General features: G+C 36.1%; 4 protein-coding genes across 5 annotated transcripts; 2 read left to right on the top strand and 2 right to left on the bottom strand.

Annotated features, from left to right (window-relative positions):
* Positions 1 to 1,565: 1,565 nt before the first annotated feature.
* On the bottom strand, positions 1,566 to 6,971 carry LOC132165704 (translocase of chloroplast 90, chloroplastic). Of its 2 annotated transcripts, none has more exons than XM_059576370.1 (3): positions 6,617 to 6,971; positions 5,373 to 5,504; positions 1,566 to 4,365 (listed from the first exon to the last, which is right to left on the bottom strand). In XM_059576370.1, exons 2-3 carry the CDS (start codon positions 5,497 to 5,499, stop codon positions 2,096 to 2,098), a joined length of 2,397 nt encoding a protein of 798 aa, XP_059432353.1. In that variant the 5' UTR covers positions 5,500 to 5,504; positions 6,617 to 6,971; the 3' UTR covers positions 1,566 to 2,095. The 2 variants fall into 2 exon arrangements, with proteins under 2 accessions (XP_059432353.1, XP_059432352.1); XM_059576369.1 differs by having other exon boundaries at positions 6,818 to 6,971.
* A 2,126-nt stretch (positions 6,972 to 9,097) lies between these two features.
* Positions 9,098 to 18,642, bottom strand: LOC132165316 (calmodulin-binding receptor-like cytoplasmic kinase 3). The gene is made up of 8 exons (XM_059575815.1): positions 18,469 to 18,642; positions 17,185 to 17,834; positions 16,803 to 17,039; positions 16,257 to 16,522; positions 15,255 to 15,420; positions 15,079 to 15,168; positions 14,412 to 14,710; positions 9,098 to 9,690 (listed from the first exon to the last, which is right to left on the bottom strand). Exons 2-8 carry the CDS (start codon positions 17,468 to 17,470, stop codon positions 9,478 to 9,480), a joined length of 1,557 nt encoding a protein of 518 aa, XP_059431798.1. The 5' UTR covers positions 17,471 to 17,834; positions 18,469 to 18,642; the 3' UTR covers positions 9,098 to 9,477.
* Positions 18,643 to 39,307: 20,665 nt separating this feature from the next.
* Positions 39,308 to 45,384, top strand: LOC132165133 (NAC domain-containing protein JA2-like). The gene is made up of 5 exons (XM_059575628.1): positions 39,308 to 39,476; positions 39,667 to 39,944; positions 41,443 to 41,778; positions 41,916 to 42,236; positions 42,320 to 45,384. The coding sequence occupies exons 1-5, from the start codon at positions 39,308 to 39,310 to the stop codon at positions 42,557 to 42,559; spliced, it is 1,344 nt and encodes a 447-aa protein (XP_059431611.1). The 3' UTR covers positions 42,560 to 45,384.
* A 1,286-nt stretch (positions 45,385 to 46,670) lies between these two features.
* On the top strand, positions 46,671 to 49,588 carry LOC132166153 (pentatricopeptide repeat-containing protein At4g21300). Its single transcript, XM_059576927.1, has one exon. It carries the CDS (start codon positions 46,814 to 46,816, stop codon positions 49,322 to 49,324), a length of 2,511 nt encoding a protein of 836 aa, XP_059432910.1. The 5' UTR covers positions 46,671 to 46,813; the 3' UTR covers positions 49,325 to 49,588.
* Positions 49,589 to 61,297: the final 11,709 nt, after the last annotated feature.

Here is a 61,297-nt window from a genome sequence, read left to right as displayed (position 1 = left end):
AAATTAGGTCGTGAAATGAAAAGATTTTTCCTTTTTCTTTTTCTTTTTCTTTTTGTAGTTATGTATGTATTTTGTGGTTGGTGTAAAGAAATTATTGATTCAGTTGAATTACTGATATAATTAATTGCTACCCTTCCAATAAATAAACAAACAACCAAAAGTTGGGGTGGGGGGGATCACCAAGGCATTTTGGTTGAATACACTTATTTTTATAATATTATATAATATTTATCAACCTGGAAAAAAAGAGATTAGTATTTTCTGAGAAGGATTTTCTTGCAATGTTAATAGTTTGGGAAGGGAGAAAGCTTAAAGAAGAAAAATTATGACTGAGAATTTATGGGGGAATCATTTCTTGGGATATGCTTTTTGGCCTAGAGAGTATGCTTATGTTTATCAATGTGTTTTGAAAAGCATTTTTGTGCTTTTGCTTTTAATTGTGTCATTCTTTTTGTTTTGAGAAGGGAAGAGAATATGCTTATGTTTATCAATGTGTTTTGAAAGGCATTTTTGTGCTTTTGCTTTTAATTGTTTGTTATTCTTTTTGTTTTGAGAAGGGAAAACAAAGATAAACAACCCAAATTTTATTATTAATTACACTCAATGTCCCTCAATCACTAGTTATTTTTACTTAGTAAAACGATTGATCATTTACACATTGTCTCATGAACAGTCACTTATCATACTTAACCTTTCTCGACTACCAATCAATGGAAAAAGAACCCTCCATATCTTTAAATGATTTAACAAAAAGACGCACATTTCATTTTTAACATGAAATGACAAAAATACCACTAGTTTAGAAACTAAATTGAGCTAAATACTCTTAGAACTAAAAATTAAAAAGATTAAAAACAAAAAGAAAAAGGGGTTCGGCCACCCAGCCCCCAACACCTAGGTGTAGACCGAAGAGTGGACTCCTTGATATTGTAGTCCCTTTAGAACCAAAGGGTGACACAGGGTGCCCTAAACAAGCTTTCACCATCTTCTTATGGTGCCCTAAAACTAAGACAAACTTCAAATACAAATACAAAAAATAATGGCAGAAAGTAAAAACATATATCAAGCAAATTCTGAAGCTTGCATATTTGACGGAACTCGTCTATAGTGGTCCCTTTCATGATGTTACCATTTTGTTGAATCCTACATAATATGACCAGCAAAGAAATCAATGGGGCATATCAGGTGGCGGAGGATCCAGGTGGCTTCCACAAGTTGGGTACGTCTCTCAAAAGCTCTCTCCAAAGCTAGAGCTTTCTTTATCATAGTGGAACTTGTTTTTGGAATACCTTTCATTTCATGATGAATCAAAAGTCTAGTATAATGATTGCAAGTACCACGGGAGAGCGACAAATAGCAGCCATTCGCCACAACCCTACAAATTTAATGACTGATTTTTAAAAAAGTAGTATAAAAAGGATAACTAACAGTTCTGTTTTTTACTTTCTACTTGAATTTTTGGTTCAGAGACGCCATGATAAGCTCCGCACCAACCACGTCTCCTTCCTCTACCCATTAGATGATTCTCTTCATCCTTTATTGTCTGTAAGACTTGCTCAATCATGTGATCAAACCCATCTAATCTTCCACCACTAAGATGATCTAATTCATATAGGCCATGATATGGTCTAGCAGATTAGAAGTTATCAATGTACATTGGCAATCAACAAAGAGATAATGAGCTCAAACAAGATTTCAAAATTTTCAACAATATTTAACTCCTACTTGGACTCATTCTACCAAAAACAAAAAATCATTTTCGATGTTTTTCTGTACAGTTATCAGCTCAATTTAGTTGAATTCAGACCTCAGTGGCAAACCTATCAGCTTGACTGTATCCTCGCAGTGATATGAAGTTGAGATCCTTGGTTTATATGGCAAAAATAGTCATGGCTTGCTAGATTTCCTTGCCATACTTCCAAAGTAGGCATCTTACACCAAAGGAAAATATAGCGAAAAACCTCTTTGAAAAATCCATACCTTTGAATTCTCCTCCTTATTGGTAAAAGATCAATATGATATAGATTGCTTTGCTGCTACAGAATTCTCTCAAGAGAAGAAAAAATAAATCCAGCATCAAAACGGCAACAGAAACTTATCCACTCTCCAAAGCTGCCCTCCCTCTACTTTCAGTTGCCTTTCTACGCAATAGAGCCTTGAAAATGGTAAAACCTGCAACCAGAGCAATCTGCAAATGCTCAGAGCTACTTGTTTTTATGCAAATCTGTCCCATTTTGCGACTATTTAGATTGGCATTGACAGACACACTCAAGCTTCTGCTCAGCCGGAATTCAGACTGTAAAGTTCCACCCAGAACCGTTTCTTTGTCGAAGGAAAGTAGTGTCATTGTCAGACTGACTTTATCATTTCTCACTGGGTAGTCACTCCCTCTTAAAGTGGCTTCAAAACTCCCACCATGTGCCACTTGTCCAGGACCCCCCATTCGCCCAGCATTAACCACAAACTTCAATCTCTTCCCAATTACTATGGTATCTTCAAGCTTGGCACCAACATAATACTTGTCTCTGAAAGATGTCAAAGAAAGTCCACAGTCAGCAATGTTGTGCTTTAGGCTCCTCAGCTTTGTGTTGCTATGAACTGTATAGATCATATCTTTACCAGAAGATTGAACATCAAGAGCAACAGCATAAGTAGGTCCACTGGAATCTGTGTAAGCAGCAGCACACTCTGCCTGGATACTGAAATCCTGCTTGTCTTTGCTCATCTGTCCTGTGACAGAGGCAAAGACATTCCTGTTTATTTCCACAGCTGTTTCGAGGCTTATTCCATCGAAGCCTACATCATGATCCAATCCATGGGGATCAAGAACAGGTCTCACAGTCCACTGGTCACTTGTAACAAGGCACCGGTATCTATGTACAGGACAATCTGAGTCAAAACTTGGGGGAACTGCCATATCTGGCAACAAAACGGCCTCTGGAGGCACCAGCTGGCTATCAGAACTATCGTCATTCACTAAGTTTTCCATTTTGGCAAGCCTATTCTCCCTCCGCCTCTGATACTCTTCCTTCAACTGTTTCTTCAGATAAAGTATTTCCCGGTAATCCAGCTCATCAAGATAGTCTTTTTTCTGTAAGTTTGTCAATCTCTCAAACTGAGATTTTGTCAGGATACGGATTGGAGGTAATTGATCATAGTCATCTTCATCCTCTGCATCTAAAAGTAAATTCTCATCGATTTCATCATCCATTCCATTTGGATTTGATATAGAGCGATGCCGCAGAAAAGATGACAGGAGATGAGGCAGAGAAGGCAGCCGGGTACTACTCAAGGATCCCAGTTCAATGCTGTCTTGAAACTTCAATAGGGAATTGACATCACCAAGAACTTTAGTACAAATGCACAATAACATGAACTGAGATTTCCAAACCTGTCCATTTGGAAGTACTTTTTCGCCCATAGTGTTTTTCTTACATTGAGGATGGTTCTCAACCAATACTACAGGGTTTTCAAGTCTTGAGTCGGACACTGCCTGCTGTATATGGTGCTGCACTAAATCTGTACATTGGGTCACATGTGACTCATAGTTGACAGTATAACCGCTAGGTCCTTCAGGAAGAGCCGAGGAAGAGTGAGTCATTACAATGATGGTGTTGAACCATATTGCAGTACCAAAAACTTCAGTTATAAGATTCAAAAGAGGGAAATCACTATAGCCCATGTTGATGACATCGAGGCGTTCAAAGTACAAAACAATATCTGGTGGTGATCTTTTTATGAATCTCTTCACAGATAGCATAATGTTCTTATTTCTTCTCACATTACTGGAAGAGGAAGGCAGGAGACCAGGGGTATCGATTACCGTAATTCTAATTCCATTAACAGTTCCCACAACCTCTCGGATCTGATCAGTGGCTGGTTGAAATGCATCAGTCATGGTTTTCATTTGATCAAATATAGAGTTTATGGTAGCACTCTTGCCAACCCCTGTTTTCCCCAGGACAAGTATTCTAAATGGGAAATCTAATTCAGGCAGGCCAGCTGACTCTTGCTCTGCTGCAATTGCTTTGGCTCTATTGCTTACAAGGTTAACTCTTTTCAAGTCGGATTCCCCTGCTCTTATCAAGCTTGCTAGGTGTATCCGATACAAAACCTTTGCAACCAGAAGATTCTCCTGTGACTGCCCAAGGCGTCGGAGAAGGCGCAAGAACTTAACTTGGAGATCCTCAATCTTCGCCAGTGGATCCATTTTTTGCTTATCAGAGGTATGAGAGAACCGATAGGAGTCTTCAACAGAAGCCTGCTGCATGGAAGGATTATACTGATTTTCCTGATTACCATGGCTAGCGTGTGATGCATCAGGAAGTACTGGGGATGCTACGATACTGGCTGTATCAGCTGAACCTAACAAGTGACAAGACAACGATAAAATACATCAAGATCAAGTCTAAAATTTGGAATTGGTTTCCAGCGTTGGAAGCAAATATTCAAAAACCTTGCAACTGGATTGTCAACATTTCATTACAAGGGTGTCTAAAGCCAGGATATGAACTTATGATTTCATTTTTACTGAAAATTCTGGTAGACCCAATTTGGTTAAACCGTTTACACAACTCACCAAGATTAGCTCAGAATGGTTAGTTCATCACTTAGAACTAAACTATTATAGTCAAAGATTTTTTATTTATTTTTAATATATAAGTAATTGGCGCAATGGAAGGGGGAAGGAGAGATTCAAACTAGTAATCTCCGCTTTATGAGGCATGGTCCACAACTGATTGTGCTATCCATTGGGGTTATAGTCAAAGAAAAATTTTTATGTTGAAAACACAACTAGATTGTTAAGTGAATTTCCTTTCCCATTGCAGTGCTTCACCTTTTCTTCAAAATGTTTTAGACAACCAAAGGCAAAGCCCCCCATTATGTTGATAAGTCCCTTTAAAAATTTATTGTCAAGGAACTTTTACAACCTTCATTCTCCCATTATTTCTTGTGACACGTCCTCCCAATGATAATCTCCAAAATGTATCTTTACAGCCACTTTCCAAGAAGATGTAAGGGTATTCTTAGCTAATTGAACTAAGGGTATTCTTAGCTAATTGAACCACTATGAGATCCAAGTAGTGCTATATTTAAGCATTGAGATGTACTCTCTCCATCCTTGCCATCACAAATGAAGTGTCTATCTACCATCCCAAGTTTGAATCACAAACTATTGTGGACATGAGAAAGTGAGAGGTGGGGGAGGCTAAGTAACGCATCAAGTTTTAACAAAAGATTTAATATTTTTTTCCTTTTCTTCTACTATAAATAGAATGGCAGACATGGAAGGTGTGCATATATCTACAATAACTCTAAATAAAAACTCAATACTAGAACATATGCAAAAAGGGATAGAAACAAGGTAATACCTTGGCTGTCAACTTCCTCATCCAGAAGTCTCTCATTAAAATAACTGTCACTTCCTGACAATGGGCTAGATGAGACCAATGAATTGGACACTAATTGAGAAAAAACCCAATCCCTAATACTCTTCATTTTACCTGCACAAAAGTTCACAAATAACTACCATAACTTCAATCGCTAACATAAACCAAAAAAACAAAAAAAAAGAAAAAAGAAAAAAGAAAAAAGAAAAAAAGAAATCAAGCTTAACTAAGGTGGTCCATCATTCAAAATCTTCATGGAGCATGGTGAAGAGGATAAGGAGCAAGACATCAAGTTTTTAAGAACTAATATTAAGAAGTTCGAGAAATTAAATGGTAAGATTTCGTGATAGATACATTATCAATCACAAATCAACTGAAAGCATGATTTTATCCAATCAAACAAGTAAATCTTTTAACCATTTTAGTTTCAATAGGAACAACAAATCATTAAACCTCTAGTTAAACTTTTTTCATTCACGTATTGGACAGACAAATAGCCCAACTTCAACCCCAACAAAAAAATTCCAATCAGCAGCTAGTTTCTTATAGAGTTTGAAACAGAAACTAAAATAGTGAAAATCATCTCGTACAAACTTTGGATAGAACTCATCCATAAAAACCGGCTTGTAAGGGGAGGGGGCAAGCCTAATAACTTATATACAATTAGACTTAACCCATGTGGGACACAAGAATTGTAACATACCACCACGCTTCGGCAGACGACGTCTACGGCGGCCCACTCTATTGACACTAATCCGATGGTAGCACTTTCTCTTTTGGGGCTCCACTCACTTATTAGTATTTTAATCTAACCTAAAGGTCGCCCTTCTGTGATTCGAATCTGTGACGTGGCGTTTGGTTTAAATACCAAATGATCCAAACCTGGGTAGAACTCACCCTTAAAAATTGGTTTGTAAGGGATGGTGTTCAAGAGCCTATATACACATTATTAAGATTAGACTTAACTCATGTGCGACACAATGATCGTAACATCATCTCTCATTTCTCAAAGTTTTGCACATAACAAAAAATATTAGTAAAATATCCCAAAAGAAAACAAGCAGTCAATCCCATTGCCTAGTAACAAATACCCAATTTTATTCATCCAAAAAAAAAAAAACCCAATTTGAAATAATTTCTAGCTACATACAAAAGTGAAAAAAAAAAAAAACAAAAAACAAAAAAAAACAAAATAGAGAAAATTAAAATTTCGGGTAAAGGTTTACCTAAAATGTACAAAATCCACTCGAAGCTAACAACCCTGAATTAGATAGTACCAGCTTGAGGGACCAGAAATCATACTCGGAGAAGCAGAAAATGGAATATGGAAACAGTAATAGCGACGGAAGAGTGAAGCGGAAGCAACTAATCAGAGCCCAAAGAAAAATTATTTGAATAAAAAGATCGAACTGTGACAGCTCTCATACCCTGATTGAAGCTCCGGGAAGGCATTCGGATTCGCGACTGACTCGATTCTTGATCCGAATTCAACTTGGGGCGCGTGTACCTCGGCGAAAACGAAGAGCGGACGAGGTTGAGGTTGAGGGGACGAACCGATGCGATAAGACTGAGATGAAAAGGATTTTGTTTTTCTCTGTGTTTTTTGTTTTTTGTTTTTTATTTTTATGGTTTTAGAGGGGAAGGGTTGGTTGTGCACCACGTGTATAATTCAGATACGATAGGGATGAGCTAAGCTACTACTACTTTTATATTGCCAGCAGCAAAATTGCTCGGAAAAGGAAAGTTAAAAAAATAATAATAATTAAATTTTTTTTTAAAAAAGGTATAATCTACTTAACCCTTTTAAACTACTACTTCAATGACAATCGACCTCTCAAACTATTAATTACGACAATTTACCCCCTCAAACTATCAAACCAATGACAATGTACTCATAATTTTAACAAAATTACCATTACTAAAAGAAAAACAAAAATACTAAAATTTATTTATTTTTTTTCAAAATTTTAAGGGTATTTTTGTCTTATTGAAAATTTTATAGGGGTAATTTCGTCATTTTGCTAGCATTGAGGGGTACATTGTCATTGTTTTTGTAGTTTGGAGGATAAATTAGCATTGGAGTGACAGTTTAAAAAGGTTAGGTGAACTTTACCAATATATATATATATATATATATATATATATATTGTCTAAAAAATGATGGAGTTTGGCCATACCATAAAATATAAATAAATTTTTTTTGCCAAAAATTATAGTTTTACCCTTGCATTAAAAAAGTATAAAATAAAATAAAATAATTAAAAAAAGAGGGGCAACCTCCCGTCACATGGGTAAAAGCTTTGGACAAAAGAGAAAACCATTCCTGCTTTATTACGGAAGGAGATGTAGATGGGCTCTTGGATGGAAGAGTTGGAACAGGACACCATCGCACGGGACAGCGCATGTACCACATGCATTGGTGGAGAGGGAGGCGCATATGAAGAAGCTGGCTAGTGGCTACTCATGATGGATCTGAGGTGGAGAGGTCCGTGGAGGGGCGCATGCGTGGCGGAGATGAAGAGGCAGTGGTAGAGGGCTGCTTCTCCCTCCTCCTGTATGCTTCATTGATGGGGAGTTCAGAAGGGAGGAATTGGGTTTGAGAGAGAGAGTAGTTTTCAAAAATATTTCCAATTAGTACCATTATCATCTTATCAAAATGGAAATTTCCATTTGGTGGCTACCACAAAGAGGATGGTTGTGTATATAATTTTTTCTTGTTGAAACTTTCATGTGAACTCCACCTGTTAATGAGGGTGATCTTGTGCCAAACAAAAATGATTTACCTAGTGTCCAACATTGGACTCTATAAATCGGAGTCATTTACACTTCTAAATAATAGACTCATTTTTTGAAGTATTTCAAAAGTGCTAAACATACATGCACTATAAACCTAAAAAGACCAGTCAATTTGGAGCGCTTTCTTAAAATTCATTATAAAACACAGTTTTAACTAGTAACTAAGAAATGTGAAACTTAGCATTCATGGCTATCTTTATAAACTATCAACTTTATGTGGATTAAACCTCATTTTCCCAATATGGGACCGAAGTATTACATATCCATACTTTAATTACTTTATTAAAATTTTTATGGAAATTTAAAATAAAATAAGATAGATTAGGATAAAATAAAAGATGTATCTTAAAGATTAGTGCACAGATTAGTGGAGGAGTTGGTGGTCGTCCATCCATACACAAACAATGCTCAATGTTTGGTAAACAAAAGATGCATTGGTCACCAATTCATTCCATCGATTCGTGGCTTGATCATTGTCGTTTGTTTCACAAAGACTCAAATATGCTGCAAATATACTTTAATTATGGAACAATAAAAATCAATATCCAAATTCAAATCACACTCGGGACCGAAGCATGTTGTGAAAGAAGCGCACGGGGCGGGCATGCTTCGACCGTGTCTTCGGGGCACAGTTGAATGTGAGGTGCAGTGTATTTGCATTCAAGTTGCTATAGATAGACTGGGTTATGTTTAGAGCAGTTTGACATTGCATTTTCCTAGGATGCATGTTTCACCTTTTTTTGATGAATAAGAATCATTTTATAACCACAAACAAAAACTCCATACAATTATGCAGAAAACAGACCTTGAAACAGACTTCAAAATCTACAAACTACAGACTCCCAACTCACGAACCAAAACCAACCTTATACTAAAGACTTCAAAAAATAAGGATGCATGCGTCATCGGCATCGAAAATGCACAAAAACTCCATATTAACAAGATGCTTTGATAGTGCTACCTAACCTTGTCTATAATGCTGTTTAAGCCTGCTTTACCTGCAAAGTGTTACACGAGACTAGTTATTGATTCTTACGACAGCAAAGGAAAGTTGAAGAAGCAAATGTCCTTCCTTTTTCCTTTCAATGCTCCTCACAGTAAGGCACTGCTTTGCAATGACAAGTTGAAATATAACACACATTCTAACATAGGTCCAAGAATGAAGGATAAAGCAAGAGCAAAAAAGAAGAAAGAAAAGAAACTTTTTTTCAAAGGAAGAAAATTATGCTTTACGGGGTAGCTGAAGAAAAACCACAACTGATTTACAAAACACGACTCTCAGAAACTTCGATCATTGCCCTCTCCTTGCACTCTTGAGGTAGTCCGCCCTTATTGCCCACAAATGCTCTCCAACTGATTTCATGTCCGGGCGATCAGCTCGAACCGGTGCTGCACACTGGAATGCCAGAGAAAATATTTTCATGAGTATCTCTGCATCTACGACTTCTTCCATTGAAGGATCCACTAATTCCACCACTCTTCCTTCACTGTACTTATTAAAGGCCTGCAATATCAAATTCACATGATCTGAGCAATTAATACTTGAAAAATGCTAGCAGTAACATCAATCTGCTGGAGAGGATTACCAAGAAACAAAGTAACCAAAGAATTTCATTTAGTGAAGCAATGGTCAAAAGATTAACCCATTGGGTAGTCGTACAGCCATGCGTCTCTTGACTTTTGTTAGCAAAGGCACCATTTTGACAATTACTATCTATGCTGTAGTTGTTAGGGTTTATGCCATAAAACCAAATTCCTATTGTATAACATTTAGGTTTATTAAATGAAGTTGTTTATTTTTCTAGAGTGCATATTACTTTACTTTTTCTAAGCAAGTGCATATTACGTCGTATATGTATATGTAGTCCTTAAGTTATTTTTTTGATAATTAATCAAGATAACATTATAAGTATAAGGCGCCCTCATATACACAAGAAGTATACAAGAGAAACCACCTAACTAGTAGGGGCAAAAAGAACAAGAAAATCATGATAACTAATTATCAAATGAGAAACATAGGCAGCTATCCAAAGATACAAAATTTTGAAAAATAAAGACTTAATTTCCTTCAAAGTCCTTTCGTGGTGTTCTCAAAACACCTATAATTCATTTCCCTCCATAAAACCACAAAAGGTACAAAGGCACCAACTTCCACACAGCAGCACTATAAAGTGTTGCTGGTATCTACTAACAAGCAAACAAATCGACTACTTGTCTAGGCATAATCCAAGACAACCCAAATCGATTGAAGAAATATCCCAAATGGCACAAACAACCTCAAAATGAAGAAGAAGATAGTCCACGGACTCTCAATTCCTTTTACACATAACACTAATCAATCAAAATAACGTGTCACTTCCGGAGATTGTTCATGGTAAGGATCTTCCCTAGGGCCGTCGACCACACAAAAAAGGACACCCTCAACGGAACCTTAGTCCTCCAAGGACCCTCTCAAGGGAACAAAAACCATCATGACAACCCATGACACTGTGAGCATCCTTTGCACAAGCAATACCAATTAAAACTGTAAAGATATCTTTAAAGGCCATATTTCCATACCAAATATCATGCCAGAATCTAACCTTGGAGCTATCTCCCACTTCAAATATGATGTGACTACAGAACTTCTCACAACCCCTCCTAATATTCTTCTATAAACCCACCCCATACGCCCTAACAGGTTCATTAGAACACCACCCTCATGAACTTTCATATTTAGAGTCTACCACCACTCTCCATCAAACCTCTCTCTAAAGCCTATAATGCCAAAGCCATTTACCTAAGAGAGCATGATTGAACCTCAACAAGTTCCTAATCTCCAACCCTCCCTCAGAAATCGGCGCACATACCTTGGGCCAACTCACCAAGTGATATTTGAATTCTTCGCCTAGCCCACCCCAATAGAAATCATGTTGGAACTTCTCAATACGGTTTCCAACACTCGAAGTAAGAGAAAAGAGGGACATGAAGTACGCAAATAAGTTGGATACGGTGCTCTTGATAAGGGTAATCCTACCACCTATAGACAAATACAACATTTTCCAACTAGCCAACAAACATTCTATCTTCTCAACATCATCGTCCCATATTTGGCCTTATAGGATGCCCCCAATGGAACACCAAGAGAGTTCAAAGGCAGAGATGCAACCCCACAACCCAAAATCAAGCAAGCCCAGCTACATTACCAACATTTCCCATAGGAACCAATTTCAAATTGGCTAAGTTCGTCTTCAAACTCGACATTGCTACAAAACATAACAAGCTCTTTAAATTGCGAAGATGATTCGGGTCGGCCGGTCCATAGAAAATCAAGGTGTCATCATCAAACAGAAGATGAAAGATATCAACCCCTGTCTCCACAAAGAAGCTAGACAACAATCCTCCACTCACAACAACTGAAATCATCCTACCCAGCGCCTCTATCACTATAACAACAAAGGAGACAGAGGGTCCCTTGCCTCAAGCTACGAGAGTTGCCAAAAAAGCTTGTGAGGGAGCCGTTCACCAAAATTGAGAACTGCACAGAGGAAATAGAATGAGCTATTCATGAGCACCACTTCCCCCAAAACCCGCATCTTCTCAACATGTACAACAAAAAATCCCAAATAACATGATCATAAGCTTTTTCTAAGTCAATTTTACAAATAACCCCCGGTTCTCCAGATCTCAATTTGCTATCGAGGCATTCATTGGCAATAAGAATAGGATCTAGAATTTGCCTACCTCAGTTGAATGCATTTTATGACTTAGAGATGATCTTCTCCAACACCATGTTAAGCATGTTCGCTAGAATCTTAGCAATAATCTTGTAAATGCTACCCACCATACTAATTGGGCAAAAGTCCTTGGGGTTGATAGCCCCTGGAATCTTCAGAACAAGGGCGAGGAACTTAGCATTTAAGGCTTCTCTCAAACTTACCTCTAGCATGAAACTCACAAAAGACCTTCATGTTGTCCTCTTTTAGAACAACCCAACAAGCTTGGAAGAACACCATAGAGTAACCATCAGGGCCCGGTGCCTTGTCACCATTCATTGCATTCACAACCTCCCACACCTCCCTTTCCTCAAACTCTCTCTCTCTCCAACCAACTGGACTTAGCCTCATCAATAGAATCAAAGGAAAGACTGTCCACCACGGACCTCCAATTGCATTGCTCGGTAAACAACTCCTTATAAATCTAGACAATGTGGTTGCTTATCTTCGAATGGTTGGTAGAATTGTGTCATCAATCAACAAGGAGTCAATGGTGTTCCTTCTACTATTGGAGTTAGCCATTTTGTGAAAAAAAAACTTTGTGCACTTGTCACCCTCCTTAAGCCACAAGACCCTAGATTTCAACCTCCAATGCACCTCCTCCATTATGTCCTTAAGTTATATTGAATAAGATTTAAAGTGTGTTAATCGGATTACTTAGAAGATCTAAACCATAAACCTTGTAACTTATAAACTATAGTTCGTAGTTAGTAATGAAATTGGGCATTCCACTTGATAAGATTATAACATATTAATCATGATCATGGAAGTAGAGACTTTTGATTGATGTGTTGATGTAGTGACAATGCACTGAATGGACCACGTGAGTTGTTATTCTATTATAATTACTTTGAAAATGAATAACTTGAACTCACATCTGCTTATAGCATTGACTCTAAATCCTAAGATGAATGTGAACTCAAATGTGAAGTAGAGGTCACTTTTTTATATTTAGGAGTGAGATCTTTCACGGTCAAAATTTCGGTATATTGGATGATCACATGTAGCATTGTGGGAACACCACTCCTCAAGATGAAATCCATAATCCTTTGATTTAATCAAATCAACATGAAATATCCCCTTGAAATAAATTTAATGAGAGTTGATTATTCGGACTCTTTAGCCAAAGTGTTTTAGGAAGGAGTACTAAAATTAAATGTACCAACTCTAAAACTAAATGTACTAAACAAAATATGATTTCAAGAGTATAAGAATAATCAAAATATCAAATCGAATACTTAAGGATTGAGAGAGTGAATTAAAGTGACAGTTTTATTTTATAACTTTAATTCAACTATGGATAATTTCATGGAGGGGATCAACTATGGGCCCATCTGTTGCCTAACTATTAACAACTTGTCCATGTCTGCTCTTGATCCTTACACACGATGGAGGGTTTGGCCTCTATCAATACTTGTTCAAGCGTACCACTACAAGTAAGCATCACCAGCTATATTGAACCAAAGGCCGATCATGCACAAGTCAACCCACAATCATCCAGCATATGGTCAGCACCAACATCTAGCGTTAAACACACATAATAACACCTTCATGTGCCACACCCCTGACCAGCTGATAAGCCTGGGCCCAAGAGATTGCATGGGTGCCTTGCAGAGCATGCTACCCTCAGCATGCGTAAGTCCCACTGCATCGCACCTTGGCCTGTACTTGGCTACACCCTTACCCTTGTACGGTTGCATGGCACACATACTGCCTACCAACATGCTTAAGCCAGTAGCCTGCTAGTGTTATGCCCGAACTGTTCCCTGAGTGTTGAGTTGTCGCTCCACAGGCACATGGTAGAGCCACTTCTTGTACTCTCTTGAGCACCAACTCAAAATGTCTTACTGCACGCTTTCCTAATGCAGGTGGATATTGTGCCAAGATCAACACGCAGGTTACAATGCCTTTTACAGCCACTGTTTGACACCTTATCCCATCCATGGCATGCCTTCCCATCCGTTGCATGCCTTCCTCATACCCATGACAATGTAGTCAAATCCCGATTATAACATATAGCCTATGAAACTTGTCCACAAATAAGGGCTATAAATTTGTTGCCTCAAGGGGTGAAATTATTGAGTTTGAAAAATGTTTGAATCATTTCTTAGCCAATCACCCAGAAGTCAGGACTTGGCCTTGTCAAGTCCACTAACACCCGAATTTACAACTTTTATACACATCCAAAGCACACAGTTGGAGTTAATTTCAGATTGATATCCACCCAGCATATTTTCGCCTAAGTTACAGCCATATCAAGAATCAATTAAGAGCGAGACAGGGTCATCTAATTTTGGTGTCAACAAAGGAGGTTTCCATTACTTTCACTCCATCAAATTGGGATACCATTGCAGGTCTCTTGAAGATTATCCCATCTTCTAAGAATAAGCTAAGATACCACATCACTTGATAATTAGCCACAACTGCCCCAAATAAAAGAACTTGTAAATGGAATGGAAAATAAGCTTACCCATCTAAGTGTCACCCGCTCTTCAACAGATCTCTTCAAATCCACAGGACGGTGGCTTGTCAGAATCTCTATAAGTAAAACACCAAATGAGTAAACATCACTCTTGGGGGTGAGTTGATAGGTCCTCATGTACTCAGGATCTAGGTAACCAACTGTCCCCTTCACTTTGGTAGAAATATGTGTTTGATCAGACTCCACTGGACCAAGCCTTGCGAATCCAAAATCGGCCACTTTGGCTCTCATGTTCTCTGTGAGAAGAATATTGGATGATTTCACGTCTCGATGGATAATTTGCTTCTCTATAGAAAAATAAGCAAGAGGTTAGGTGCCAATTAGAATCACAAACATAAAGAAATGACATATGCAATAAGATATTTATGTTGGATGAACACACGAAAATTGTGTAAATCACATCCCAAATTATAGGCTTGTTGGAATAAGATATGCATTGGACAAATGTTATCAGGCATGCACCCAAAAGGCAAGTCTGGGAGAGGAAGAGAGGAACATAGCTTAAGCCGCATGAAGTTTCATGAAATCATGATTCTAACTTGAACCAAGAAACTTCATTGGTCATCTTCATTACCAGTAAAAGGACTATTTCTTTGATTAGTCTGCAGAGTTATGATGATCAAAGAAACAAATCAACTAAACGAAAAATTTTCACCTCCATATAAATGGAGATAAGTAAGTCCATGAGCAACATCGATGGCAATTTCAAGTCGTTGATTGAAATCCAGGATTCTTCCACGCTGACCTGCCAGTAATAGCAACAAAACAGTTGTCATCAATGTTGTTATCTGGATTAAGATATTTTCCAATCTTATGATTAAGTAATCTTACCATCCAAATGTTCTCTTAGAGTACCGTTTGGCACATACTCTGTGATGATAAGGCGTTCATTTCCTCTGTCAATATAACCTAGTAATTTCACCAGATTCCGATGATCTATTTTGGCCAGAAGTTCAATTTCACTACTGAATTCATTTCGCAGATTCTCAAAGAGTTCCTATCCAAAATTTTCATGTTAAAACAAAGAAAATAGTTCAGAATTATATATATTGAATCACTTGATAGAACCAATGACATGATATGATAACTGAAATTCCTTTCAGCATTTCATTGTAAAGCCAAATTAACCTTAAAATGACATGGGCACAATTTAAGCAACCTCTTTTTCTGCAGTAAAATTTGAACCACGTACAAGTTTAGCATATTTCATTCCTATTAGACACAATGTGCAAAATATATCACTCTCTTTCATTGGCCATTAGGCACAACTATTTATACTTTAAGCTTCCACCAATGGTGTGATTCAAACCACCCTAGTCTGTTCCACCCAGCCAAACAGAATACCCAGTAAGTTTGTGCCTAGTCCATTCCTTGATGAAAACAAAACAGGGAAGAATATGGTTTCTTGTTAGGTCAAAGCTTATTGCACAAAATGACTAGCTTCTAACAGTCATAATTTGCTTAAATGTCATTGCTCTCTCACGTTGAAAGGATGTTAAAAGCACAAAATATCCTACTAAACAAAACACAAGAGGAATTTGCATTTTAGTTTAATAATATTGTATGGAGTTGGTAAATGCACAAATTTATCCCACTCAATTATGTTTCCTTTGCTAAATGCACAAAGCTATCCAGTTCTAATCAAAAAGTGGCTACCCTTATCTTGATTTTAACATTCTACCACATCATATAGTTCAAAGGTCGAAACAATTTCTTCTGGATTACCCATAACATACATTATACTAATTAAATATCAACTTTTGAAATTTTCACGCAGCAGATGTGATATTGCATTAGTAGTACATTCAACAACATTTAAGGAACCAACGCTACCTTCTTCGCTCGTTTAATGGCAACCACCAGGCCACCTTCTAGCTGGGCCTTGTAGACAGTTCCAAAGCCTCCTTCACCAATTCGTGATGATGGTGAGAAATTGTTGGTTGCTCTGGAAACCTGATTCAATGTGAGATGTAATGATCCCAGTCTAGTTAGTTTTGGAGACAATGAAAATCTAGGGCTAGGCGGTATTGGCAACCGATATGGACTGGCTGGAATCTTTTCAGGAGCAGGATTTACATCAGCAGAAGAAATCGAATCCGCTGCAAGAACAAAAGTATTCATGTGTCAATTATAGAGTTAAGAAGAAACCAAGAACAATTCGTCAGATCAAGCTCACAAAGGTTGAACAATGAAGAGAATAATACCATAATTACAAAACACTGTAGATAGTCTAAATATACAAGTTTGAGAAAAACTTTTATTGACTCTTGCTTTTGGTCATCCAAAATTAAAAACTTCATATAATTCGGAAGCTTAGCCAAAGAGGTTCATGGTTAGAAAATTTCCAATCATCATTTTAGATTAAAAAATTGTACTCACTTGAGTGTGGGTCCTTAGCAAGAACAGTGTGGGCGGTGGTTGCTTTCCTTTTCCTCTGAAAGCAGGTGCAGAGAAAAATGCAACACACAACCAAACCTCCAGTTGTTGCCAAGCCAACTATTGTTGGGTATGGCATAGCTTTGGGCTTATGGTGATCATTCATCGGAGAGTGGACTGTCGCTTTTTTTGTTGCATCCACTTGCAAAAGTTTTCTTCCCATCTTAACGACCAATTCAGCTGCGAAAACAGTAACACTTGATAAAGGTCCTTAGAATCTTGCTCCAAATTCTGACAATGCTCTATAAAGGTAGAAGTCTACTATGATTTTAAAACTACATGTTTAAACCAAAAACTGGAACCAAAAGTTCAAATTGGTGCATACCTGATGAAAGGTCCAATTCACAGTGATTAATTGCAAGGTATTCCTCGAATATGCAACCATTTGCATGATAATAGTGGAGGGCCTCACAAAACAAAGCTTTGTCAACCGCATCCCTATTTATGTAAAACAGTTCATAGCCATTAGAATATGAATAGGCTAAGCGATCAGCACCACAAACCTTTGTCTGGACAAATTCAGAGGCAAACAGTCTTGGCAGTTGCACCAATAGCAACAGAATTAACACCACAAAATCCATTCTCAACAAGATAATGTACTTGATTTCCATTTTCGAGAACTAAATGATAACGAAAGCATCGCTAAGTTCTGTTAGTTACTACTAGGCACGGCCAGAAAGGGAGATACATTAACAGAAACCCGTATCCCACAGAACCTAAATATTCAGCCAGGATTCCGTATCAATTACACCAAAGCCATGATGTATAACTCGGATAGGAAGAGAGATAGAAACACAAAGCCTGTACTTTAATCTTTTGACTTCAAGGGCTCAAGTGCTCTAATCTTTCGACTGTCATAATGAAAGTCAACCCAATGCTTCGATGAGGTTCAGCAAATTGACAATGGAGAAAAAGCCCGACAGGGAGTTGAAAGTCCAACAGCTCCTGAGAACTTCAACCCGAGGCTTCAAATAGCTTCAACAAGGCAAGTTCAATTTCTCAAAGTCAATACCAAACTTCAAGACCCAATTTACCAAATTGCAGTATAGCTAAAACCCCAACAAAAAAAAAAGGAACTTAGAAATGAGTTTCAAGTCTTCAAAATGCATACTGTACATGTAAGTTAAATTAGTTTCAAAGTGCTCTATACATGTAAGCTCAATCTCTGACTATCTCTGGACAATTCAAGCAAAAGCTTTCACCACCCAGTTCACCAAATCGAAAAAGAATCAAAAAAGTAGGCACAACAGCCACTGCATATGCACTCAATTAAAATGAAACACCATCTCAAAAGTTACTATCACACTTAACTCCCTTTACTAAATTTCCGATCAGTAGCTAGTTTTTTACATAGACAGAAACAGAAACTTCAACAGTGAGAATCATCTCTCATTTCTCAAACTTTTACACACAACAAAAAAAGAATTAGTCAAATATCCCACAAGAAAATAAGCAGTCAATCCCATTTCACGAATTAAAGCCTAGTAACAAATACCCAATTCAACAGAAGTTCTAGCCACCAAAAAAAAAAAAAAAAGTTTACACAGAAAATTAAAGCCCAACAGGAATTGATCTAAACAAAAAGATGGAACTGTGACAGCTCTCATACCTGATTGAAGGTCCGGCAAGGCCTTCGGATTCACGGATAAAAGAATCGGACGCGATAAGGCTGTGGAGGATGAAAAACCGAAGCGATAAGGCAGAGGAGCCACCTTTGTACAGTCGAGATAGGAGACGGAGGAGCCACCTTTGTTGACTCCTTGCTTTTTCAGTCGTCTAAATTTAACATTTTCATATAACTCGCCTGGAATCCTCTACGGCTTGTTCATACCAACACACGTCACCAAACGCATTCTCCACGCATGAATATTTTACATGGGCCATGGCTTAGCTTGGTAATTGACATTACCTTTCAAGTATGTTTGAGATTGCATTTTAGGAATTTAAAAGTACTTTTAATACTCAAAAAGTTTATTTGAAAAAAAATGTATTCGTTTGGTAAAAAAATTAAAAGCGCTTTTAAAGGTCCAAAAAACTTAAAAATAGTAAAAAAAAAAAACACTTTTGGTAAAAGTTTAAAAATGAAGCTTTTGTTGAAAAGCTTATTTTGGTTTAAAAGCTCTATTTCTCAAATGTAATTCCGAACATTCTCAAAACAATAATTAATATATATATATATATATATATATATATATATATATATATATGCTAATTTTCTTAAATGTTTAATTAACATGAAAAAGGGCATTTGGAGTTGAAATGGATGAAAAATAGCACAAGTAAAAGCAAGCTTAGTTAATTTTTAAAATGCTCAACTTGTCCCTAAAATTATTAATAAATGAAGATTTTTTATTTTTTATTTTTACATTTTTTATAATTTTTAAAGAATAATTTAGGCATTTCTAGGAAGAAAAAAGAAAAAGAAAAAGAAATTAGTACGCCATGCCTTAGAAAGGCATCACAAAATAATAATTTTTAATCTTGAAAACTAAAAGAATTGCGCTACAAGGAGACGCTGCAATCACGAGATCTTAAGTTTGAACTCTCTTACTACATTCGTCTATTTATGTAGTGTGTGTGGTGTCTCATACAGTCGGGCTGGAAAAAAAAGGTATGTATTTATATAGAGCATTCTTTCTTTAAATAGCATGAGACTTTTTGGAGTAAATTTAATAATAAAACCGTGCGGGCTTAGCCTAAAGCAAACAATATTATACCACTTGGAGTGAAGTCTTACATAATGTCACACATAGTCTAGAGATGAAAATGTGCTTATATGTATACTCTCACCCTTCTTGATATCAACTCATTTTAAAAGTCGTGATGGTTAGTATTAGGACGGTAACCTATCGGTCCAAAGTTTGGTTTGAATGAGCTAAAAGTAGACAATATTGAGTGTCATTGGGGTGAGACGTTACATGTAGTCTATAAGATTGTATCATATCACAATTTGAGATGAAGTAACCAAGTTGTTTTCTTTACTATTTTGTCAAGAGAAATGCTTACCCTCAAGTAAACACTTTTTAACTTGATAATAAAAATCATCATTAAATTTAAAATTCAATAATAACTTTTACGGTCACTTTAAAGAACATACATTTAAGAATTTGTGCACTTTTGAGAGGGGCTTGTAGCATTACACTTTTGCCAAACATCATCCCATAACATTTTGGAGCTTTATTAATTTGCTTAGACAACTATAAATGCAAATGAAGGAAGGATTGGTCATCAGCCAATAGCTCCATGAAATCAAAGAAGAAATTACTATATTTGACTAGCCATACTTCATACTTTGATAAATTTTTGAATATAAACAAAACACAATAATGGTAGAAATATTATCTATGAATTATTGTAGTTGTGCTATAAAGCAAATGTGTATTTTCCATCACCAATTTCTAATAATTAAAAACAGTCACAGTTCATTTAGTAGAAGTCTCACAAAGGCACAACAATCCTTTTTTTTTTCTTTTTTTTTTGTTTGAAGTTCTGATAGTCCCATTAGATACTAAGAGCAATGAATTACATTTTCATTTTCTTTATATTTAATTTGTGAGCCAAATTACAAGAAGATTCAACATTGACCTAGTATTATAAAACTATTTTAATGTAGCATTTACATTTGGTACAGTAATTTTATTTATTTATTTATTTTTACATGTTCATGTAAGGAAAGACAGTAAATATTTACTTAAAATTTAGTTAAAGAATATCTTTTTTATCTTTTATTTTTATTTTAGTTACTAGCGTTTTAAAGCACTTACATCCAGTTTAGCATTTTAGCCATATGTTTTTACTGTTTAATTTAAAATATTATTTTTTTTTATCTATTTTTATTATTCCCCCCAAAAAAAAAGAGAGAATCAAATTTAGTTTTTGTTTTTTTTGTTTTTATTATTATTATTAACTTAAACTCATATATGATTGAGCTAGTCAATTCTTTAGTCAACATGCGAATGGAGAGCTTTTTTCTTTTGTGTATTTTTTACTACGATTGCGTTTGAGAGGCCTAAAAGTGCTTTTAACATTAAAAAAATCCGTTTGAAGAAAAAAGTATTTGTTTGGTAAAAAAATTTAAAGCGCTTTTAAGGGTTCAAAAAACCTAAAAATGGTTGAAACGCACTTTTGGCAAAAACTTAAAAATGAAGCTTTTGCCCAAAAGCTCTTTTTAACTTAAAAGCTATATTTCTCGAACGCAATTCCAAACAGGCTGTACATGTGCTTTTTTTTCTTTTTTCACGTTTACTACTTGAGCTAGCCCAATGTGAGTGGGCTATTTATTTGAATAAGACGCTTATGTATTTTAATCTAAATTAAGTAACACACAAATGCTCAAATAATAATAAAAATAAAGTACCATAAAAAGATGATCAAGGACAACATTAAAGAACATAAAGTAGGATCGATCTTTAAGCCAAAAATAATGATAATAATAAATAGCTTATAAAGCATAAAGTAGTAAATTGAATTAAATGGATTTGGACAAAGAAAGATGAGAGAAAAAGTGATTGATTTCACCATCTCCTTCACCAAAGCAGAGCTTGGATTTGGACTCGTGTTGAAGGGCAAGAGCTGCACGTGCGAGCTGGTCTGATCGAAATTCCATTTCTTAAACGACATGATTGTGTGGTCAATTTGTCGTATCAAAGAATCACACCAACCCATGGCTGAGGAGGTGGGCCAATAGCAACCATGATTATCACATGCATTTTTTTATTTTTTTATTTTTGTCTTGTCCACTCTTAGACAAAAAAAATATATATATAATAATGTCCTCCTGATTAGGGTTATTACTTTTTTGGTAACCATGGTTTAAGGAAGTCTTTCGGTTTCAAATAATATCGGAAATGGTGGACATCTTATAAGCGTAGTCGCCACTTTCGTCCAATAATTTAATGGCATGTCATGTCGAGTCCAATCACAATTTGACAAGTGGTCCATGGCCATTAATGGAGGTAGTTCGACTGTTAAGGTTTATGCCCTAAAGTCTAATTAGTTTATATGACATTTTAATTTTAATTAAATAAAGTTGTTTATTTAATGAACATTGTTGGCATATAACTCTGTTTACATGTATGCTTCAAATGATTATTATTTATCATATAATTAGAAAAAAAAAGAAAAAAAAAAAGGGTCCACAAGTTGTATTGAATATAATTTAAGGCGTGTTAGTGAGATTGTTACGTAGAAGATCTTAAACCATGAACCTTGTAACTTATAAATCCTTGTTCGTAGTCAATAATTAAATTAGGCATTCCATTTGATAAGACTGTAACATATCAATTATGATTATCTGTCTTGATTATATGAAATAGAGACTTCAAATTGATATGTTAATGCTGATACAATGCACTGAATAGGACACATGAATTGTTATTCTTTTATAACATTATCAAAATAATAACGTGAACTCAAGACTACTTATTGCATTGACTCAATTCTTAGAGGGTCATGAACTTAGATGTGAAGTAGACATCATTTTGATACATTTAAGAGTGAGATTTTCAAGGTCAAAATCTCATTGTATTGGATGATCACATGTAGCATTGTGAGAACACCACTCCTTAAGATGGAATCCATAATTATTTATTGGGTAAATGTATTAGGGGTGTCAACCCGGTCTAGTTTCCCGGTTTTTGGCCAAAATCAGAACCGGAACCGGAACCAGGGTATCTCGGTTCCTAGTTTGGGAAACCGGAACTGGAAACCGGGTCCTGGTTACCGGCCGGTTCCGGTTTCCCTCGGTTTTCCGGACCGGGTAACCGGTTTTTTAAGAATTTTTTTTTGTGGCTTATGGGGTGGTCGACTTGCCGGAGTCGACATGGCCGATGACGACGATGTTAATGTGAACCTTCTCTTTACCCATTCTAAATCACAAAACTAGCTGCAATAGAAGATTAAAGGAAGAAGAAAAAAAAAAAAAAAGCTTTCGACAGATAAAAATTCTCAAATATCTACAAAACCAACAAAAAAAAATTCACATAGATCCCAAATCACAAATTGAATTTATCAAATTCCAAAACTCATCCGCATCAATTTCAAATCTAAAACCACATAACCCAACGACAGAGATTGAAACAAGAAAATCAACAAAACTTAGATCTAGAAGGAAACAGATCTCACCCAATCAACCAAAACAAAAAACATCAACACCAAATTGACGAGACTGAAGCAAAGAAGCCCATAAAGCGCACAGGGGCTGCCTGGAGCTCAACGTGCGCCCTCCTCTCCGATCTCGTCAAGTCAGTCTACAGCTTTGACGCGCTCAAACTTGCTCACGGTCTCGATGGACGTGAGCTCAGCGATGTACAATCTCAATGGGAAGAGCGGTAGCAGGGACTATCTCTCCGCTTGGAAGACCGTGCTCCCTAGGGTTTACTTTGTCTTGTGGCCAGTTCTTGGAAGTGAGAGAGACAGAGGTAGAGAAAGGGAGATGGAAGTGGAAGTGAAAGAGAGAAAGAGACGAGAGAAAGAAAACCCTAAAGTAAAAATAAAAACCAAATATATATATATTAAAAAAATATTATTACATATATAGACCCGGTTCCAGTATTCCCGGTTAAAACCAGGACCGGGCTGGGGTCCCCGGTTTTTAATTTTTTCCAACCGAAACCGGAACCTGCTCCCCGGTTTCCCGGTAATTTTTGACACCCTTAAAATGTATAATAAGTCCCTGAGTTAACCCGCTAAAATTAAAAAATCTCTAAATTTTTTTTTTTTTTTTTTTGAAAATTTACTCCTTAGGTCAATTGAAATGACAATAAAATTCCTACAGTTAAATTTTTGTAACCCCCATTAGTCCCATCAAAATGCATCGTTTTGCCATGTCAGCATAATAATTTTTTTTTATTAATTTAATTTAAAAATTCATTTCTTAAAAAAAAAAATCGAAAAAGTTGAAGGGGTGACTAGCGGTGGGGCTGCCACCCCTGGCCACCCCCAACCCCTATGGGGTGGCTGCAAGCTACCCATGGCTGATCAATATATCTTTGGCCTCAAGTACCGGAGCACGATTTCCTCGTCTGTCGGACTGAATCTCACCCCCCATGGCTGATCAGTCAAAGACAAGAAAGTTACCGATGGCACTCCAGGATGAGAAAATATAGCCATTACAGACACGCTCGCACAAAGGTCAAAGAGACTAGTGCAATCGTGAGAGTGATTAGATCAAGCTATATATAAAGAGAAGGGTAGCTTTTTTTTTTCTTTTTTTTTTTTTTCTTTTTTTTTTTTGAAATGGTACTCCAGGCTTGTATTAATTAAGCAGACTCTTGCTCAGCAAAAACAAACTCCTAAATACAAGATGGACACTCAAAATGCCACAATTGTTCAGCACTACAACTCAAAGCATATCTAGCTAAGTGATGAGCTACTTCGTTGCATGTTCTTCGGACATGTCTAGCCTCCCAAGAAGTGTTTAACATAAGTTTCGTGTCCTCCACTAGGCGTCCGTAGCTCCCCCTGCAAATTGAATCTTCTTGTAGGGCTTGTATAACCTTGAGCGAGTCACCTTCCACTTGGATTTTGCGAAAGCCCATATTCATGACAAACTCGGCCATCTTCCACGCTGCATATGCTTCTACCGACGATGGATCCAAAGTTGCTGGTAGGGAGCAATAGAAAGCAGCAATCAGAGTACCTGTGTGGTCATGGGCTACAACCCCCACTCCCACTACTCCCCTATTTTTGTCGAGGCCAGCATCCCAGTTTACCTTTAGTGAGCCTAGCACCGGTGGTTTCCAATTTACTTCCTCAACAGCTCTGTGTTTAAAAAGCTGATTTCTACGCACTTGATCTACCGAATTTATTGCTTCTATCTGGTCCTTCGCTCTTCTGACTATAGTCGCAGGGGCAAGAAATTCTCCTCCAAAAACAACCGTTACACTTCAACCATATGTTCCTCGCGGTAATGACAACATCTTGTAGATCGTCCTCCCCAAGCTTCTCATGCAATTTCATGAAGATTTTCCTTAAAAGGTCATCATCTGGCGTGCACTTCTGGATTCTTAGTGAGCAATCATACCACACATCCCTAGCTGATGGACAAGTCCATAGGGAATGCTCCATTGTTTCGTTTTCCAAGCCATAAAGAGGACACAAAGGGTCTTGAGTGACTCCTCTCTTAAAAAGGTTATTCTCTGTAGGAAGTATGTCATTGCACGCCTTCCACAAAAAAACTTTGACTACTCTAGGAACCTTTAAGCTCCAGACCTTCTTCCACATCACTAAGCTAGAATCCATAGATGAACTACTCCCCCTTGAGCTTTCCTCCAAACCCTTGGCAAAATGGTAAGCACTTCGTACGAAAAAATCTCCGTTCTTGGTACCTACCCACACCATACGGTCACTCTGTTGCCTTGGACAAATAGTCATACCACAAATAAGATCAACATCTTCCTTCCTAAAAATAGCATTAATCAACTGTCTATTCCACCACTTAGAATTCGGGTCTATGAGGGAACAAACTCGAGCCTCTCTATCTAGTATGCTAATAGGAGATTGTATTACATATGTAAATGGAGAAAGGATCCACCGGTCTTGCCAGATTTTTATGTTTTTTCCATCTCCCACCCTCTACATCATGCATGCCTCCAATAATTTCTTGGATGACTAAATACTCCTCCACGCATAAGATGGTTTTCTTGCCAAGATCGGAAGTAAGAAAGCTTGCCTCAGAATAGTACTTTTCTTTGAAAATCCTTGCCATTAGGGTTTTGAGGTTTTGTAGTAGCCTCCACCCTTGTTTAGCAAGCAAAGCAAGTTGAAACACTCCAAATCTCTGAAACCTATACCTCCCTGCTCTTTGCCCCTTCCAAGTTTCTCCCAACTCATCCACGCCATTTTGCTTTCATTCTCCTTGTGCGCCCACCAGAATTTGGACATCATTGATTTATATCATGACACAAGGTTTTGGGCAATAGAAAAACACTCATTGCATATGTGGAAATTGCCTGGACAACTGCTTTCCCAGCTTGGGACAAGAACTTTTCTTTCCATCCGTTGATTGTATCCCATACTCTTCCTTTGATACTTGTGAAAGCACTGACTTTAGATCTACCAATAAGAGCAGGGAGCCCTAAATACTTCTCATACCTCTGTGTTGAAGATATCCCCGCAGAAGCTAAGATAAAAGCCTTTGTCTCCTCCTTAGAGTTCTTGCTAAAAAAAGAGAGAAGTCTCCTCTCTATTTTACTTCTGCCTTAAAGCTTTCTCATACATCTCTAGAACCTCTTAGATGTGCCACTACTCAATTAGACTTGCTTTGCAGAATAGCAGGCTGTCGTCAGCAAAGATCAAATGGTTTAATCGTGTGCTCCCTAGTAATGGGTAAACCCGTAATTTTCCTTTCACGTTCCGCTTTTTGGAGAAGAAAGCACAAACCTTTTGCACATAATATGAAGAAATAAAGTGAGAGGGGATCTCCTTGTCTGATGCCCTATAATGGGATAATATTACCGTAAGGTTGACCATTTACCAGAATTAAGTATGAAAATGTGCGTACACATGTCATAGTCAAGTGAACCCAACGAGCTGCAAACCCAATTTTGTGCATCATAGCCTCCAAATAATTCCATTCCACCCTATCATATTCCTTACTCATGTCTAGTTTTAGCGCCATGAACCCCTCCTTCCCTTTCATCCGTCCATCCATAATGTGTAAAGCCTCAAAAGCTACAAGGATGTTGTTAGTGATCAACTTGCCAGGGATAAAAGCATTCTGCATAGGGGAGATGATGTGAGGCAAAACCTTCTTCATTTTGTTAGCTAACACTTTGGCAAAGGGTGCATTTCAAAGGGTGCATCTAGAACAATGCTGTGTCTACTCGGCCGTCATGAAAGGCCGCAATAGATCAGTGTTCATGTCTACCATCACCCGAGACTCCACATCCACAAGACAATCATACACCCACTATGATTCCCCAGTAGTGAACAATGTGGTGTAGTATTTTATAAAAGCAGCCCCAATATCCTTCGATTTTTTCCACTCCACCCCTCCTCTTCCACCATTTTTCAAATGTGATTTATCTTCTTTCAATGGCTTGCCCATGCATGAAAATATGAGGTATTTTGGTCACCAAATTGGTACCAATTTTGTTTACCTCTTTGTTTCCATTTGAAATCCTCTTGCTCCAAAATAAAATCGATTTCCGCTTGCAGCACCCTAATATGCTCTCCATCTTCTGACCCTTCGTCTCTCTGCAAGTCCTCCAATTGTTTCAACTTTTTTTTGAGTTGCTTTGCTGTATTGACAAATTTCCTTCCACTCCAAGAGGAAAGATCAGTTTAGTAGTTAGCCAGTTTTTGTCTAACCCGCAACATCATAGTGCCCCCAACCCTCCTTCCTCCCAAGCTTCACCAACAACCTTGTTGAATTCTTTGTCAATCATCCACACTGCCTCCACTTTGAAATTTTTTGAATACACAGCCCTACGTTCCTCTCATTCTCTTAGTCATAGGATTAATGTCTTATGGTATGAAGACCTAGCTACTAATACCCAAACCTCCACTGTCTGATGCATTGAACACCAGCTTCTATTAGCTACAACTCGATCTAACTGTTCTTTTGTGAATTCTTCTCCATCCCTACAATTAGTCTATGTAAACTTTGGCCCTTTGTAACCCAAATCACTCAAATAACAATCTTCAAGAGCTGCCCAAAACAACTCCATCTGTCTCTCCTGTCGCAAAATCGATCCAAACTTTTCTTCTTGCATAACTATTTCATTAAAATCGCTAATACATAGCCATGCCTCTAGATTGAACAGCTTGAGATGTCTTAGTAAAGACCATGATTCGTGTCTCTTAGCCCAATCAGGATGTCTGTAAAAACAAGTGAGTTTCCAAAAGGTGCCACTATCCTCCTTTTTTACAATGGCATTGATATGTCTTCTAAAAAAATTTTGAATTTCTAGCAAGTTTTCTTCTCTCCAAAATAAAGCATGCCCCCCACTACGCCCCACCGAATCCACCACAAAAAGTCCTTCGTACCCGAGTTTCACACGTAAAACCTCCAACTTGACTTTATTGCATTTTGTTTCAATAAGAAACAAAATGTTGGGATTATTCTCCTTTACCAGAAGGCACAGGACCCGAACTGTTCAAGGGCTCTCAACTTCCTGACAATTCCAACTTAAAATATTCATTGCTCTTGGCGGGGTTGTTCACTAGCCACCGCTTGAATTGGTACCACCAGATTTTGCTCCCTCTTAGTCCTTCGACTCTTCTTTCCTCCTCCATTCCCTCCTTTACGTGTACTTCCTTCCACTTCTTTCCTCTTGCGCATATTGTTTGGCTCTTGTATACCGATAGCCTAGGACCCTTGTTGACCACGTGCCTGCTTCTTCCATGTCCTCAAATTGGATCCTTTCTTTTGTTTTTTGCCTTTAGTTTTCCCAAGCATAGATACCCCAATCTTGCCTGCCGTGAATACCACATGCATGGGATCCCCCTCACTCACGTCATTAACTAGACCAATTTCCATACAATTAGCCACGTCATTCTTTCTACCTTGACCCATATTGTTAGTAATCGGTATCACCTCTTTAATTGGTATTGTTTGGGCCAGGCATGGACTGGATATAGTCGACTCACCAGTAACTTTTTTATCTGCTCCAGAATTTTTGCCAGAATTATGAGCTAGGCCAGCCGTTACCTCCTCATTACTACTCTTCAAAGATTTTGCTGGAATCTTGCTATTCTGTCTCCCACCTTCCTTTTGTAAGTTACTGTTTCCGTAATCACCTCCCCTAGTCCATTTCGTGCCAGAAACTTCACTGATACACCTAGATTTTGATAGTTGGACCCATTTAGGGTTTCCCACAAAACTGAAATTACTAAAATTAGCCTCCCTCTCATCTTCACAGCCGCTGTCAACCTTTTGTTCCTCCGGTGATCCTTAGCGTCAGGACCGCCCCCCGTCATCGCCAAAGCTGGTGCGTTTTGGCGGCTTTGCCCTAATCCACGTCCCCTACTGCTTAGTATCCTCCTCTGCATTCACCCTCATGTTTTGACGTACCGGACATCCTCTCTTTCCATGGACAACTCTCCCACAATGAGAACAAAACATTGGTAACTTCTCATATTTGAAGCTAACCCAATGCGATTGTTCTCCCATATTCAGTGCTCGGCCCCGTTCAAGAGGTTTGGAAAGATCGATGTGCACTCACATATGTAAGCAGCGCCCCCAACCAGCTCCATCCCCCGTTATGTCAATGTCCTCCAACTCCCCCAAAGATCCTTCGATCTTTATTCCCACCGCTTTGGTCATACACAACAGAGGCATGTCATGTACTTGTATCCAAAAAGGTGATTGAGTAAAATCCATTTGGGATGGTGGTGTCTTCCTGTCGAATTCATTGAGCACTAAAATCTGACGATCAAAAGACTATGGCCAACTTGCTAGGACCCTCTTCTTGTTTGTTTCCTCCGAAAATTTGAACAACCAAAGATTGTCTTGTAATTCCTTAAAAATCACCCCCTTCAGTTCTCCAAATTCGTGATAGTACAGTTTTGAAGGCCTCTTTATTTATGTTCTTATCCGACCATATTTTGCCCACAAGACATCGTTCTCCCTTCTCTATGGCGTCAGCAACTTCTCCTTCAAAGATTGATATGCCTATCTTCTCCTCCTCAGTCAGAGAAATCCTGCTGCGCAACCTCTCGAGTTCCTCCAACATGCTACCTTCTTTGCACTGATTCCTGTAACCCCCAACCCTCCTCGTCTGGCTAGCAGTGGAAGACTATCCCTTCACCTATTTGCCTCCTCTTGGAAACCCTAGACAGGAGATATAGAGAGAAAGCTTAGAGAAGGACAAACAGACTCCGTTTAAGCTTAAATCTATTAAGAGTCCATAATTATTATTAAAAATAAATATAAACTTATTGGGTAGGTTTACCAAGAGAAATATGCTAGGAATTTATCAAGACAAATATACCAAGAGATGTGGCATTGCCATCGTGTCACGCCACGTCCAAAACAAATGAAGTGGCCTCTTTCAAAACGAGTTGACACATCCATCAGTTTGCCGCTCTCTCAAGTCACTTTGTTCTCCCGCTTTTTCCATTTTCGCCGTTGACTCAAGAGCTGAACTCTCTCCTTTATTCCTTAGAAAAGCGAAATGAGTTTTTTTTTTTTTTGTTTTTTCAAAAAATCATTGCACTCATTTTTCCTTTTCGGTTTTGTTTTTTGGAAAATACATTTTTACCCGCGAAAGTATCCACGCATTTACGTTTTAGCCTCCAATGTTTAAAAATCGACGATCAACCCTCTTAATCTATATCATGTTGGCAAAAAGTAACATCCGTTCATCAAATCCATCAATTTAGATGAAACTAAGCACATGATATTTTTCAACCAAAACTTTTGAAAATGCTTTCGGGAGTAAAGTGTAAACATAAATGCTCTCGGACTGGTAAAGTGTAAACATAAAAAGAAAAAGAAAAAAAAAAAGCTTATGTACAAAAAATAAAAAATAAAAATAAAAACTAAAACTAAAACTAAACTAAACTAAAACCAAAAACTAAAACTAAAACTAAACTAAACTAAAACCAAAAAAAAAAAAAAAAAAAACAATTAAAAGAGAAAACCGAAAAACCAAAAACTAAAATAAAACTTAGAACAAAAAGTATATAGATAAAATAAAAAAAGGTTAAAAACTAAACCTAAAACTTACAAAAAGAAAAAAAAAAAAGAAAAAAAAAAAAGTGGGGTGGCTTACCCACCCCCATTCGGGCATATGGAGGTGGCCGAACCAACCCATGGGACATATGGGTGGTTTGACACTCCAAACTGGTTGAATGGAGGTGACCATCACCCCCTTGGCCAAATTAGGGGGTTTAAGCCAAACTCAAACCCATTGGGGGTGGTTTCGACAACTCTGATTTAGCCGCAACTTTTTTATTTATTTATTTTTTTAAAAAATAAAAACTGTATATAAACTTTTTGTTTTTTGTTTTAGATTTTGTTTTAGGTTTTTTTTTTTTTTTTTTTTTTTTAATTATTATTTTATTTATTTTGTACATATGCTTTTTTATTTTATTTTTTAATGTTTATGCTTACACTATCCCTAGGGAATTTTCGAAAGTTTTGGTTGAAAAATGTCACGTGCCACGCACATGATTTGATTTCCGTTCAAATAGACAGATTTGATGGACATATGGTATTTTTTTTGTCAATGTTAGATAGATTGAAAGGTTGATCATCGATTTTAAACATTAGAGGCTAAAACGCAAATACATGGATACTTAATGGATCAAGTGAATTTCTTGCTTTTTTGTGTGTGTATTTTTTGGGAGTTGGCTTCAGAAAATAAGTCATTGTTCGAATTTCAGCTCCGATGTTGCATTTGTGGACACTCTTCCAAGTGCCTTTGGAGTCTATAATTTTACATTCATTTTGATGTATATAGATTTTGCAAAGTCGGAGCTATGGCTTATATGCATTATATATGTCCGCCTGTTGGCCAATTCAATTGTTTGAATCTATTGAAATTTATATTTTGGTTTGAAATTATCAGTGGAAACAATGAGATGTTCTCGATAGTTTGAGAAAATGTAATTAAATAAACCAATTATTAGTTATTCCTTTTCAGCCTAAGAATCCCAAACGTTCCTCCCAATCCTTCTTCAAACTGCATTAATTCTAGAGTTATGAACTCCTCCATCGAGTTCAAGGTCTCAAGTTGGCCAATCATCAATACTTTTCAATTACCAACGTCCGTGCGACGGTGGTCGAATAACAACTCAATGTCAATACTTAGCCTTGACTTGAAGATTATCAAGCTTCTTAGATTTTCAAATTTGAAGATTATGTTAAGTGGATGGATCTTTTGACATTTGGCCACCTTATTTTTATCAAAATGTGATTGGTCAGTTTATCAGCATCCTCTATTGTTGGCTGCCCGGTGAGAGCTAAATGGTAATCTTAGGGGTACTCAACCTTAAGTACGTACTTAGCTTCCCAAATCCCCTCTTTAAAACATGTATTAAGAGTTTGAAGTTTGGATGTTAAAAATTGTATTTCAAGTATGTAATAATGAAGAACTCAAGTTTCCAAATATCAGATTACCTTGGAGGAGGCCCATGGTCGGTAGGTTTCCATGGATTAGTAAGTTTTTATTTTAATGTAAGGGTATAGTTGTATTTTTACATAAATAATAGGGGTATAATGGACATTTCTTCATTTTTCGTCGGATTTAACATAAATTTATAATAAAGAGGAGCTAAGCAAAACAGTCTTACCAAGGAGGGCAGCTGTTCAAATGCCCAACAACTGGTTGTTATATGGAAACGAATTTGGAAGATTAAAGGTGCTCGAGTGGTCAAAACATTTCTATGGCAAGCATGCAATAATATTTTGCCAACGAAGGAGCTCTTGTTTAAGCGGCATGTCTCCCCTGATCCTCTTTGTCCAATTTGTGGCCGGGAGGTTGAAACAATTGGCCATATCCTCTGGAGCTGTTTATCAGCAAAAGATGTGTGGCTGGAATGTGCGCCAGGATTCATAAATGTGGTAGTGAAGAAACTGATTTCATTTATATAATGGCAAACCTGCTGGACAGATTGAATGAGGACCAACTGCAGCTTGTGGCAACTGTAGCGCGCCAAATTTGGTTCAGATGGAACTCAGTAGTGCATGGGGGTGATTTGATAGGCCCGTCAGCAGTAGTTCGACGTGCTAAGGAGCAGGTTGCGGCTTTCAATTATGCTACGCAGAGGAGCAGCACCATGGTTGTGGATCCTCACCTCAATTCCCCTGCTATTTGGGTGCCACCTCCAGTGGGTCATGTTAAGATAAACTGGGATGCGGCAATCTACAATAGCCAAAATCAGATGGGGGTTGGAGTTATCGTGCGAGATCATACAGGAAAGGTTTTGGCCATGCTATGTGCTACCAAGGGTTCCATCAACCATGCACCTACGGCAGAGGCGATTGGAGTGTGGACTGCGGTGAATTTAGCTTTGCGAATGGAATTTCATAGTGTTGTGTTTGAGGGGGACGCACTGGAGTTAGTCCAAGCCCTGAACAAAGAAGGAGACTGCTGGTCATCTTACGGGCAAGTGGTGAATGCTGCCAAGGAAGAGATTGTAAAGCACCAAGGATGGGTAGTGCAGCATGTCCGAAGGTTAGCCAATGGCGCTGCGCACCATTTAGCAAAATCTGCTCTTATGTATGGGGAGGGTAGAGAATGGAGGGAGGACTTCCCGTTCATCGTGGAGGAACCTGTATCTTGATGTTCGTTTGTTTGGTCGTTAATGAAAACCAATTCAAAAAAAAAAAAAAAAAAAGTTTGAGGAGAATCAGTGTAATTTTCTCTATTTTTATATTGTGAGTCATACATATTGGTAATTATATATAGGAAATAGGAATGAGAGAGTTGTAGAAGAGAAAAGAAAGGGGTATTAAAAATATATGAGGAGAGACGGGGAGTGATTTGGTATTGGGAAGTTAAAGATTTTTTTTCCAGGTAAAATGAGTCCGCTTAGATGGTATTAAAATAATAAACTCATAGAGTATACATAAATAATAAATTTTTTTTTGGTCAAATTTTATCACGAATTTTATTGGTGTTACGGTGTAACACATCAAAGCTAATAAAATAATGGCATAGATCACTCATAATAATAATAAATAAATATATGAAAAAAATATAATAAACACTTTTTTTTTTTTTTTTAATGGTAGGAGTCCATCATTTCGTGAGAAAATACGCTTCACTAGTCAGAAGTGGGGATAGGATGAAGGGTGGGTGGCCAACGGCCAGTCAAGGTTGCTTGCTTCCAGGGTAAGTTTAGTGAGAGTGGCCCCCCAGTTTCGACGACTGATCGAGAAATCTAACACATACGTATATATATATTCTTACTGGTGATAACAATTTTTCATCTTAAAAATAACAAATAGATATTTTATTACATTTTCTTTAATATCTTTCACTTAATATTAAAGGATGGACACAAAATCGTATTTAATTTATTAAGTGAAAGTAGTTTAAGATTATAAAAGTTAAATGTATGTTTGTTAATATGTTTTGAAGTACTGTATTTTTTTTAAAAAATTCGATAAGTGTTCTGACGAGTGACGAATATAGTTTTTATGTTGTAAATAATGTTTAGTGTTTTGATTTTTTTTAATGTCTTTAACGTGAGAACATAATGATAAAATTTAAGGTACATAATAAAATTGTTAATAAATATGACTATATATATTTTATAAAAATTGAAAAAAGATAAAATTTCTACATCGAGTTCTTTTTTTTTTTTTTTTAACGAATTATCTCTTCATTGATATAACAATCAAATGGGATAAAATGCTCCATACAATGCCAACGATATAATTTGAAATCTTCACAACTTAAACATTATCTATGACATACACAATAGTCTTTCGAGCTATTATAAGACAATATATATGAAAAGTCACCGTCCCAATCAATTTCAAATCTACAGCAAATTCTGGTGAATCATATCTCTATCCGTTGCTAAGTCCTTGATTGGCCTTTTTTATTTATTTTTTATTTTTTATTTTTTTATCTTTGCTTCTAGTGTTTTATCAATCACAGTCCCCTTTGCTGCCTTTACCAAAGTGACAATTCTTCTTTATGCTTGATAACTCCTTCATCATCGGTCTATGGTCTATTCCCAGAAAACGAATCATAAGAAAACAAAAGACTGGCCGGAAACAAAACCTAAGAAAACGAATAAAATTTCACCCTATAGATCGCTACTAAAAATAGATTTAAAGAGAATACATTCTTATTTAAAAATAACGAAAATACAATAACAAAAACCCAACACACCCTTACGTGTTCTACGTGCCACCGCTGGTTAGCCACACACCGCTAAAAAGCACCCCAAGGACCATTGACATATGCGCCCTGATCGATCTACGGTGAAGGCTGAAAAAGGGGAGAGGAAATGAGGAAAGAGAAAGGGGGTGTGGAGGAGGGAGTTGTAACTCCCTCCCCTTACTCTGCTATGCTCTCTCTCTCTCTCTCGGATGCTCTCTGTCTAGGGTTTGACAGTAGAGAGTGTTGTTGAGTTCAAGTTTTAGACATACAATGAAAGGTCAGAGATAATATGAGAAAGTTTACATACTCTTTTAAACTACCACTTAATTGATAATATTCTGTCATAACTTTAAATCGGGAAAATGTATCTTCTAACTACCAAAAATGATCAATGTCATCCAATGACAAAAATACCCTTTTTTTTAAAAAAAAAAAAAAAAAAAAAAAAACTAATTAATTAATTAAAAAAAAAAACTAGATTGTGGAATTTTTTTTTAAAAAAAAAAGTTTATTTTTTCTTAAAGAAAATAATTTTATTTTATTTATTTATTTTTGTTGAATTTATTAGAGTATTTTTGTCTTATTTAATAATTCTATAAATCCCTCTTGTGTCCCTCTAAAAATGAGATAGATTTTAAAATCACCATTTAATCAATCTATAATAATTAATTATAAGCCTAATGATGATTTTAAGAGCTACATTATTCTTGAAGGATACGAGAGTGACACAAGAGTGACTTATAGCATTACTCAAAATTGAGGATTATTTTTATTTTTTATAAAAAGACTAGGGGTACAAACTATTTTACTAGTAAATGCATATTAAACTGATGTGCAACTAATTCATTTGTAGTTGATATATTAATCTTAATTAATTGTTTTTTTTTTCAACGAATAGATTACACATCATTTTAGTAATTTAAAGAGTAAATAGTCTTTTCCCACAATAATATAATATATATAGTCAGCAAGTATCCTACTTGCTGCTCTTTTTCATTAGTTTGATTTTTTTTAATTGTTTTTGAAACGGTTCATTAGTTTGAATATCCTTCCGCTTTGAAAAAAGAACGAAAGAATATTCTTCAGAAAAACCACACTCTTTCACAGACGTCACAATAGTTGTCGCTAGGGGTGAAAACTCGGTCTTGGTTATTGGCCAAAACCGGAATTGGAACCGGGTACCTGGTTAACCGATTCTACAATAACCGGCCGGTTCCGGTTGGTACCCGGTTATCCAGACGGGGTAACCGGGTTTTGAACATTTTTGTGGTTTGGGCTTATTCTACAATACCTGCTAGTTGCTAATGTTCATTGCTCAAGCCTCAAGCGATGAAGCTACTCGGCGGGAGAGAGACGTGGAATGAACTGTGAAGAAGACGAGCAAGAGAGAGAGTGGCAGTTGTTTGTGGAAGAAAAAGAGCGACAGTGGTTTGTTGAAGAAGAAGAGAGAGAGCGGGGGCTGTGGAAGAAGAAGAGAAATTTGCGATTTTTGTGTGAAATGTGAACCCTAGACCTAGAGTAAATATATATATATAATAATTAAAAATAAAATATATTAAATTTGAAAATACCCGGTTACTCGGTTATAACCAGGTATTTCAAAACTCAAAACCGGTAATTGGAACTGGGCACCCCGGTTACCGATTTTGACCACCCAGTTTCAAACCGATCTTCTGGTTCTTTTTTTCAACCCTAGTTGTCGCGACTCAAGTGCTACAAGGATTAGAGCATCTAGACTCATTGTAAATAAGTTTTTTAGCTAAATTTAGTTATTATTTCTTATATTTTTGGCTCCATCAATCCTTTTAAAATAAAACTCTTTTTAGTAATTTTTTGAGAGTTTAGTGTAGCAATTTTTAAGTAATATTTTATTATATATTCTCTTTCTTTCTATTTTTTAATCTTTTATCTCTCACTCTCTTTTTTATATGAGGGAAGAAAATGAAATGATAAAAAGTAATAAAATAATATTTAATTAGAATAAATAGTTAAAATAAATGTTTTGTTAGAGTGTAGTGGAAAATTAATAGTTAAAATGAAAAAAATTATATTCAAAGTAGTTAAAATGAAAACTTATGACATTTTGATGATTGGGTTGACACCTGACCTCACATCGCCCACCACACACGCTAATCACGCTCACGCGCTCGCACGCGATCGAAATAGTGAAAATGACTAGAAAAGCTCCCATATAGGAGAGGAGGAAGGGTGATAGTGTAGTAACTTATTGGATACGGAGGGTTCTGTGATCCTTTGTTTTATTCCTTTAATTTATATTTTGGAGAACTCACTTCAATTGTTATTGTTTTTGCAATCTTTCTTAAAGTTTTAAAACTTTAAATAATTTTTAAATAATTAAAAAAAACAACATGATATGTAACCCACGGCTTGACAGTAGCTCAACAATAAAGGTTTTTTTATTTTATTTTTTTATTTATTTTTTTTTAATGAGGTATTTTGGGTATTTTGACTTTCTTAGTTATGATTTAACAAAAAAATTTAATGGATGGGTGCGATTACAAATGCTTTAAAGTTGAATATATTTAAACAATTGCGAATACAATAAAAATTAAAGAAGATTAGCTAAGTTTTTCAAAATTTAAATTGGAGGAATAAAATCAAACCCTCGTAGCACTATTTGCAGCCTCACCAAAATTATTTTTTTGGTTATTTTGACAAGCAAATTTGGTGAAAAAGCCTTAAAACTTTTATTTTCAGTCTCACCAATTTGACCAAAAAAAAAAAAAAATAGTGAGTAAATAGTACTCACTATTAAGGACTTGTTTGAGATTGCGTTTGAGGGGCATAAAAATATTTTTAACACTCAAATAGCTCGTTTGAAAAAAAAAAAAAAAGGGTACTCGTTTGGTAAAAAAAATGGTCCAAAAAGCATAAAAATGACAAAAATACACTTTTGGCAAAAACTTATCGGTTGGCACGGATTGTCTACCTAAATTACACTAAATTAGGGTGTAGTACAATACGTCTTCCCTAGGCATGGCCTATCAAATCCTATTGATCATATGTCAATTAAACCCATTATATAATCATCATCCTCATAATCACGAAAACAAGAATGATTGAAGATCAACAAAAATAAAATACTTTTTAAGACGAGAAGAATTTCACAAATATTGATTTTGGAATTTAAGAACAATTGTATTTAATAATTAAGAATAGAATCAAAAGGTAGCAATTCTCATAGTTATACAATCAACATGCATAAATTGAAAATCTCGAAATTAAATACAATCAAACCATTGTGCTTGGATAGGGTTATATCAACACCCCACGAAGGAGTTTAGCCGCTTATGATCTTCTAAGATTCAAAGACAATTTTCTGATTTCTAGCTCTAGGAAGTAGTGTGTCTTTTTTTTTTTTTTTTTTTTTTCAATGCTTAGAGGCCTATTTATAAGGATTAGAAGAACCCTAGAAGCCCTAAGAATCCCAGAAAAATTGTAATTCAATCTACCAGTCGGATTGGGAGACTTAGAAAAACTTTCCTTATCAATTTCGGACTCCTTTTTGTCTCTGTCGCTCGAGTGCAGCTACAATGCGCTCGAGTGTACTATAGTTACAGTAACGTTCTACAGTAACTTTGTTACAGTACCCCCGCTACAGTAACTTTGCTACCATATTTTTGCTACAGTACTTGAAATGCATTTTGAGCTCAAAATCAATGATTTTCTTGTATATGTGTATATATATTGCACGCTTTTTCTGTTTTTCTACCCCACTCATCATTTTAACTCTTTTCGGTTTTTAACTTTTCCGTTCAATGATTTTCTTAAATGGAAAATCAATAATTTTCTTGTATTTTTATTAAACATTTGAAAACACAAAAATAAAACAAAATCAAACAAATAACAACGCTAAGGAATTAACATATGCAAATTAAGGGGCTTGAATGTGCAATATTCGGCGCTTATCAGACATCAAAATTCCACGGGATGATTTCCGTCAAATTAGATGAAAATTAGTAACGGAGGGTTTAAATTGAAAATTTTTGAAACATTAAAATGGTACATTCAAATTAAAAAACTCTTAAAAATTAAGGGGTAAAAATGATTTTTTCCCCAAACTTAACATAGAGTTCCACTATGCGTCTACCAAATTTTTGCAGCCTAGCGTCATATATATATATGTTAATTTTTTTAGTTAAATTTATATGAGTTAATATTTATATTTTAATGCCTTAAAATTTGTTTTTGGATTCAAAACTAAAATTTATGGGTGGAAAGTTAACCCTTTAGGAATTGTATCACTCAAAAGGGATTTGATTATCTTAAATTTGGTGCTAATGGCTCAAATTTGATGCTAATACCTTAAATTTGAATTTTTTTTTAATATCACTCCTCTTCAATTTTATTATTATTATTATTATTTTTTAAAAAACAAAAAATCTGACGTACGCTGGTCGCTGGGTTGACCTCAGGCCCGAAAATCTCACTCCTTGACAAAACATGGAAAGCGGAAACTTATACGACAAGCGAGCTACAGTGTGCCGTGCTTATATGTCTATATTAGACTATATATATATATGGTCCATATGGATACGTTTGATAAACGATTTTATTTCACGCTTTTACTGTTTTTCTACCCCCCTCATCATTTTAACTCTTTTCGGTTTTTAACTTTTGAGTTCGTGTCCACGCGCTAGGATGAAAGAGTTGGATTTGACTAGGCAGCCACCGGGGGTCGGGTTCCGTCCGCCGCCAGAAGTACTCATCCAAGATTACTTGAGTCCAAAGATCAATGGATCTGATCAAGGAGCAATTGACTTCATTCACGTAGTTACTTTCTTCAAACAGGATCCTTGGAAGTTGTTAGGTAATCGATCAGTACTTAGCACTCCCTTATGCTTAATATTACGATTTGATCTTCCTATTTTGGACCTTGGCATTTTCTGAGCTTCAATTGATTTCCTCAATTGTTTTCAAAATATGTAATCTACTCATGTGATTTCTTACTTGGGCTGTTAAATTTTTGTTTGTTCTCAGTCTGGTTTCTTTGAGTGTAGGTTCAACCGGCATAAAGACGAGGGAACCAGGCGATCATTATTTCTTCTTCTCGGAACCGGATGCGAAGTACCGGAATGGGAATCGTGTGAACAGGAAGACCGATACTGGGTACTGGAAGTTGACTGGCAATGATTATGAAATCTGGTCGGAAGGGAGGTTAATTGGAACGAGAAAGATACTGGTTTTCCATGTTGGGAAAAGTCCGGACGGCGCAAAAACTAATTGGATTGTTCACGAGTACCACGCAACGGAGCTCGATGGTAACAACCCCGGTCAGGTTGGTTTACTATCTCGTCTTTTGTTCACCTCACCAAATTTATTTTTTATTTTATGTACAAATAGGCATAGTTTGAGTGTACAATTTTTTTTGTATGAATGCCAACAAAAAAAATATTTTTGAAATTATGTTTAGATGGTTTTTTTTTTTAAAAGTGTTTAGAAAAGTAAATTAAATTAAATATAATACAAAATTTATGGTTATGATTTTTTAGAATTTTTTTTTTTTGTTGTTGTTGAGAAAAATTAAGGAATTGAAGGTATTTTATAATTTGACACGTCACACGCAGCAGACAAATATAGCCCGTGTTGTAGGGGCTGGGATTCTCTCCGGTTCGTTTGGAACGGAGGAGATCCGGTCAATGCAGGGCATTGGGGTTGTTTGTTAAACCCCTTCCCATCCCCTCACATTCCACCACATTACTCACTTGATTTTTAGATTGGGTTCTCGATCTGCTTCTCGAACACTGCTTCTCGATCTGTTTGCCTCCACCGCACGGATCCGTCTTGATTTTTAGATTTGGTTCTTTCAAAGCTAGATTGTCAGTCTACGTCATCTCCGGCCTCCCCGCGGGAACGCGCGTGCGCGGGAGATCCATCCTCCGCCGGGCGACCACGTGCCGAAGCATAGATCTCCCGCGCACGCGCGTTCCCGCAATCTCCGCCTCTAAAGTTGCTGATTTCTGGGTTTGGCGATCCTTTTCCATTATTTTCTCTGAATTTCTGTCGAGTGTTGTTGTGTTGTTTGCGACTTAATCCAAACCGGTTGTGCTTCATCCACGTGCCGAAGCATGGATCCCCCGCCGGCACCACCATCGCAAGGCGTATGTTGGCTGGCTTTTGGTTGAAGGAAAGCTGGGTACTGATTCGGCCAGATGGGAAGCCGAGTTGAGCTAAGCTTTTGATGATATACTCGTCCGTGATGACGAGCTCGAGTATAAGTGAGCCGAGCTCGGCTTGTTTACATGCTACCCATTTTATTTTTTAATGTTTCTTGGTTCTTTAGGTTTGTTTTCTTATATATATATATTTTTTCTTTCTTTTGGTTGTTTCTCATGAACTACAAATTACTTTAGAGAAAAATAATAACAGACTAACAGTTATCAAATAACACCCAAATAGCTATGTCATTTCTTAATAACACATTTCATTACAGTAAACTAATTTACCGACAGAAAAAAAAATACAAAAGGAGTAATTTATTATGACATTATCAATATTCAATCGTCAGGGATTAGTTTTTAATAGCTAGGAGCCAAACAGCCCAAATACTGCTTGTTACACCTTGTAGGAAAAAAAAACTACAAACGAAAGGGGCCTTGCGCCATAGCAGGCACTCCCAAATCCGTCTCTGGATAGATGGACTTGTCATATTATTGGCTTGGCATTTCTTCTTGATTGCTAATGGTGGTTTAAGATGTTTCTGTTACCAAGGGTTATTTAGAAGAGGATTTACTCGGTGATGTTACGTTCTCACTTAGTTGATTTGCTTTATGCAGAAAGCCTTTGTCCTCTGTCATTTATTCTGGAAATCTAACAATGGTAGCGAAGGTCGAAAGGGAAACTCTAGCGAAGCTGGACCTTCCAACAAATATAAAAAGAGTGCCTCTAATAAAGCTGGATCTGCTGTTTCATTTCCTACCACGTCTAAATCTCGTCTTAAAGAAACAAAGTCGAACCTAGCACTGCCTTCAGTGCAAGCTGAAGATTCTCGAACAGTTGATGGATGTTTTGATACAGATGATTCTAATGGAACCACATCTGACATACTTGTTGCGGGTGGTGACAACAATGTTAATTCTTTTGCTGCAGAGAATCAAGTAACAGATATTGAGGTGAGAAAGGAAAGGAATTGAATTTCAGCTCAAAACAGTTGTAATTGTTTGCTTCATTTTTTTTTTTTTTTTGGTAAATTAGAACTGCAGTAAATTAATTAAATACTAATCTTGTTCATTCATGTTTCGTTTATCAGGTTGATCTTCCTCCACCAATAGATATGTACTCTGGCCTGCCGCGAGATCCACTAGATAGCAACCGTTTGAACCGCTCAACTCCACTCCCCAATACACCTGCCATTTCATCTCCTCCCACAGCTATATCTTTTCTTGTAGCAGAGTCTGAGCTACCACTGGCTTCCGTATCTCCAGCATTAGGAAAGGTAGCAAGTAATCATCTCACAAGATGTTATTCTAATGGAATGACATCTAACACTATAACACCCATAAATGGTAACTGCAATAGTTATAGTGCGTACACTGCAATAAATCGTGTAGAAGAAGAAATGAGTGGTGAGGTGAGAAAGACAGTGAATTGTATTCCAAGTGCAGTTAGGTGTATCTCCTTCATTTATGTTTCTAACATCAAGTTGATTTGCAGATCGGAGACTCAAATATGTTCGGTGTCTTGCCAAGCTCAAATATGTTCGATGTCCCGCCAGACTATGCGTTCTGTGTCCCGCCAGAGCTATTTTGGCTCTCCCCATTACACTCGCAGATGCAGTATGTTTGCATGCCCGACTGTGTTGCTAATGACTCAAACTACCTTGGTGATGACCCGCCTTTTCAATATGGGACAAATGTGCCAGCTGCCTTTTCATCCGACTTATGGGGCCCTTAACCTCCTTATTCAGATGAGTTCCTTCATAATGATTCTAGCAATCAAAAGAATCTCGCTACAGGCTCGATAGATAGATTGAGCCTTGAGCAACAAATTTGAGTGATCACAGAACAAAAAAAAAAAAAAAAACACACACAAATTTGAGTGATCCTTTTTATATATTTGGGTTAAATACTTTTTTGCTTCCTATGGTTTAACTTTATTTGTTGCCCCTGTTAAAGTTTGTATGAACGGTTTGGACACAAAAGATGGAGACTATTATATTATTCAACTTAACTTTAACTTAATACAAGCATCCTATTATATAGGATTAGGAAAATACCATAAAGACTAAACTACCTCCAAAACTCTTTAAAACTAAATGATTAAAAACATTAAAACATTAAATTAAATAATAAAAAATATATAATTTAAAAAAAATGGGGGTAGTGCCACCCCTTTTGGGCAAAATGAAGGGTGGTTGGCCACCCAATTGAGGTAGTTGAAGCCACCCTTGGCCGGTTTGGGGGTGGCCAAATCAACCCCAAGGACCCCAAACTTGCGAAACAGGGGTGGTTGAAACCACCCTCAAGGCTGTTGGAGGTGACTAAAACTGCCCCCGTTTGGCTTGGGGTGGTTTTGACCACCCCAGACCGGCTGATCTGGGGTGGCCAAACCACCCCCAAAAGGCTAATTAAAAAAAAAGAAAAAAAATTAGGGTTGGCCCTTGGGGGTGGTTCGGCCACCCCCCAAACTGGCCAGGGGTTGTTGAAGCCACTCCCATGGGTTGACCGGCCACCCCTTAAGGCAATCACAGATATGGTCAAAGGGGGTTGACCGATCTACCCATGGCTGTGAGGGGAGTAGTCATTGGGTGGTTCGGCCGCCCAACAAATGACCAATTATGTACGCAAGACTATTTGAAGGTGGTTCGGCCTCCCATCATTGGGTGGTCAAACTACCTCAATTGCCATGAGGTGGTGCGGCACCCAACAAATGACTATGGGTGTAGCCGAGGCCATTATTTGGGTGGTTCACTGACGCTGGAACATTGTATTTATATTTTATTACTATTATTATTATTATTATTTTGAATTTATCATGGTATTTTTGTTTTATTGAAAATGTATTTAAGGTTATTTAATTTTTTTTTTCTTTTTTGCTGGCTTTGGGGATATTGACAAATTTTATTTTATTTTATTTTATTTATTTATTTTTTTTCAGTTTAGGATGACACATTAACTCAATCAATAGTTTGAGGGGGGTATGCTTAATTTTCAAAATATAATAGTAAAACTCACATTAATGACAACTACTTATGAGTAGATGATAACAACTACTGATGAGTAACTATCATCTACCTATTGTTTGTTTGTTGGCGTCGATAGTTTGCTCATCTACGACTACTAGAATTGTTAGTAATGTGAGTTGAGTTTTTATTTTTGTATCATTGCTCATAATTTATCTGAAATTGATAAAAGAAAAATTCAAACTCGAATCAGCAGCAACTATATTAAAAACTATTGTCGTCGTTGAAGAGTAACTATTGGGAAGGCCATGAATAAACCAATTGCTACATGGGTGAGAAGTTTATTATGTGGAAGTAGCGTATAAATTCTGATAATATATTTGTATGGATTGTGAAGTTCATTAAAAGGCATATGCGCAGGAGGGAGAAGCTTCAGAAACGCATGTTTGTGCAGGTAGTCCTATTGTTGCTGCTGCTAATAGTGCTTTTGGGAACCACGAAGCATCCTTTCTGATTCTGATGAAAACTGTAAAATCTCTCAAGATCCAAGTACCAGTATGAGGCCAAGCTTGATGTCTAAGGGTGATATTTTGATCGGCATTAACGTCCTTTATGTGTTCTCAAAAGCTGCTCCTCTTGGTCACAAGATTGGGACATTTGCTTCTGTGTTCAAGTGGTTAAGTTATCATTTATCTCAAAAGCTTTAAGCTGATAAGAATGGTTGATTTAATTTAACTAATATTCCAACACTCCTGCACAGGTATGGGCTCAAACTTAACACGTAGAATGTTTAATTAAAATAAAAGGTGAATGGCAGAGATAGGGTTCAAACTCAAAACTTTAGTTATATTACCATCTTAAATCATAATGTTATCTTAAGAACTTCCTATAACAACTATAGTGGTTGGTAATGTGAGTTTTTATTTTTGTGTCGTCTTTGATAATTTGATAAAAAAATAACTCAAGTAATTATCGTGAAGGCCATGAATCAAAACTGATTGCTACACAGGTGAGAAGTTTGTTATGTGATGCTAGTGTGTAAATGTAAATTCTGATAATGTATTTGTATGGATTGTGAAGTTCATTAAAAGGCTGATGTGCAGGAGAGCTAAGCTTCGGAAAAGCATGTTGGTGCAGGTAGTCCCTAGTGCTGCCGCTGCTAATAGTGCTTTGAGTGACCACGAAGCATCATTTCTGATTCCGATGATAACAGTAAAATCTCTCAAGATCCAAGTACCAGTATGAGGCCAAGCTTGATGTCTAAAGGCGACATTTGGACCGGCACTAACGTCCTTTATGTGTTCTCAAAAGCTAGTCCTCTTTGTGCAAGATCAGGCCATTTGCTTTGTGTTCAGGGTAGTGGTGGTTGTAGTCTTTTGTCATAATCTTTGCTGGCGTATATATGGAGATGTCTCAAATTTTGAGGCTACTTGGAGACCTTTTTGTGTATATAGTTGGTCGGTTCCCAATAGGTTTTTTCTTATTGGAAGAGTTTTGTTAGGTTTGTCAATAATAGTGATTATCCCCTGCCACTTGAACAGAAATAAAGTAATATATGCTTCGACTATTGTTTTATATAATAGCTTCACTTCTTGCGGCTTTTTTTGTACCATTTGAAATAAAGTCTAGCAGCATGGAGCTGTACAGAAATTTATTTGGTTTTCTTGATGCGGATGTTCTTTGAAATGTTCACTGCCGCTGTGTAAACTAGTGGTTTTTATCACTGTAGAAATGGGTCACCATTTCCAATTATTGGATGTTGGATGGTCCATGTACATGGTCAGACATTGTATCTACTGGGGAAAATGTCTGTTTTTAGACTGGGTGTCGGGTTAGACAGCAAGAACTTGTGAATATATAAATGTCAGGGAGAAAGTCGAGTTAGCTTATAAATGGGATTCGAGACATTTTGAGGTAGGTGTCAAAAATGAGGGAATTTCGGCTTATATTAGGTAATTATGACCCTGATAGAATCGAACTGTGAAATAAACCCATTCTGTCCTTTTTAAATGAAGTGCTTTTTAAATTGCAATATCTAAGAGCATCTCCAGCAGTGTAGCTAAAAGGGAGATTCTTTCAAAAAAAAAAAGAAAAAAAAAAGGGAGATATTAGCTATATTTAGCTATTTTTGTCATTTTTTTTGCTCCAATATAATAGCTTCATATTAGTTATTATACCTTAACTGCTATAGTGAATATCTTCATATTGCTATTCACTGTAGCACACTAGACTGCTGAATATAATATTATTTTCACATTATTTTCTCTTTCTTCTATTTCTCCCTCAACGTTTCTCTCTTCTCTCCCCCCCTCAACGTTTCTCTCTCTTCTCTCTTTTCTGTTTATGAATTTATGATATAAATTCAAGTCTTTTGAATCACTAAAAACTCCCCCAAAAAAATTGAATAGCATGCATATAATGGACAAATTAAAAATGAAAAAAATAAAAATAACACACAGGTATGCTGCGTGAATCAATTCTATTGCAATTTACAAGATGATGCAAAAGCAGTAGTGGATCAAAAAAAAATAAAAAATGAAAGATTAAAAAATAATATTTAATAAAATAAAGAATGAAATAAAGAATCTAATGGAGTTGATATTAAACAATGAGTAGCTAAAATAGAGAATTGTGCTTTTTGACTAGGTAGAATACCTCTTACTGCTGGAGATGCTCTAACTCCTTATGTTTTGCGTGGTATATTTTAGAAACGTAGATTATTCTTGCAAAATTATAATTCCAAATGCACCCTTAGTAAATAAAAAATATGAAACCTAGTACTCCTAAACGTCTTTCTTTAAATTACCCGCTCTTTATGCGAGTTACTAATATTTTCAATATAAGATGGAAGTGTTACACATCGACACGACAAGTGATGTGCATGCTCTAGCATTGATTTTTTACTTGAGAGTTATTATAGACACACGTACGATCTATGCATGCCGGTAATCGGTATGAGCTTAGCCTTTGGTTGTCTGAACATTTGAAGGAAATTTACTTGACAATCTAGCTGCTATGTCGTCAACATGAAAATTTATGCACGGACATCACCAGCAATGTTCCTGCATACCAACTGCAACCACGTTAAACATCTACGTGTTTTGTACCCAACTGTTGAACAGGCTTCGGCAAGCCAATTTGCGTCACTCTTGCGAGCTTGTTCTGATGCTTCTGTTCTTCAACAAGGTAGGCAAGTTCACGCCCAGGTCATTCTCAGAGGAATTAGCAACGATTGTCTTTTGGGAGGAAGGGTTTTGGGAATGTACGTTCTTTGTGGCAGCTTTGTAGATGCTAAGAATACGTTCTATAAGCTTGAACGGAGGTCTTCTTTGCCATGGAATTGGATGATTAGGGGGTTTACGATAATGGGTCGGTTTGATTTTGCCATGTTGTTTTACTTTAAGATGTTGGGTTGTGGTACTTCTCCCGATAAGTATACGTTTCCTTATGTGATTAAGGCTTGTAATGGTTTGAATAATGTTAGTCTAGTTAAGTTAGTTAACAGAACAATTCGGTTGATGGGCTTTGAGTTGGATGTGTTTATAGCTAGTTCTTTGATCAAATTTTATGCAGAAAATGATTGTATCAATGATGCGCGATGCTTGTTTGACAAAATGCCACATAAAGATTGTGTTCTATGGAATGTCATGCTTAATAGTTATGTGAAAAATGGAGATCCTAGTAGTGCTCTAGAAATATTTTTGGAAATGAAAAATAGTGAAATTAGGCCCAATTCAGTGACACTTGCTTGTATATTGTCTGTTTGTGCCTCGGAAGCAATGATTCGTTTGGGTACCCAGCTTCATGGACTGGTTATTAGGTATGGGTTGGAGTTGGACTCTCCTGTGGCTAACACATTGTTAGCAGTGTATTCAAAATGTCAGTATTTGTTTGATGCATGTAAGTTGTTTGATACGATGCCCCAAACTGATTTAGTAAGTTGGAATGGCATGATTTCTGGATTTGTACAAAATGGGTTTATGGGTGAGGCTTCACATTTATTTCGCGAGATGATATCTGTTGGTGTCAAACCAGACTCAATCACCTTTGCAAGCTTCCTTCCGTCAGTTACTGAATTGGCATGTGTCAAACAAGGTAAGGAAATTCATGGTTATATGGTAAGACATGGTGTGCCTTTGGATCTATTTGTGAAGAGTGCACTTATTGATATATGCTTTAAGTGCAGGGATGTGGAGATGGCACGCAAGATTTTCCTCCAAAGTGACACAATTGATGTCATACTGTGCACAACTATGATTTCAGGCTTTGTGCTTAATGGAATGAATTGCGACGCTTTGGAAATTTTCAGGTGGCTAATCAAAGAGAAGATGAGGCCAAATTCTGTAACCCTGGCAAGTGTTCTGCCTGCTTGTGCTGGTTTGGCTGCTCTGAAATTGGGGAAGGAATTGCATTGTAACATCCTCAAGAATGGGCTTGATGAGAGGTGTCATGTGGGAAGCGCAATTTCGTACATGTATGCTAAATGTGGACGATTGGATCTTGCTCATCATATTTTTGGAAGGATGTCAGAAAGGGATACTGTTTGTTGGAACTCAATGATCACAAGCTGTTCCCAGAATGGCAAGCCAGAAGAAGCCATTGAACTTTTTCGTCAAATGGGGATGGAAGGAACCAGGTATGATTGTGTGAGCATATCAGCTGCACTATCTGCATGTGCAAACTTACCTTCACTCCGTTATGGGAAAGAGATCCATGGTGTCGTGGTTAAAGGTGCATTCAGCTCTGATCTTTTTGCTGAGAGTGCACTGATCGACATGTATGCTAAATGTGGAAACTTGAATTCTGCTCGCTGTGTGTTTGACAAAATGCAAGGGAAGAATGAAGTTTCATGGAATAGCATCATTTCTGCTTACGGGAACCATGGTCTCCTTAAGGACTGTCTCACTCTATTTGATCAAATGTTGGAAAACAGATTTTTTCCTGATCATGTCACCTTTCTTGCTATACTATCTGCTTGTGGTCATGCAGGTCAAGTTGACATTGGAGCTTGCTATTTCTGTTCCATGACAGAGGAATATGGAATACCAGCCCAGATGGAGCATTATGCATGTATGGTAGATTTGTTTGGGCGTGCTGGTCGGTTGAAGGAAGCATTTGAAATGATAAAGAGCATGCCATTCACTCCTGATGCCGGTGTTTGGGGGACATTGCTTGGTGCCTGTCGGGTCCATGGCAATGTTGAACTTGCTGAAGTAGCTTCTATACATCTTTTTGACTTAGACCCTCAAAATTCTGGCTACTATGTATTGCTTTCAAATCTACATGCTGATGCTGGACAGTGGGGGAGTGTGCTCAAGATACGCAGTTTGATGAAAGAAAGACAAGTCCATAAGGTTCCTGGGTACAGCTGGATCGACATCAACAACACCACTCATATTTTTGTTGCGGCAGATGGAAGTCACCCACAGTCTGCGGAGATCTATTCAACACTGAAGAGTCTTCTGCTAGAGCTAAGAAAAGAGGGTTATGTACCTCAACCTTACCTTCCAATGCACTCACAAAGCATGGGAATGTGATGACCAGGAAAAAAAAAGGAAAAAAAAAAAAAGTTGATCATTTTTTGTTATCTCGGCGTCAACTGTAACAAAAATATAATGACAGCATCTTACCATGGTAAGTGAGGTTTTCTTGATTTCTTAAGAGTATGCTCCTCTACCTTGTTATTGTCATATTAGAAACTTAGATTTATTATATATCTCAAAGTCTTTGTCAATCAATGCAGAGCACAAAAATATAATTTGTTATTACTTCTATTAATTTAAATAAATACACATTTTATACTGATTGTATTATTAATGTAACGGTAGAGAAATACTCATGTACTTTTAGTGTATCCAACAGAATTTTATTCTAATCGGAAAGCGTCGATTTTTTTTTTTGATCCACCAAGTATATTTGCACTTTCTTATGAATTTTGTATCTTTTCCATTCTTGTTTATTAGTGTTTGAGTTATTGCGAAGGCTTACTCTCAGATTCTTACGAAGTGTTGCAAGGTGAGACTTGTTCCCCTAAGAAAATTGATACTTCACACAGAAATTTAAGAAGGCACTGCACTTCTGAATTGATATGAAAAAAAAATGGAAAATGAAAATCCATTATGATCAGTACTGATCATTTTATAACCTGAGATTATCCCCTATCGATTGTACTATCTACTATGAGGCGATGCTCCTTTTTTGTTTCTTTTATTTTCTCATTTATGACTTTCAGATACAGCATCTTACTTGTTAATGGCTATGATCATATGGTATTGGAACAAAAAAGTGTGTTTTGGAAAAATCGGGCGAACCAATTTATGATGTGGTTCCTGAGCAGTGGCGGAGCCACATGGTACCTTGGGGGTGCCACGGCATCCCCAAGGATTTAAAAAAAAATTTTATTTTTTTTAATTTTTATTAAACCCATGGCACTCTCAAACTTAACACACATCACATGTTTGATGTAATATCTCAATGATGTGTAGTTGGTCAAATTTTCCTTGTTTTTCTTGGAGTGATTATGGCCAGAGACCGTAAAGTGCAGTTCTAGACACTTTTTTTTTGTATTTCTATCTTTTTGATATAGTGTCGACATGTTACATTTCTAATATATCAATTTCAGCACATATGTATGAACTTTTATAGATATTTTTTATGATGCATATATTGTGTGAATTACCAAATTTTTAAGGTGAAGAAAAGTTTTAGGACGCAAAAAAAATTTTAGTGGCACCCCCAATATAAAGTAGCCGACTCCGCCACTGTTCCTGAGGGAACAACTGAGGGCCAAGAGAGCTATTGCTTTAACCACTTCTTGATTGTGCTCCATATAGTTTAGGAATTTGTCTACCATAACTACTGTTACTGAACTTCAGCATGCTATGCATCCCCAAATTTCTACCTTTTATAAGTTAAATTACTTATTCAATGACATAATCTAATAATAGTTATGACTGCTAATTGGTGGTGTAAAAGCTCTAATGTCCACAATAGTAGGATCCTAATTCATTTCAAAATTTTCTTCAGATTAAAAGGATTAGCCATGGGCTTAATGAGCTCAGTCTTTACTCTTATGGAGCTTACTAGTTTGAAGTTTAAGCCAGAATGCAAGATTAGAGTGAGCCATAGGAATATCTTGGTTTAAAGAATCTGAGTATAATGTGTTGGACGGGGGTTTTGGGGCCTTATTAGATAAGGTTTAAAGAATTTAATCTATTTGAAATGCTCTAATAGATGCATTTTCTTGGTAGAATATGAAGCAAAATATTGTATCTCAGTTTCAGCCTGCCACTTTGAAAGCAATGCGTGGAACAAATAGTGAAACACATCAAAGAATCTTGTGAGACTACTTTGGTATGCAAGCATTTCTAATCTTCTAAATTTTCATTGTTGATTTGTTAAATACAGTTGATCTTTATTTTCTTTTCTGGTTATCTTTGTATGTGGCTTTGGGAGTTTATTGGCTCCTTTATTGAATTATCCAACTGCTTTCAAAAAGAAATGATGGTGTTGATATTTAACAGAATAGTCTAAGCCATGTAGCAAAGATCTCAAAATAGCTGCCGACTTCTGCATATAGAGTTTCTGTTTATATCTTATAATTTTCTTTAAAGCTATTTGTTGGGTTTTAAATTGCCAAATTCAGTGACAAAATACATTCATCTGCAATCCTGTCTGCAGTGCATACATATGAGGTGTTATGTCATGAGAAGACTTAGAAGATGTGGTTAAGTTTAACTAATCATAATAGAAGACCTATATGATGTGGTTAAGTTTAATCAAATCGAAATTCTTTAATTAGACTTAAAATCAGATTTGATTAAATTCCAATCCTGCACATATCTCAGTATTTGGACCATAACTTTCGGCTCAAGAATCGGATTGAGGTGAAACCAGCAGCAATGTAAAGCTAACGCAAAATGCTACAAATCTTTGTGAAATAAGATTTTCATTATTCAGAAGTTAGCTATGCCAAAATCGTCCTGCAAGATAAGGACAAAATTCTGGATGAATCCTATTCCAACTAGAACTTGTTTTTCTTCCCATTTCAACTATTACTAGGTTTTCTTGTACTCTATATATAGAGAGCTGTTATGCACGAAATTGTAAGGAATTCCACATAAGAATTCCTTGTGCTAAGAGAGCGTTTAAGATATTGAGCGTTAGGGTTAGTCTCTCTTAGTGTTAAAAGTTGTGCATTCATCACAGATCATATACAATTGAAGTCTACCGGAGTTCCAGTAAAGGAGATCAAGTAGAAGGATTGTCCTAGATGTACTGGAAAGTGCTACTGTGATAGAAGTCAAGTGGGTCGCTTGTCTTATGCAAGGGAATGTCAATTGCAAAGGTTTTGTAAGTATAAACTTCTTGTAATCTTTATTCTTTTATAGTTGATTGATTTCCTAGGTTTTGCTGCCCCGGAGAGGTTTTATATTTTAGAGAGTTCTCTAAATGATTTTCTCTTCGTAACCAAAATATATGTGTCTCTGTGATCTATTGTTTTACATATTTTGGTTGTATGATTGTTTAATTTTTAATTCCACGTATTATTTGCATACACCTATTCAACCCCCTTATAGGTGTTGTTTGGAGTCGTTTATAGGTTTTTCAATTGGTATCAGAGCGGGTTCACTCTATTTGGATCAAATTCCTGAGTGAGATCCTTGACTCCTTTCCTATGAATACGTCTCAGTCCCTTACCATGGATTTTGATGAGGATGGCCTTCAGATGACCTATAACAAGCTCTTTATGAAATTTGTTAAATTGAAGAAAAACTATAAAATTTCCCTTAAAAAGCTTAATGATGTTGAGCATGAGAAAGAGTTTTTGGTTATTAAATTGTCTAAATCACATGCCTTAATGGACTCTTTGAAATATGAAAATACTATGCTTGTTGATAACTTGGGTGCCTCTACTTCACATGCTTCTAATTCTGAAAGAAAAACTTTGTTTGTTAAGCTTGTGAAAGTTGAAGAAGTCAATGCCAATATAGCTTGCTTGGATAAGGGCAAAACTTCTTGTATGAATATTTGTGTGAAGTCCGAATTCTAGGCTTTTTCAAGGAAACAAACTCATGCAAAGTTTGTTCCTACATGCCATCATTATGGGATTATTGGTCATATTAGACCAAATTGTTCTAAGTTGAAATCCCAAAGGCCTTGTAATAAGAAGGCTGCTCCTAAGAAAGAAAAAGGTGGTGTAGAGTTATGTTTGTCTAGATCTAAGTATATGTATATCCTTCATCATAGGAGACAAGCTTCTCCGAAATTTGTCCCTACCTGCTATCATTGTAGCAAAGTTGGTCATATTCGACCTAACTATTTTAAGTTTAAACCCCGTGAGTATAAGAGTGAGAATTCCTATTCTAGGAAAGGTTTTGAGGGGCTATGCATAATAATGAAGGGAGTGTTATCTATGTTAGATGAGTTTGACAAGAGTTACAAATCTGTACCTTGGGTTAAGAAGGTTTGGGTTAGGAAAGTTGGTACCATTCACCCTTTGAAGGGGGAGTGGTGGTGGACTCACCTAGAGTAAGGTGGTCCAGAACATGCCTAGGATTTGTTGTCTTGCGTATTTCTTCATATCCTAGAGCATGTAGCATTCATTGCATTGCATTTTTTTTTTTTTTCTAATTTCAATTATGCATATGCATTGCATTAATTTTGTGCATTTTATTTGAAAAATTCAAAAAGACAAATTTTTTTTTTTTTTTTTTTTAAGGTTGTATCCGTCTTATTTTTGTCATATGCACCTTGATAGTATATAAATTTCTCATGTATACTTCATGGATCGAATTCCTTATATCTCAGAATGTGCTTACTATACATGAATGTGTATTAATGAACTGATTTTTGTTGTTGTGTCTAAGTTTAAGCTTCTATGGTACATTTTACCTATGCTTGAACTCTTGTGCACATTTAAGCTTATATTGAGTATGAATTTGACCTTAAGGGTGAGTTATGTTAGGCAACCATATGAGGAAGATTGACTAGTTGTATCTATCAAATTGACCAAATGCTAGTTGAGCCTAGTACCTAGAAATTTCAGCATTCCTTTAATTTGTTTTAAGCACTAAATGATTAAAGATACTTTTTCAAAGAGAAAAATAGTGAAACAAGAAAACAAAAGAATATATTCTCAAAAGGAATCTATTTCACTGTGTCTTATTTGTATTCAACTTGTCCCTATAGAAATAGTCATGACTATATTCATTGCGGAAGGAAACGGTCACTACCGGACATTGTTTGAGTATGTGCTCTTACTACATGGAAAGTGTATTGGATGAGGGTGACACGGCCCTAGCAAGGTTTGACTTTTGTTTAGATATACATGTCAATCTTCCCATAAGGTAATTTAAGTTTTTGCTTACTAGCGTATCCCCTCATCTTGTAAGTTCTTAAACTTACTTGATGGTTAGCTTTTACACACAACACACAAGCATGGGTCGAGAAAGTTTTAGAGAGAGCAGATTGGAAATAGATAGAATACCATAGATGATTTTGATTTTAATATACTTGTTGCATCTATGAATGATATTTGTTTTGTGTTCTAATAGATTTGGTGAGCTATTCATAATTATATTATATTCAAATTTGTTGTATTATTGGTAAAATGGGTATTCCCATTCCACATATGTTTAATATGTTTTGTGAGTGTTTCAGGAAACAAGAGTCATCTATTATGATGTAACTGTAAATTTTGTCACAGAATTGCCAAATGGGGAGTTTGTTGGGTTTTATAGTGCCAAATTTAGTGACAAAATACATTCATTTGCAATCCCGTCTACAGTGCATACATACGAGGTGTTGTGTCTAGAGAAGACTAAGAAGATATGGTTAAGCTTAACCAATCATAATAGAAGACCTATATGATGCGGTTAAGTTTAATCAAATCGGAATTGACTAAATTTCGATCATGCACATGTCTCAGTATTTGGACCATAATTTTCGTTTTAAGAATCGGATTGAGGTGAAACCAGCGGCAATGGAAATCTAACACAAAATGATACAAATCTTTGTGAAATAAGATTTTTATTATTCGGAAGTTAACTATGCCAAAATTGTCCTGCAAGATAAGGACAAAAATCTGGACGAATCCTATTCCAACTAGAACTAGTTTTTCTTTCCATTTCAACTAGTACTAGGTTTTCTTGTACTCTATATATAGAGAGCTGTTATGCACGAAATTGTAAGGAATTCCATAGAAGAATTCCATGTGCTAAGAGAGCGTTTAAGATATTGAGTGTTAGGGTTAGTCTCTCTTAGAGTTAAAGGTTGTGCCTTCATTACAAATCATATACAACCGAAGTCTACTGGAGTTCCGGTAAAAGAGATTAAGTAGAAGGATTGTGCCAGATGTTCTAGAAAGTGCTACTGCGGTAGAAGTCAAGTGGGTCGCTTGTCTTATGCAAGAGAGTGTCAATTGCAAATGTTTTGTAAGTATGAATTTTTTGTAATCCTTATTCTTTTATAATTGATTGATTTCCTGGATTTGGCTGCCTCGGATATGTTTTACATTTTAGAGAGTTGTCTAAATGGTTTATTCTTCGTAATCAAAATATATGTGTCTCTGTGATCTATTGTTTTACATATTTTGGTTGTATGATTGTTTAATTTTTAATTCCATGTATTATTTGCATACACTTATTCAACTCCCTTATAGGTGTCGTTTGGAGTCGTTTATAGGTTTTTCGCTATTGTCACTCCTCGGTTATATGTTGGTATTATTAGCCTAAATAGTATAAGATTTTCTCACATTTGTTGAAGTGAAGTGTCTGGTTCTAATTTTTCATAGGTTTGTCTTGGGAGCCTATTGAACATAAAGGTGGTTCTTTGCCGGATGAAATGTTTGATGTCTTTAATCACTTGGGGGAAGTAAAAATAGTATATTTTGGTTGCATTTGTTTCGATGTAAAATGGTTTTTGAAGGAAAATGTTTTCAGCCGAAAATATTTTTGAGAAAAATTCTTGATTTTCCATTGTTTTATTGAAATTTTGAAAACAGTATTGATACAAAAACTATTTTCTCACTACACTTTGGAAACCAACTGAAAACTATTCAAAGTTATCAAACAATATTAAAAAACTATTTTGGTCAACAATTAAAAACAACACCCACATAAAACACTCATAGGGAAGAAGGAAAGACTGTGATGGAGGAATGTGAGCTTTTTTTAAAGAGGAAGGGGAGACGCAAGGGTGGGGAGAAAGGGAGCTAACTTCGGGGCAAGGGCAGTTGTAGGTAAAAGAGTAAGGAGGGTGGTGTCGGGATAAAGGGATGGTTGGGTTTCTTTGGGTGGAGGAGGAGTGCGGGCAGATGGTGGGTGATGGGTGAAAGAGGGTGGCATTGAGGGAGAGGAGCCGGTTAGTACTAAAAGCAGGGGCAAAATTGTCAAAAAAAAAAAAAAAAAAAAAAGAAGAAGAAAATGACATTTTTGCCTTATTCTTTTATAACTAACTGAATTCTCTCTATTTGCATTTCCGGTAGTGAGGGAAGGAAAACCATTCAAGAAAAGAGGATGGGGGAGAGAAGAGAAGACAAGCTTTGGAAAATTAGAAAATATGAGGTGTAAAATCCTTCTTACAAGGGCTAATTTGCTGATGACCCTATAAATCATTTAATGTTGATCAATATTTTTCATCCGCACCAAACATTAGGAAATGTGGAATTTTTATTTTTATACTTTAAAAAAATGTTTTATTGTTAAAAAAAAAAAAGAAAAAAGCGGCACGCTAGAAAGGGTACAAAATGATAATTGTAAACAGATTGAATATATAATGTATTTTATGGGTGTGACACCTTGTCGTTTAGGGCTAGGCACACACCCATATATAGAGAGTTAGAAATCCCATGGAAAACCAAATCGGTCTCTAACTTCTCCCTTGCTCTTCTACAAGTCTCAGTCGACCCGCCACTGATAATGTTAATTCACAGTGTTGGAAGCCGATTGACTAAGATTTACGGGGTGTTAGGGTTTGTTTGGAATTGCGATTTTAAAAATTATGTTTTTGAAATTGCCATTTTTTAAAATTGCAAAGGCGTTTGATAAAACATGTTTAAAGTATTTTTTTTTATCAAATATTTGCTAAGTAAAATCGTGATTTTGGCTTAAATTCACGCTTTTTTAAATAAGCACTGATAATAGCTTAAAAGTACCTATTTTTTCTATTAAAATAAGCTTTATCATACTTTATTTTATTTTAATTCTTGCATTTTATATTTAATTGTGTTCTCCTAATCCTAAATGGATATTATTTTCTAATAAAGCAAAAATGAAAGTTGCTCTTATTTCTTTCACTTGATTTTAAAAAATTAATATCTACTTAGAACTATGAGGACACTAGGAGAACACAAGAAGATCACCTAGCATTCCCCCGTAGGACAAATAGAAAGAAGAAAAGAAAAGACACATAAAAAACTCTCGATTAAGGATATTGAAATTTCAATTTCTTTCAATTATTCGTTTCCGTTTGGATTTTTCGTTAATTTTTGTCAATGTCCAAAATACCCATGTTTTTATTATAAAAAATTATAAAGATTCAGAGGTTTATTTAAAAAAAAAAGAAATATGAGTATTTTAGACATTTTGACAAAAATTAACAGAAAATCCAAACAAAATGAAGTAATTGAAATTTCGATAAGTATCAAAACAAGTAGAAGTTTATGTGAGTTTTATGAAGTTTTCCCTAAATTTTAAGTTGAATAGGGGGCCCTACTAAAAATCAAAGTCTCACCGCTAAATAATGAAAATCCCCCCTCTGTCTTACTTAACGACTATGGTGGCCACTAGACTAAGATCTAGCAGCCAGATTAACGGTGTATTTGGGATTGCGATTTTGCAAGAATAATATGCATTTTTAAAAGATACTACAAAATAAATGTAAGGCGTTTAACATTGCGATTTAAAAAAAAAAAAAAAAAAAAAAAAAACTTAATCTAAAATAAGAAAAAAAAAAATCTGTAATTTTTATAAGCAGGTTAATGTATGCTTGCTGCGCCAAAAAGAGTGCAAACCCAAGTATAGGCTTTCGCAAGTAATAATTTTTCGATAAGTACGAGGTTGATTTACAGGGAATGGTAAAACACTATAGTAGAATTCCTATTGTTATGCAGAAAATAAAAAGAGTTGATTTTAGTTTTCCACTAAAAGGTGGAGCAATGGAATAAAATTTAAATCAAAAAGTAAACTACGAAATTAAACTAAATAAATTAGCTTTGGAGAAAATTATGGGAAACATTAGGGTTTCAAGGATCCACCTAGCACTATATCACTAATTCTTGAGACATATGATTATAACTCAATTACGTAGAAAATCAGTTCTCCTAATCCGAAGATAAAGCAATAAAGCACTCATAAAAAAAAAAAAATGAATATGATTTAATTAAGAACTTGAGTTTGATAACATGACACAATAAATTAAGAATTTATTATAAATTCGAATCATATCAAATCAAATAGAATAAGCATTTGATAGAAATGAAAATAATAACAAATTAAACTAAATTTGCTCTCATGAAACTATTTTGATACCACATGGAGCGATTTGTAATTTTAGCCAACTACATGAACTAATTTTGCATTTATCCGTCCCCAAGGGTAACTCAATCGACTATGGACCACGTCTCATAAAACGGATGTTACTAGTTTGAATCCCACTTCACTTGTGGACATGTAAATTTTTTTTATTTTTTTGCATTTATCCCTTAAAAGTATCCATTTCATTCAATTATTAGTTGTTAAAGTACACAAATAAAAAAATCTAAATAAGACATAACAAAAATACTAAGCATCACCTCTGGCGCCTCCCTCATTTTCTTGTGCCGTTCTCTTCCACGTATAGCCCTCTTCTCCTTGGACTATTATTGTTTTTTGCTCGGTGCATGGCTTGATTTTGTTTTTTGTTTTTTTTTTTTCTCTCCTCCAATTGCTTTCTCTTTTTGGCTCCCACGAATCAATGGGTGATTTTGGTAGAAACTTTCTTCTTTTGTCTTTTTAGTTGACAAGTCAACTTTTCTTTTCTTTTATAATCCTATATTCCTATCAATTCATTATTAGAAAAAAAAAAAAAAAGGTAACTTCATATATTTATGAATTACCATTTAATTTGATAAGCCCTCCGAACTTTAAAATATTTCAATTTGAACCCTTAAACTTTTAATTATAGTCAATTAACCTCCCTCCACCATTAAAATCCCTAAAAAGACAAAATTACCCTTCAATTTTATTTATTAAAAAAAATTGAAAAAAATGGGAATTTTTTTTTTTTAAAAAAAAAAGGTTACAAGGTGGCCCAACCGTGGGTCACCTTGTGATTTTTTTTAATTTTTAATTCGAAATTAATAGTAAGTTTGAAATTTTATAAAAAAGAAAAGGATATAAATGTCATTGCCTCACTTTTAAAGTTTAAAATCTAATGAAATGGTTCAAATTTACTGTAATTGAAAGTTCATGGGTTCAAATTGAGAGGTTTTGAAATTTAGGACCTATTAAATCGTGTGGTAATTCAAGGGTATAAAGTGAAACTACCCCTAAAAACACAATTCCGTGCATTAATATTTCATTTAAGCTCTAATTTTATTTTAGAGAATGCTAAGTAGTGTTTTTTTTCTTTTCATGTTCTCCTAGTCTTACCTGGATATTATTTTCTAATAAAGCATAAAACAAAAGTGGCTCTTATTTCTCTCACTTGATTTAAAAAAAAAAAAAAAAAAAAAAACAAATTCCACTTAAAAGACTTAAAAAACACTAATCACCTATCATTTCCCTCGTCCTACGTCCCTCACAAATAACAACAGGTTCCATGGGGAAGATATGCTTATGCTGAAAAGGTACATCAAAGTACCCACAAACGACACCAGAATAGTCCCAAGATGGGTCGTTCTCTACTACATCCATGTCGTACAGTATGTTCATGACCAATTAGGGGAGATTGGATGATGGGTCCCAAAGAGTAGAAGATTATGATTATGATGTTCCTGGCTTTGAATCATAATTGGGTTGTGGACCCTTTGATTCAAACTTGGCATCTTTTGCTTTGAGAAGCAATCATGAAATCTTCCCAAATCCCCTTGATTTCCTTGTGTTATGTCAATTTCCTTCTTTAGTCAATTCTTTATTTTCATATTCAGTGCTATTTGTGTCTCTATACAGAATTGTAGATGTCGTATGTTTGCTTGATGCCAAGTATTGGAGGTCTGGCCCCCTCGGTGTAGTTAATTGGAGATTCGGTTCTCTTGAAGTTATCGATTATCCCTTCTATTCTTTGATTTGTAATAAATAGAAACCGTTGAATCCTATCAAATTTGAGTTTCTAATTTCGACAAATAAAGTTGTAAGTTTTACTTGAGTATCAAATAAGCCCTTTTGTTAGTTTTGCGACTAGCCCTCAACGGAAAACGTGTTAGCAGTCATGTTGTCCTTGTCAGATCAATGAAAACATGACATGTGTATCTAAATCCATGTGTACATGCCACCAAGAAAGTTAAGCCCAATTTTTTATTTTTTTTTTTAAAAAAGGTTAGAGATTCATTACAGGGAAGTGGTGGAGGGTGGGGATAATTATCTTATGTGTCACATAAGATAATATTAGGGAAAAATTTACTTTATCCCTATGAAGTTTTAGGAATTTTTCAATATGAATCTCAAAGTTTAAAAATTGGCAATGTACTCCCCTAACGTTTTAAAAAAATTTAATTTAAACCTTCCGTTACTAATTTCCGTTAAATTGGACGGAAATTTTTTTAAAAAAAACCCAAGGGTAATTATGTAATTATAGACTTTCGTCCAATTTGACGGAAATTAGTAATATAAGGTTTTAATTGAAAATTTTTGAAACATTAGGGAGATATATTGCCAATTTTTAAACTTTGGAGTTTAAATTGAAAAACTCCTGATATTTGGGTAAAGTGGATTTTTTCCATAATATTAACATAAGTTAATATTTTTTTTGAGCAAACTTCACTTTGATCCCCCGAACTTCCACCCATTTTGACAAATCCCCCTGAACTTTCAAAACTTTCACTTTAGACCCCTGAACTTTTAATTTCTATCACTTTGGACCACTCTGTTAGTTTTCAATGTTAAACTCAAATGGAATGAATTTTTATGCCCATTATACCTTCACCCGAAAACTACACTGTTTTGGGCTTCAAAACTATAGCACCCACCCTAGCCCAAAACGACACCGTTTTGGGCATTAAAATTTAGGGAAAACTTCACTTATCCCCCTATACTTTCGCAGTTTTTGCAGGCACCCCCACATTGTTCAAAAACTCTCACTTTGATGTATCCAACTTTTGTTTCCTTCCACTTTGCCCCTTTCGTTAGGATTTTCTGTTAAATCCTAATTGAGGGGTGTGAAATTTCAATCTTGCCCTTATTTTTTATTAAAAAATATTTTTTTTAAAAAAAATCTTGACCCGTGGGTTTACCGGTGGATCTAACCCACCCGTATTGTGACCCACGGGTCATATTATTATTATTATATATTAATTAAAAAAAAAATACCAA

Source organism: Corylus avellana, chromosome ca11, assembly GCF_901000735.1.
Source record: "Corylus avellana chromosome ca11, CavTom2PMs-1.0".
NCBI lineage: Eukaryota > Viridiplantae > Streptophyta > Magnoliopsida > Fagales > Betulaceae > Corylus > Corylus avellana.
Note: the sequence above shows the minus strand (reverse complement) of the source record. Positions and strands in the feature narration are given on the sequence as shown.

Coding starts and splice junctions, on each gene's coding strand:
- LOC132165316 (XM_059575815.1), bottom strand. CDS start 17,470: ATGGAAATCAAGTACATTATCTTGTTGAGAATGGATTTTGTGGTGTTA. Junction 16,523..16,802: donor TGCTAAGGACCCACACTCAA/GTGAGTACAATT, acceptor TTGTTCTTGCAG/CGGATTCGATTTCTTCTGCT. Junction 15,169..15,254: donor TCTAAGAGAACATTTGGATG/GTAAGATTACTT, acceptor TATTACTGGCAG/GTCAGCGTGGAAGAATCCTG.
- LOC132165133 (XM_059575628.1), top strand. CDS start 39,308: ATGAAAGAGTTGGATTTGACTAGGCAGCCACCGGGGGTCGGGTTCCGT. Junction 39,477..39,666: donor GGATCCTTGGAAGTTGTTAG/GTAATCGATCAG, acceptor CTTTGAGTGTAG/GTTCAACCGGCATAAAGACG. Junction 42,237..42,319: donor AAGAAGAAATGAGTGGTGAG/GTGAGAAAGACA, acceptor GTTGATTTGCAG/ATCGGAGACTCAAATATGTT.
- LOC132165704 (XM_059576369.1), bottom strand. CDS start 6,842: ATGCCTTCCCGGAGCTTCAATCAGG. Junction 5,505..6,817: donor TTCCCGGAGCTTCAATCAGG/GTATGAGAGCTG, acceptor ACTTTTGTGCAG/GTAAAATGAAGAGTATTAGG. Junction 4,366..5,372: donor TGAGGAAGTTGACAGCCAAG/GTATTACCTTGT, acceptor GTCACTTGTTAG/GTTCAGCTGATACAGCCAGT.
- LOC132166153 (XM_059576927.1), top strand. CDS start 46,814: ATGAAAATTTATGCACGGACATCACCAGCAATGTTCCTGCATACCAAC.